The sequence below is a fragment of the Strongylocentrotus purpuratus genome, unplaced genomic scaffold (assembly GCF_000002235.5).
Source record: "Strongylocentrotus purpuratus isolate Spur 01 unplaced genomic scaffold, Spur_5.0 spur5_scaffold_9, whole genome shotgun sequence".
In the NCBI taxonomy this organism is placed as follows: domain Eukaryota; kingdom Metazoa; phylum Echinodermata; class Echinoidea; order Camarodonta; family Strongylocentrotidae; genus Strongylocentrotus; species Strongylocentrotus purpuratus.
In genome coordinates this window covers 1558038-1630126 of record NW_022145615.1, presented here as the reverse complement: position 1 = coordinate 1630126, position 72089 = coordinate 1558038, and the positions used below count along the sequence as shown (strand labels likewise).

The 72089-nt window shown below is 37.0% G+C and overlaps 4 protein-coding genes and 1 long non-coding RNA gene across 6 annotated transcripts in view; 2 read left to right on the top strand and 3 right to left on the bottom strand.

Moving 5' to 3' along the window:
* Positions 1–20385: 20385 nt before the first annotated feature.
* On the bottom strand, positions 20386–21524 carry LOC115920506. The gene is made up of 3 exons (XR_004062386.1): positions 21425–21524; positions 21040–21144; positions 20386–20574 (listed from the first exon to the last, which is right to left on the bottom strand). It is a non-coding gene; the product is annotated as an uncharacterized LOC115920506 (long non-coding RNA).
* Positions 21525–26873: 5349 nt separating this feature from the next.
* On the bottom strand, positions 26874–36874 carry LOC105443736 (myosin-2 heavy chain-like). The gene is made up of 21 exons (XM_030976983.1): positions 36728–36874; positions 36308–36448; positions 35870–35977; positions 35234–35374; positions 34765–34806; positions 34223–34327; positions 33885–33989; positions 33348–33452; positions 32929–33003; positions 32444–32548; positions 31848–31952; positions 31272–31421; positions 30667–30771; positions 30107–30211; positions 29763–29843; positions 29147–29272; positions 28541–28603; positions 28125–28250; positions 27773–27898; positions 27292–27417; positions 26874–27065 (listed from the first exon to the last, which is right to left on the bottom strand). Exons 1-21 carry the CDS (start codon positions 36872–36874, stop codon positions 26874–26876), a joined length of 2379 nt encoding a protein of 792 aa, XP_030832843.1.
* A 3174-nt stretch (positions 36875–40048) lies between these two features.
* On the top strand, positions 40049–46029 carry LOC105436412 (TM2 domain-containing protein 3). Its single transcript, XM_030976799.1, has 6 exons — positions 40049–40189; positions 42811–43025; positions 43444–43710; positions 44344–44503; positions 45166–45241; positions 45710–46029. Exons 1-6 carry the CDS (start codon positions 40126–40128, stop codon positions 45876–45878), a joined length of 951 nt encoding a protein of 316 aa, XP_030832659.1. The 5' UTR covers positions 40049–40125; the 3' UTR covers positions 45879–46029.
* Positions 46030–47974: 1945 nt separating this feature from the next.
* LOC576375 (probable ATP-dependent RNA helicase DDX49) lies at positions 47975–64495 on the bottom strand. 2 transcript variants are annotated; one of them, XM_030976797.1, is made up of 12 exons: positions 64310–64495; positions 56096–56219; positions 55613–55698; positions 55104–55225; positions 54244–54422; positions 53306–53446; positions 52618–52693; positions 51922–52096; positions 51072–51146; positions 49763–49851; positions 49446–49517; positions 47975–48941 (listed from the first exon to the last, which is right to left on the bottom strand). In XM_030976797.1, the coding sequence occupies exons 1-12, from the start codon at positions 64452–64454 to the stop codon at positions 48789–48791; spliced, it is 1437 nt and encodes a 478-aa protein (XP_030832657.1). In that variant the 5' UTR covers positions 64455–64495; the 3' UTR covers positions 47975–48788. The 2 variants fall into 2 exon arrangements, with proteins under 2 accessions (XP_030832657.1, XP_030832658.1); XM_030976798.1 differs by lacking the exon at positions 49763–49851 and having other exon boundaries at positions 48827–48941.
* Positions 64496–69708: 5213 nt separating this feature from the next.
* Positions 69709–72089, top strand: part of LOC584562 (cytochrome b ascorbate-dependent protein 3) — a 5407-nt gene continuing 3026 nt past the window's right edge. The window contains exons 1-2 of the mRNA XM_784421.4: positions 69709–69773; positions 71364–71569. Coding sequence (XP_789514.2) covers positions 71389–71569 — 181 coding nt within the window. The 5' untranslated portion in view covers positions 69709–69773; positions 71364–71388. The remainder of the gene's footprint in view (positions 69774–71363; positions 71570–72089) is intronic.

The window sequence follows — 72089 nt, the reverse complement described above, 5'->3', positions numbered from 1 at the left end:
CTGGAATGGTGATCTTCGAAGTTACTAATACGGGATTAAGAAAGCAATATGCTGATTTTCCCAAAAAACGGTATTCAAGAATCAAGTGTTTTTATCAAAGGTTTTTAAACGCCATGCTGCATCGTTTCAAATACACAGCGCAATGTGATTTCAGAGCGGCTGTGAATAGTCTAAGCGCTGTTTCAGCATGTAAACACCTAACGGAACTCCGGTCGTCTGCCCACGAAGCCGTGTCAAAATGAATAAACGTTGGATAATGTTTCTTTAGTATTGAGAATGAGTTATTCATTGTTCATTGAAGTTACTGCATCTGAACTATTTTCCATAGCTGCCCGTTCATCTGTTGAATGATCATAAATTATCAGTCACGTTGACAAAAATGTGGAATTTATATAAACTCAGTCACACCGCCAAGGCAGCTCTAGACATACCCAAAACCGACAGATTGTTGTCAATCAGTTTGGACAATGCAACCTCTTTTCGGTTTTCATTAGTCGGTCTGGTATCTGCTTCGTAATTTTAACTGATGAGATATTAATAGTGAAAGTTCGAGAGCAAGAAATATAATCCAAGAAAATGCTACAGTTTTAATATATCAAACACAAATTTACGGCACATGATTGTGTTGCATCACTTGCGACAACTTTCCATAATTAATATCGAGTTTTAGGTTGACCTGTCTGTGATAAATATTTACTGTTACGGCTCATTCGCTCATTGGTAAATATTAATGTTTCTCAAATGTAATAATAATAACAGTGGGTTCTTGTATAGCGCTCATGTCTGTCAAACTTGACACTCCTGGCCATAACCGGGGCCATAATTGTGGAGCCACAATTATGGCCCCGCTTCTAGCACGGCTGCCATTATGGCGCTCGAGATTTTTAAGGAATTATTTCCTGCCAGATACCCATTTACCTCACCTGGGTCAAGTGTGGCAAATATAGATTTAAAGTCTTGCCGAAGGATGGTATTGACGCGACAAGGATTAGAACCCCATACTTTGCGGTTAATTGTCCGGACACTAATCCCCTAGTCCGCAACATCTCTACATAATTCAGAGTTCATCCATTCATATTGAGAAATCTATAAAGACTTCCGTAAAAATCGACCTAAGGCATTGCCAATTGCCTAATATAAGTTATTCCATTAGCCGAACATGATTCGGATTGGATGTACAATAGGGCAATGAAATTGCCTTCGACTTGATTTTGTCATTCATTCAGTCTTTGATATCATGTTTGATAAACATTAACGTATTTACAATGAAAATATAATTTTGTCAGAAAATTACGATATTTTTGTCCTATCTGCTTTAATATTTTCTAACTAATACACCAATATGAATAAACTACGGGCATGATAACGTGCTTGCCTAGATGTGCCGGGTCCTCATTGTTTTTCTTGCTGGGGTCGTCGGCATGAATCGGTCATTAGGGACTTTTAGATTCGCACGAAGACAATGGGGATTGCTACGGTCGACGTCCTTTTAATGCACTGTCTTGAATGGACGTCACACGTATCAGTCCACGCAAATCTAAAAGTCCCTATTGCTAGGTCGGACAATCCATGTGGCTTGTCCGGCCTGGCAACGGCTGTTGCTGTAAACTGGTTCATGCGGGTAATACTGCTGGGGAGGCACGGGGCGTGGCACAGGTGAATGCGTTTGCGTGCCTTGGGGCTCTCTGGGAGCAGACGTGCATGTGTTTGAATGCATGTTGGAAACAGGATTGTGTCTGAGCTATGGCCTACATTATTAGTGTGGTACGGTATGTCACTGAGACAGCTCCCGTAGGATTTTTGTGCCAAAGTTGATTTTTGTGCTGTTTTGGCTTCAAAAGGGTCCCACTTGACCAAAAATGATGGGGTCCAAATTTTTAGACCCCTCCTTCATTTCCTGGGGGGTCCTAGACCGGGAGCCAGTGGGTGTCAACCTAGCTGGGCAGGAAACCAATTTTAATATGCACAGATGTAAAGATCGCATAGCTCCACATAACAAATTGACCGTCTGGCATGTTCTCAGTGGTGAGTGTGGCCAGGGGGACGCCTCCACCAAAAAAGTGTCCCTTTTGACGACAAAATAGTATTATGTAAATAATATTTTAAGGAAACCTTGAACCACAATGAGTTAGGTGTCATATAGCATGTAAGTAATGGTGTGTAATGCAAAGTTCTGGAGTCATCAAAATCATCATATATTTGGCAGAGTCTTGGTAAAGTAACAATCACTTACACAGAAAGATGTATATGGGACAACACACATGGTGTCGGGGCTAGTACTACCCTGATTTCCTTATCTTTCTTTGCTCATTACTCAGCCAGTATACATTTTCTTCCAAAATTGTTTGGCACATGACATTTATTTGTAATCTTGAACATTCAGTGTAAGTTTCGTTAGATTCTGTGAGAATTCCTTTTCTTTTTTTACCAGAACTCAAGTTTATCTTTAACTTCTATAGTAGTCTTCATTTTTTATTCAAAATCCATAACTTCAATCAATTTATTTATTTACTCATTTTTCTTAAAATTTGTTTCACTCCTTTATTGTCTGATTTTCGTCATATTAACTTCGGACCTTTCCTTTAATACGAATATAACTGGTATATTGATGCTGTCGACTTTGACACAGTCATATCAGTAGAACAATAAACCATTTCGTTATGGTATCTGGTCACAGCCTTGCCCTTTATGAAAAGTGGGTCACCTCTGAACATTGCACATTACTACAAAGCCAGTGCCAGGTGCGGATGCAGGATCATCAAAAAACTGGGCGTGGAATGTTTAAAAACCAGACCAGACAAAATTAATGATTCAGTGCCGGTAGTTTATTACTTAATGATGGATGCTGCTATTTTTGAATGGTTAAACTGTACTGGAGAGAAAGGGGAGAATATTATCAAAATGAAAATAGTCTAATGACGTTTCTCCTTGCCCCTCGAATACCTTTGTCAAAAAGTCCGTTCAACCCTCCTATTATCACTGAGAGTGCGTGCGTGTGTGTTTGTGTGAGGGGGTGGTTGACAGGAACTTTTTCTTTTAACGGTGCAGCCGAGGAGAGGCACAATGCAATAAAATAGTATTCTTTACTATTTTGAAAGATTAGTTATTGTGCATCCGCCCCCCCCCCATTCGCTATAATGCAACTAGTACTATTTTTATATAAAAATTAAACCGATAGGTTAGTATACATATCCAAGTTATGATTCTCCGCTGACTGGCATTATTATAATGATTTTGAAGTGCGCTTATGGTGGTATTGGACTCTTGTGGGTCAACTCTTTAGCGCACCGATCCCCTTTCGTCATTGCTAAAACTTATGTCGTGTTTATTACGACGCCATGATTTGAGTTTAGTTTCGTTCATCATATTGATTCAGCACTTCAAAGCCATTGGCACGTAACTCTTGTATCATTCCTTTCTTTTCCTCCCTTTTTTCTAGCTCAGTGAAATTGGCCCATCCAAACGATCTTAAGCGGAAAATTAAATTTGTTTCACTCCATTTTTCTGATTGTTGTCATATTAACTGCTTTGGGGGCGGACCTTTCCTTTCAATACGAATATAACTGGTATATTGATGCTGTCGACTTTGACACAGTCATATCAGTAGAACAATAAACCATTTCGTTATGGTATCTGGTCACAGTCCTACCCTTTATGAAAAGTGGGGCATCTCCGAACATTGCACATAACCACAAAGCCATTGCCAGGCTTAGATAATAACAACATCAGGGGCAGATGCAGGTTCATCAATAAACTGGGCGTGGAATGTTTATAAATCAGACCACTTCTCTATACCACTACCACTGTTGATCAAAATGGTTCAGTGCCAGTTGTTTCTTATTTAACGATTGATGCTGCTATTTTGAAATTGAGTAAACTGCACTGGAGAGAAAGGGGGAAATATTATCAAAATGAATATAGTCTAATGACGTTTCTCCTCGCCCCTCGAATACTATTGTCAAAAAGTTCAACCCTCCTAGTATCACTTATCCGAGGGTTTACACTCAGTTCCACAGATCCGAAGGCTCTTAATTGCGATAAATACAGGGTCCTATACAATTTTTGGAAAATGAACATTAGTGAGTATTAACTTTTGAAAAAACATCATGTAAAACGACTCGATCCCGGGTCTCGGGGCATGTTCCCCGCCCGCCCGCCTGCCCCCCCCCCCCCCGAAAAATCTTCATCTGACATATCTTACAAACAAATTTTCCTGGTTCTTGATAAGGGATTCGATCTATTTCATAAAAGAGGTCTTGTATGGATTATTTTCAATGATATATAGTTGTATTTAGGGTAGATCTAGAAAATGAAAATTTTCTGAATAATAAGAGAAAATAAAAATAAAATATTCGTTATTAACAAAAAGGAGCGGTCTTTGATACTATGTACGTCACGAAATAAACTCATTATTTTGTTTCCTCACTCGTGTGGAAAGTTGTTTCTTTTTCCTTTTCTTTCAATGTTAATGGGAGCGGTCTTTGATACTATGTACGTCACGAGATAAACTCATTATTTTGTTTCCTCACTCGTGTGGAAAGTTGTTTCTTTTTCCTTTTCTTTCAATGTTAATGGGAGCGGTCTTTGATACTATGTACGTCACGAAATAAACTCATTATTTTGTTTCCTCACTCGTGTGGAAAGTTGTTTCTTTTGTCCTTTTCTTTCAATGTTAATGGGAGCGGTCTTTGATACTATGTACGTCACGAAATAAACTCATTATTTTGTTTCCTCACTCGTGTGGAAAGTTGTTTCTTTTTCTTTTTCTTTCAATGTTTTGTTCGTGTAATAATCGTAATACAGATGCCTTGACAGATTCGCTCGTAGGAGTGATCATTGTCCATTATACCATGGAGAGGTCGCAAATCAAGCTGTGGGTTAAAATTGTGTGCAGACTAGTATTGTCCTTGGCATGATGATTACGGGACCATACGAGACTACATATTATCATCCTTTCAAAATGCGCATTTTCGGAAATGGGGAAGGGGGTAGACATACAAAACAAACATCAACATATTAAATCTTCTTTTTATTTTAAGATAGCATCATCCATCATTGAGTGAGAAACTAATGATGTTGAACATTGGATCAACAGTGGGGTTCTAGGACAATTACCCCCTGGGCAATCACCCCCCGGAAAATTACCCCCCGGAAAACTACCTCCCAAGGACAATTACCCCCCAGAAAATAACCCGGACAATTACCCCCCGAAAAAATACCCCCCGAGGACAATTACCCCCCGAGGACAACCCGCCGAGGACAATTACCCCTTGAGGACAATAACCCCCGAGAAAAAATTACCCCCCGAGGACAAATACCCCCCGAGGACAATTACCCCCCGAGGACAACTACCCCCCGAGGACAATAACCCCCCGAGGACAATTACCCCCGAGGACAACTACCCCCCGAGGACAACTACCCCCGGGGACAATTACCCCCCGAGGACAACTACCCCCAAGGTCAATTACCCCCGAGAACAACTACCCCCCGTGGACAATCAGGATTCAATAGCAAAGACGATCTGACACATTGAGAGATGGCTACAAGCCTATACGATCCAATGCACAACCCATATTCGTTCAAATACTATAGGGCACATTATCTTCCTCATTACTATCCATTTCCCTTTATAATTGCTGATTTCCATGATTGATGTAAGTTTTAGGTAATTGTCCAGCGCTTCTCAAAATGCATAGAAATGCATTTCTCTGGAGCAGCATTATTTCAACTTGTTGTTAGTCACGGTACAAGTCGGTACCCTCTTAAGAAATTAAAATTTTCTTCCAAAGCCCAAAGTCTTCACAGACTAAACATTTTGTATGACTCTGGCACTCGTCAAGCGCTATGTACACACGTATGGGCACATTTAAGACTAAAAGGGAGAGGACATTATCAAACTGGTAAAAAATTAGTTTGTAATCAACACACCAGAAATGATTGAATTACTGTATGCAGTCACCTTGCCGCCGAATGTACATGAATAAAAAGTGATATATTCGGTCATGACCTTGAAACACGAATATGAGGATATTTGGGCCTCTCATTGCCCTTATCTATCTTTTTTTTAATGTAATGAGTGTGGTAACAATGTAATCTCGAAATAAAATATATAAAATAGACTCGGGCCCCTTGCTGTCCAAATAATGTCAGCGAGCGAGAAAGAAATACACTTTATTATCTTTAAAACTTTATTTTCTCATGCAATTACATACTCTCATTGTTTCTGATATTTGTTTCTCACAAAATCGACGTTTTCCTAATGTGACTAACATTCTCTTGCGGCTCCCGGAGTGAAAAACGCTGCGCTGGAGTTACAAAATCAACTGAGATGAATTACCAGAGAGCGAATGTTTATTTTCTTTTCACATGGCACCGTACATATAACTTGAAGGCAATTTCTATTTCAAAATAATTTACCGTACAAGAAAACATATTATACTTGGATCATGGATAAGGGCCATACATACGTACAAAGAAAAATACACGATCAGCTGATTATTAAATTTACAGAGGACGCATAAATGACATCTTACATCCTAATTTAATTAGTGTTGGTGAGAGAGGCTGTAACGCGTACTCATCTGCGCGCAATGTATTCTTAAATAGCTAAGAAATGGTATTTTTGTTTTTTACTCGGTGGCAAAACTACGGGGTAATCGGGCAACCTCCACCCCCCCCCCCCCCATATCGAATTGAATAATTTGAAAAGACTGAAATGAACTTCATAAATAACTCAGAAAATGAAAGTTAATAAGATTTTCTGTAAATAGCAATTTGGAGATAAGCTCGTGTTATACGTCACAATATCACAAATTCATCGGGAGAGATTGTCTTGGGGGGGGGGAGTAGCTGTCCTTGGGGGATAGTTGTCCGCGGGGGGTAGATGTCCTCGGGGTAGGTTTCCACATGGAGGTAATTGTTCTCGGGGGGTAATTTTCCGGAGGGTTATTGTCCTCGGGGGATAATTGTCCTAGGGGGGTAGTGGTCCTCGGGGTAATTAATTTTCCGGGGGTAATTGTCCTGGGGGGGGGGTAATTGTCCTCGGGGGTTAATTCTCCGGGGGGTAATTTTCCGGGGGGTAATTGTCCTCGGGGGTAGTTTTCCAGGGGGTTATTTTCCGAGGGTGACTGACCAGGGGGTAATTGCCCTGATCCGAACAGTGGTTGTTGTATAGAGAAGATGTCTCTTTACTTGAAGAACGTAGGTTAGAAACCAAGTGGATTCATATTATAATGCCTCTTGCTATAAAGTCATATTGATCCTCACAACCGAGTCCCTCTGAGATGACTTAGTGCCGTCTGTCCTCTGGTCACAGCACGTATCCGGGATTTGGGGGGGGTATTATAATTTTATTATTCTTTAATCGTTATTAAAAGATATATCGAGTTGTATTCTATTTGTTTCCTTTACTCCATTTGTGAGGTGGTCTCTCCCATTAATATTATTTCCCTTTTAGTCCAAGCGCTCATACTTAAACAATGGAGTTATTGGTGTCACTGCTTTAGACCAATTCGGTTTCCATAGTTCCTGGAACCACTGTAGTAGTTAGTCCACCATAGCTGGGGAACATCCAAGAGCATCACAAGATAATTTGTAATGATCAGATAGGTATATGGCCGTCCCTGAACTAAAGCGGGAATATTTCAATTACTTCATGGCCCCCAGTTATGGCGCCTGAATGATACTCGCATTCGATCAGTTCCCGAATCGGTTAACACGCCTCAACGAGGGCGTTCAATTTATTGGTATAAAGTATCCGCACTATGTCTATAGAATAGTATTCAAGCAACCAATGGTGGAAAATTATAGTAATGCATTTAGATGTGATGAAAATAAGTTGTTTTATATTGTAACAAGAAACTACTTGTCATTAATAACCCCGTATTCTCCATTCCATTTAGATTTAGAGTCGCCTGAAGAAGTTCAATCTAATGTCAGACGATTATGACGCCGGCATCGGAAAATGCAAATATTTAATAAGATATTAAGATATTTCATAAAGAATCGTAAGTTCTTTGAGTTAGAACCTTTACTACTTTCTGATGGCTGGTTGCGCGTCTGTGTAATCAGCCCGTGACATGGCCAGTGGCGGATCTAGGGGCCCTTGCCTCCTCCCCTGGCCCCCAAAACAGGTAATTTTAACTTTTTTTTTTTAATTTTAAAAAGAAGAAGACGGGCCCCTCCCCCTGGCTCAAGGGGGGGGTCGGATGTTAAGTAAAAAAGAAACAGTGCTTTCTGCACTTCCCTTCCCAACGTTGAGCCAAAAAAATAGTGTTCCTCCCCCCCCCCCCCCCCCCCCCCCTCGATTATACGCCGGCTGGCCGATTCGGCGCTAAATATTTTCTCACGAATTTGGAAGGGAAAAAAAATTAGTGCTCCTTACCGCGGGCAACAAAGGACTAGCTGCACACGCTATCACTGAGTTCTGTATTATAAAAGATTCAGAAATTCGAAGCGTATTCTTAACGTCATCATAACAAACAAACAAAAAACGCCCCTGTTTTCCCGCGTCACGCGAGCCTTTAGTGCAGAAAACTATTGGCTAAGGAAAAATAATCTTTTACTCAATGAAGGGAAAAAGTCTTATGAGCTTGGTGGGACGATACCTTCTATGCTATTTACCGCCTAAAGGATCATCCAGTACAATCAATATCATATACAAATCACTAAAGGATATCCAAAGAAAAATCAAGCGTCAGACGGAAAAATGTAAACAATCCTACAAGGGAAAGATTGAACAGAACTTCCGCGGAAATTATCCCAGGATGGCATGGAAAACAATGCAGGATATTACTGGTTACAATAAAGATAAATCTTAATCTGTGGTAGTTGATCAAGATAGTGAATTTGTTAACGAACTCAACGACTTCTTTTGCCGATTTGATGTAGAAAATTTTTCTATTGAAAACGAAGAAAAATAGACGAAATTCCAGTCAGAATACCTATCCAAATACATGAAACAGTATATCTTTTCAAAATGAACAGATCATTGTTCATTTTTAGCAAAAAAGTGGGAAATTAAATTTCACGTCTCTTAAGTACTATTTTTTTTTTAAAGGTCAGAATGAAATTCGCTGGTAGACTTAGTCTACCCTTTTTCAATTTATCGAAGCTTACGTTTATATAATTTCAGCTGATGTGTTTCTTTCTCTTTTAATTAAAAAAAATCCTTTACTCGGACAGGTTTTCTTTATCTTCACAATTGTAATACATGGAAATGCGACACAATATGGAACGCAATATATCACATTGATATAATATATATATAAATTATAGGCGTGAAGAAAATGGTCTAGGAACGTGGGACGTAGCTGTACTTTACAATATATATGTGCGCGCGCGCGCGTGTGTGTGTGTGTGTGTGTGTGTGTGTATAATTTAAAAGATAGTAATATCTTTGTCAAGTCAGGGAAGATAATATTAGCTTTGTCAAATCAGGTCAGATAAATTTATCTTTGTCAAGTCGGGGTGATTATATTATCTTGTTCAAATCAGGTCAGATAGTTTAGTCAGATAATTTTATCTTTGTCAAGTCGGGGCGATTTTATAATCTGGTTCAAGTCAGGTCAGATAAGATCATCTGAGTCAAGTCCGGGTAGATAACATTATCCGTGTCAAATCAGGTCAGATAATAATATCTTTGTCAAGTCGGGGAGATAATAGTATCCTTGTTAAGTAGATTATTATCTTTGTCAAGTCGAGGCAGAAAATGTCAAGTCAAGGTAGATACATGTAATATCATTTTTGTCAAGTCAAGGCAGTTGATATTGTCAATGTCTAGTCAGATCCCATTGACAAGAAGAAAGAATCTGCTGTTCTTCTCGCAGCTGTTTGTTGATGGGTCCAGCTCGGCGATCCGTCCAGCTGCTCGAGGTCCGACTCTAGATATCTGCCCATGCCGCCGTCATTTTTTTCAAGTTCTGATTCGTTGCGTTTGAAAGAACGAGTTCACAGTCTAGAAACCATGACAAATTTGTCTTTCGAAGAAAATGTAAATCTAACGTACACCTCTATCGGTTATTTTGTGACTGAATAGATATAAATATATGATAACAAACAAGACTAAATTAAAGCACCTACATACTGTCAACAATTAGGCATCTACCGCCATACTGCCATATAGCTTTTTTACTACGTATAGACGCGCGCGGGGACGCACGCTGTACTGTTTGGTCCCTATTGTCCTGCTTGCCAGATTCTATCGTTCAGGTGCGGATTAGGGCTGCTTAACTTAAATCAACCAAGTCTTTGGTCAGCAGTATGGGTGTATATTTAAATTCATGTTGTTCTATCGGCACCATTGGTGTCGATCCCGGGGGATGGGGGGGGGGGATATATCCCCCCAATATTTCAGGTGGGGGGGGGGTGGCCTGTACAATCATCCCCCCAATAATTCACCATCAAAAAAAAAAATGAAGAGAAAAATTAATGATGAGAGCCCGATGAGAGTAGTTAATGGTTATTACTCGCAAGATGACCATCAATATACACATTTTGCTATCTCATTTTCATAATACATACATATATACGAAGTAAATAAGACAACCGTATATGAGACAAGAATAAATTGAATTCTCGCTCATACGGCTTCATCAGGAATTGATGACTTTATTCAATTTGTTCAATCAACAGCATCATAGAAATGCAGTGCGCCAAATGCAAAGACGCAGCGTCAAAAAGCAACGAGCTAAATGTTAAGGCTTAAGCGCGAAGCGCAAAAGAAGCAATCTGCAATGCACATCAGACAATCCTGGACAGTGTAAACATAGATGAACTCTGTGACGATTTCGTGATGAGATCGGAGACAAGGAGAAAGATTTTCGGACATTAGTATGACTTATATAATAGTTCACTGGTTGTTATGTTGTTTCCGTTCACCCTTTTTAAAATTCACGTAATTGTATCTTTATTTTTATTTTTTTCACTCATTTTATTTCCTGATATTTCCTAAAACATTTTTCATTTTTGGAGAAAGATTATTATGTCACAACTTATTTGTGACACAACTTATTTTCAGTGGGGAAACTGAATTCAGACAAGGATTAATATAGAGAACAGTACAACGAATCGTGTTCTTTCTCTAATAATTTAGTGAAAAGGGCAAAGCTGTTAGGGGGCAACTGAATTCAGACGTGGATTAAGAGTAATAATCAAATGAAACGTCAAAGTACACGATACAACGAATCGTCTTCTTTTAATAATAATTTAATGAAACGTGAAAGCTTCCGCGATACGCGCGGAATGGGCGAAAATGAATACAGACAAGGATTAAGAGTAATAATTTATTGAAAAGTTAAAGCTTCCGCGCTTCGCGCGGTAGGGGGAAACTGAATTTCTGAAGGACACGATACAACAAATCGTCTTCTTTCTTTAATAATCTTTAAGAAACGTCAGAGCTTCCGCGCTACGCGCGGAGGAAGGGGAACTTGATTCAAACAAGGATTAAGAGTTGAGAATGGTACATCGAATCGTCTTCTTTCTTTAATAAGCTAATGAAACGTCAGAGCTTCCGCGCTATGCGCGGAGGAAGGGGAACTTGATTCAAACAAGGATTAAGAGTTGAGAATGGTATATCGAATCGTCTTCTTTCTTTAATAAGCTAATGAAACGTCAAAGCTTCCGCGCTTCGCGGGGGGGGAGGAACTCCCCCTCCCTGCACCCAACCCCCTAGGGACCGCGCTTCGCATGCTCACTACCGCCCCCCCCCCCCTAAAATGAAATCCTGGCTACGTGCTTGGGAGGGGTGCAACTTGCCACACGCTTCTACCTCTTGGTTGCTTTGATCCATTGCCGAAAATATTTTGGCACCTATCATCCCCCCCAACCACGGATACAAATCGACACCCTTGATCGGCACGGTATGTGTGTGTTTGAATGGGGGGGGGGGGGTGGGGGTGAACCCGATCGACCAAAATGACAAAGGCTCTTCAGCATATCAGAGGCGATTTGTGATATAGGATTTCCCGGCCATGCAGATTCGCGAGTTTGTCATTCGAACTCATTTACTTTGCATTATTTTGAGTTAGCGCAGATCGGCTTTGCCATGCCAATTATCATTCAATTCTCCCGTTATTTTATTTAATTTAGGATTTCGAAACTGCTCAACTATATAGCATTCAAATTAATCGTCACTTTTCGAGGCGTCGTTTTTATCATTTAAATTTAAACCTGTCATTCGTAATCGAAATATGTTTATTCAATTAAGTTAGGAATGTCAGGGGGGAGAAATTCAACACACGTTTACATGCTCAATTTTTTTTTACTCTAGTCCCTACCCCAGTCACAATATTGTACCCTTTCTCCAAAATGAAATTATGATGAAATTATGATAAATGTATGATGAAACACATAACAAACAACTTCCTTACATAACAATTTACAAACATATTGAGACCATCAAGTCCGTAGATGCAAGTCGTTTTTTCTTTCTTAACAATCAAACTTACATGCTGTTTAGTGTATAAATGCAAGAAAATAAAATATGATGAAATACACATGAACAAATCATGACAGAAAAAGAATGAGCTAGTATAAAAGGTGTATAATAAAGGAGAAATGTAAATTGAACAACAGTTTAAATGCACAAAGTGCTATTTGAATACTACAAATTAATAAGAATGCTAACAGTATACTGCCGCAATCATTGCGGCGGTGTACTTTTAGCATTCTTATGTCAGAAAATCGAATAACCAAATAATGAAAGAAGCACATTGTTCATTAATTTGAATGAAACATACATAGATTCTAACGAAAATTTCATAGATTCTAACGAAAACTCCATAGATTCTAACGAAAACTTCATAGATTTGAAAACGAGTGAAAGAAATATAAACCCGAGTTATATACCTGAAAGCAATAAACCGTCGAATTTGAACGCAAGACAAATTCATGTTAATGACAAATTCGCGAATTTGGCCGGGAAATCCTTCAAAAGATCTTTTCACTTCACCACGCTGTTGGATACAAGTAGAGAGTGAACACAAAAGAAACTTCAATTTTAAAAGAGAAAACATATTAACTTTGTCGATCACAAGTGTGTTATTTTAAAAGGAGAAAACAAAAGTCCATCTGGTCAAGGTGTGTTTGTGTTATAATCTTAGCTTTGTGAAAAACGAAAAATGAAAGAAAGATGGCTTTTAAAGCAATTGTGTCAAGATTAAGACACGGGTGTTATTTCTTTTCTGTGGAACATTATGTTAGTTATGTAAATCCTATACAAAAAGCAATAGCTCTTTTGGAAATCTCGGACAAATTCATAACAGTCTGAAAACTATTCAGTTTATCTTTACTGTTTAACATTATGGGAAAAGGAAGATGATCCATAGGAAAGAAAGAGAACGGAGAGAGAAAAAGATAACGGACACTGTATGAAATTATGATATTGATGCGTTAATTAATTTAAAAGGAGATCAAATGACAGAGAGGGGGAGAAGTCTAGAAGCCTAGTCTGTATGTTTAGACGTTATTTTACATTTTCAGAAAGCCTTTGAAATTCCTGTATCTAGTAAAGATCAAATTTTAGTTGTTATTTTATTTGACAATCATTTCTTTTTTTCCTATCTTTTTTCCCTCCCCCTTTTCTCTTTTTTCCCGACGGCAGCGCAATTTTACCGACAATATCCTGACAGGTGGGGGTATCGCAGAAGTTTGAAATCGGTGAGATTTATATTGTCGGTCGGCCGACAATTTTTTTCCCTACGAACTGTGACTTTTTATCCGCTGTGACGACTTCGAGAGTGACTACAACTACATTTTCTCGAAGTTTCACTTTCCTATAATATCAGCTATAAAGAAATCATGGGGTTTAAAATTTCCGGAGAAACTAAATTCAAACAAGGATTAAGAGCCAAAAACGGTACGACGAATCGTCTTCCTTTTTTCTATATTTTGATGAAACGCCAAAAATTCCGCGCTTTGCGCGGGAGGGGAAAATTCATTTAGACGAGTCAAGAACGGTACAACGAATCGTCTTCTTTTTCTAATAATTTAAGGAAACGTCTGAGCTTCCGAAATTCGCGAGGGAGGGGGAAAAACTGAATTCAGATAAGGATAAAGAGTCGAGAACAGTACAACGAATCGTTTGCTTTCTCTCATAATTTAAAAAAACGCCAGAGCTTCCGCGCTTCGCGCGAGAGAAGGAAACTGAATTCATATAAATAGGGCTTATTAGGAGTCGAAAACGGTGCAACGAATCGTCTGCTCTCTCTAATAATTTAAGGAAACGTCAAAGCTTCCGCGCTTCGCGCGAGAGAAGGAAACTGAATTCATATAAATAGGGCTTAAGAGTCGAAAATGGTGCAACGAATCGTCTTCTTTTCCTAATAATTTAAGAAAACGTCTAAGCTATTCGCGTGGGAAGGGGAAAACTGAATTCAGACAAGGATTAAGAGTCGAAAACGGTACAACGAATCGTCTACTTTCTCTAATAATTTAAGGAAACGTCAAGGCTTCTGCGCTTCGCGCTAAAGGGGGAAACCGAATTCAGACAATAATTAATAAGAGTCGAAAGTGGTACAACGAATCGTCTTCTTTCTCTAATAAGTTAATGAAACGTCAAAACTTCCGCGCTTCGCGCGGGAGGGGGAAACTGAATTCAGACAAAGATTAACAGTCGAGAACGGTACAATTAATCGTCTTCTTTTCCTAATAATTTAAGGAAACGTCGAAGCCTCCGCGACGGTACAATAATTGTTAATCGCCTTCTTTTCCTAATAATTTAAGGAAACGTCAAAGCTTCCGCGCTTCGCGCGAAAGGGGGAAAATGAATTCAGACAAATAGGGCTAATTAAGAGTCGAAAACGGTGCAACGAATCGTCTGCTTTCTCTAATAATTTAAGGAAACGTCAAAGCTTCCGCGCTTCGCGCGAGAGAAGGAAACTGAATTCAGATAAATAGGGCTTAAGAGTCGAAAACGGTGCAACGAATCGTCTTCTTTCTATAATAATTCAATCAAACGTCTAAGCTTTTCGCGCTTCGCGTGGGAAGGGGGAAACTGAATTCAGACAAGGATTAAGAGTCGAAAACGGTACAATTAATCGTCTTCTTTTCCTAAAAATTTAAGGAAACATCAAAGCTTCCGCGCTTCGCGCTAAAGGGGGAAACTGATTTCAGACAATAATTATTAAGAGTAGAAAACGGTACAACGAATCGTCTTCTTTCTCTAATAATTTAATGAAATGTCAAAGCTTCCGCGCTTCGCGCGGTAGGGGGAAACTGAATTCAGACAAGGATTAACAGTCGAGATGGTACAATAAATCGTCTTCTTTTCCTAATAATTTAAGGAAACGTCTAAGCTTCCGTGTTTCGTGCGGGAGGCCTATCACCCACACCCCTCTAATGAGCGCGCTTCAGTGATTCGCTTGCTCACTACCACCCCTCTCTAATAATATCCTAGCTACTATGATGCTGACTAAGCCCGTGACTAAGTTGACGAATAATTCGCATATTTTTGTCGTCGAGGAAAATGACCCTTTCCATAGGAAAAACAATTTAGCCTTCGGCCCCGGGTTTATAGGGTTAAATTTGTAGATATTGGGACATTTACTTTTGTCGGTAATTGGTGGCTAGTTTTGTCGGTAATCGTTGGCCTCTACACCCCCCCCCCCCCAAGTGAAAAAGGTCTAGCGACGCCCCTGACCCCACCCCCCCCCCCCCTTTGGAGACGCCCCTGCATGTATGATCACAATCGCAAAGACTTCCGTGTGTTCCCAAATGGGTTTCATCAGTTATTTTGCTATACAAATAAATGTGATTCAGAGGAAATTCGATTCTCTGCATTTAATCTAGGGTAAAGCAATTGATATGGAACATTAATTTTGTTGTTTTTGTTATACGGACAAGCAGGGCATTTAATTGGCAACATTTTACCAAGCTATTTACCAGAGAAAGAGAGATAGAGGGGGAGAAAAAAATAGAGAGAGAGAGAGGGGGAGGTATTGGGGAGATGGGGGCCCTACTGGCCCTTCACATGGTGGCTTATGTATAATCAGTGGCCCTTTGCGGATCAAGCTGTCGAGGGGGAATGGCACATGGGGGTGGTCTACTCTCTCTCTCTCTCTCTCTCTCTCTCTCTCTCTTTCTCTCTCTCTCTCTACTCTCTCTCTCTCTCTCTCTCTCTCTCTCTTACTCTCTCTCTCTCTCTCTTTCTCTCTCTCTCTCTCTTGTCTGTTTTTCGTACAACTCTCTTCTAATTCTATATTTTACAGCATCGATGAAATACGTGATAAACAAATTACCAAAAAGGAGACTTGATCAAACGATCCTATTAGTTTTTTTAAACATTTTATTTTTATAATTTTTATTTTATTTCACATCAATTCATAATTCATTGTTTTTCTTTTGCACATTGCAAACTTTACTTCTTTCTTTTCAATCTTGTCAGCACTAGCCAACTTTACTTTCTCCATTTCGATTGTGTTCTGAAACAAAATGATGAGGAAATCGAATCGATTTCGTCATGGTTGCCATTTTGTGTTCAAAACCGTCTGTATCACGTGATTCGCCAGCTCCCTTCCCGCTGTACATCCCCAACCCAAGATAACCTGCTTTCATCATCACAAACCAACATAAATCGACACTCCAAAATTTGTTAGTTGTCAAGACAGAGAAGGATTTAAAATTCTCTTCAGTCGGGAAAACTTAAGGAGTGTTTCTGAATGTCAGTAAGGACATGAAAGACAGGTTGCTTGAGCTACGAATGCTCGCAGTACTAAAGGAACTGAACAAATCACTTAATCATTATTGTGATAAGACGCTTTTCAAACTTTTCTCTTAACTTTCCTTGTCCTTAGCATTCATTTTCATTGGCCATTTCTCTGCTCTATACGCTTTCTATGGTCTTTCCAGTATAATACCATATGCCATATATCATAAACAAATCATATAAATATATATACTTAAGACATTCTATTGGGTCATAAAACTGTCGTAACATTTTCAAGTCATTTCTATCTTCAAAGACAGAAATCATGGGGAGCGTAAAAATATATTCAAATATTTACGAATGCATATTATCTAATGCAACAACATTTTCCATCTACTTGTACTTTGCTGGCCATGTACTACAAGTGCCATATTGATGTTCAAATGCCATCTATGTTTAGGGAGACGCCTTCCTAATGGTCTAGCCTTTTCTGTCAATCTTAAAACTGTTGATATTTCGTACTTGGCATAGACCCTGTTCGTGCTCCGAAACGACTGTCGAACTCCATTTGGGTTCTTTGATCGTATACGGAGCCATCTGGTCGTGACCTTCCGATTCCCTTCCCGCAGGTTGATTCCCGATCCCAAGCATACAGATCTCCAGTCTTTCCCACTCAACGGGCGCGCGCATGTTTGCGAATCTCCCGAAACCTTCTAGCTCATCGAGGGTATTGAATTCGATGTGTTAAAGGTTTCGGGTGGTTCGCTGAGGTTGTAATAGCTCTAGGGGAAACACCGAAAACCTGCCAGCTTGAGAGGAGAATATCCGCAGTACTAAAGAAACCGATAAGTCACTTTAATTCATTATAGTGACCAGATGCGCTTTCTTTCCTATTCTCCCTGTATCTGTTCTCACCATAGTCATTCTTGACTATCAGGTTTGAAAATAGTTCGAGCGTAACTGTAGCTCTTCTGTCTATTCTGGTTTGATTGCTCTTATGTAGATATAAAGAGCCTTAGTTTATCCTGATTGGAGTTTTAAATCCATCAGCTATCATCAATATCATCATTCGAACCTTTTCTTTGAGCCTGCCTATGCATCGTATTTTTTTGCCGATTTTCTTTGGTTGAGAATTAAAGGCCCATAATTCATATTTTCTTTCCTTATTTGATTTGAGGCTCCCAGGATGCAGTTACACCGAAAGCTATACTGCTCAAATATCTTTAACTAATATCAAATATCAAATATCATATCATGGCAAGATTATGAGAGAGATTTCCTCTGTGCTTTGGTGATGACCTTCTCAATGTGTTTCCATGAGGGTCGTAGACGAGCTTTAACATGGGTCATCTCATCTGCTAGGTCACGCAGAGGTCGACTCCTTATCACCTTCTCAATCCGAGCCAGGACCTTGCCTAAGGAATATATGTCAGTTTGAATAGTCATGGGTTGTAGATCTAGGATGAACTCTGGTGCCAGATGCGGGAAGAGGGTACCCTTCTTGTACCCTTCTAACTCCTCTTTGGGTAGCTGTTTGTGCCTGAGTGGTATGATCTGAGTAGAGACTTTGCCCATGTCAATGATGAAAGCATGCCATCGTTGATCTTCAAGGTTCCATTGTAAGAGGATGTTGTTAGCTTTCAGGTCGTTATGTAAGAGACCTTCCTCATGCATGGCTTTCAATCCGTGGATGATGTCCATGATGATCACGAACCAGTTTTCTTTGGAGAGAGCTGGAATTTGGAACTTGATAGCCTGACTGAGCGTGTAGATTGTACCGGTGTTCTTATCACCAAGGAACTCGAGGACGAGAGATGGAGCACCTCCGATGTCAACGATGCCGACTGTCTTCGGGAATGAGGGGTGGTCAGCGAAGGCGAGATTGACTAGGGCTTCCATGGTGGTACGAGCGTGATCAGCTTTGATTCGAACCATCCTCTTTTCATCATCTTCATCCCTGACTCCCTCGCTGATGTAAGGCACTTTGACGGCCACAGCCTCACCTTGGTACTGCCTCAAAAATACTTTCCCGAATGAACCCTTTCCGACGAGATCATCATCCGCATCGACGTCGGCTCCGACCAGGAATGAAAGGTCTTCAGACTTGATGACGGGCACCTTCACATCTGTAAGAATCCTATCGATCACAGCTCGGTCTATGTAGTTCATGTTATCATACACCGAGTCCTCTTCATGGAGCATGTCCTTGTGGAAGCTGTACGTGAGTGAATCAATTTACAAAATGTTTACATGTTTCATGATTTATTTGTTTTTAACTTAATTTTTACCGATTGGTGAAATCTCATCCATTATCGACAATAACTTAGACCATGCAGAGGACCTGTGAATATATCCCCCACCCCAAAAAACAAAAACAACATAAACGGGTTTTCAAAGGGGTGCCATATCAGCCGAGGAAATCTTACATTGCCATTTCAATTCTATCTCATCATGATGAGTGTTAATTATTGATTATACTTACACAGATAGTTCGTATCTGAGCTTCTTGATCAAGCTTCCTTGTCTGCAAGTCTTGTATTGAAAATCTTTTATCATCTCCTTCAGTTCACATCTCTCTCGCTCTCTAGGACTGAAAGAAAGAAGACACAACATTTTGAGTAAAGTTTTTTGTTTAGATTACGCTCAATGATTCTTTTATCAATAAGCTTCAAGTTTCCATCAAGGTGTGGAATTGTTTGATAAAGAAGTAGTCAAACATATTTTTTTTTATTACAAATATTTCATTCTTATTCAATTCATAAATGTAATCATATTTAGCTTTCATCTGATAATATATGAATTGCTTTACCTTTTCTCTGCAGCCGAATCTCCGCATTCAAGAAGGGGATCTCCGATACCAGGAATACTGATCTAAGAGAGGAAACAAAATCAGAATACGGAAATTGTATTCGTTTATCTCAAAATGCGGAGATTTACAGTCATTCCTACTCAATATATAAATATGAGTCTTCTATTTTTCATCTAATCAATTAACAATTACATTACATGTACACAAAATAAATTCTATTTTAAACACAAAAGCGAGTGAAACTGTTACCAATGTCGCCAAATTTAATGACAAACTCCAGGAAAATAAATTTAGGATAAATGCGATATACACTACACTAAATCAAATTTAATGGTGTGACGTACCATTTCTTCGAAGGTCTCTTTGGTCTTCTTCAAATTGACAATCTCGAGTTTCATATTTGCATTGAGTTGTTTCATATCTTCGAGAGCCTTGAACAGATCAGTGATGCAGATTGAATCCCCAACCGTTTCTACAACACCATACTGAATGGCGGCAGCAGCCATAGAAGCTTTCATACTCTGCATGGAGAAGAAGGGGAAAAGAAAGAGGAAAATAAACAAGGAATTCTCAACGAAATGCGCGTTTTATATCTAATTAGGTTGGGGATTTTGTCCATTTGAATTCATCATACTTTGTTTTCGTCCCATTATAGTGAACTTTACTGTATCTTTTACTTTAGTTCTGGGTGCAGGTACACAGAAATAAAATATAACCGTTTATAGACCGTCTAGCAGAGCTAAATTGTAAATTGATGCCTTTCGAATAGTACACTGCAAATATTTCTTGGTTTCGAACCCAGACGGTCCTGTTTTCAAGACCTTTGCTCTATCCAGGAAACTTATTCGTTGCTTCTTTTTGTTCTTCTTCCCATTGGCCATTTATTTGTACTTAGCCTTGTCTCTGTTCTAGAGCTTTTGTCCATTTGTTGTGATTTTTTTTTTTTTTTTTTTTTTTTTTTTTTAAAGTGTAAGAATAGAAAATTATAATAGCCATACTGAGATGGGATGTTTCTTACCTGAAGCTCACCCTCTAGTTGCTTCTGTCTATTCTCAGCTAGAAATACTTTCTTCTCCAGTAGATCGAGCATTTCTACCAAAGTGAATGCTCTCCCTTCAAGCTCCTATATAAGAGATAAAGGTTTACATTATGTTCATTTACCATCTCCGCTATTATCATTACTGGTATTTTTCAGTAACTAACCATTAATTTGTTGTCAAAAGTTCATATTCCTGAGGAGAACAAGTATGTCTAGCATATGCGCCTGTACATGTAGATTGGAAAGCAAATGTAGCTTTGAATGTATTAGGAGTTGTATTGGAAATTTCGAAAAATGTCGACTAAATCATTTATTTTTACTAATGTAGCTTTTGGTTATTAAAAGTCTGGTTGAATGGTAAAACATAAGGGCATCGATGTGATTATTTAAATTTGCACGCGGATTCTAAGAGTTTTCCGAGATATCATTTCAATTCCCCCCCCCCAAAAAAAAAGAAGAAGATAAATAAAATAAAATAAAAATAATTATAATGATAATAAATAAATAAATAAATGAAGAAAAAAAAATGTTAATTAATGTTTTACTTACCTCATTGCTTTTCTTCTGGAACTCTATTTGGTGTTTGAGACCTCTGTTATGAACGTTAAGATCTTTGTTATCAGCTTTGTAATCAGCAACCTTATTCTTGGCAAGCTGTAGGGATGGCATAATACAGTAAAGTTTAGATTTATTAGTGACAAATAGAATAATGTGACAATTCAATAATGACTATGTAAGTTATTTAGGACTCATGAGTACTAGAATTTCAATGAAAAGAAAAGAAAAAGAATGCCAAAGCCGGTAGAATTCCAATAATATTTTATTACCTGACACAAAAATTCGAGGCAATATAATGTTTTCTTTCTTCTTTAGAAAGAAAAAAAAACACAATCTATATCTTTATTGACATAAACTGGTACAATAAAGTTTTTACCTTGATTTCATACTCGAGTATCGTATTCTTCTCTTCAATATTCAATCTTAGTTCTTCGGCTTCTTTGAACTTTTCCATGGCTACCTTGTTTTGCTCGGAGAAATCCTGGAATGATGAAAAGAATATTTGTAAAAACACAATCAACGGTATAAAATAATTAATAATTTAATACTTAGGCACTGCCATTCTCTTTTATATCTGTGTTAATTTTTGTATCATTTTCTTTATTTGTTTTGTTGTGTCTATAATGTTGAGATAGTCATGCAATATCATATTCTCACCAGGCGTTCTTTCTCAGCAGTCTCTAACTTTCTCCGAAGTTCTTTCCTGTCTGTCTGTAAGTATGCAATCTTCTGGTCGAGTTTTTCAGTCGCTTTGGGGATAACATCCAGTCTTACATCGGATTCCTAAATAAACATTAACAATTTAAATATGAATTTATTATTTTGTATGTCGTATTGAAGACGATGATGATGATAATAATTCTAATAAAGGTGAAGATTTTATTTATTATGTGAAACAAACTGAAATTTTAACCAATAACATAATGCAATGGCTATAATAACTATGAATTAATTACTTTGTAATCTGCAACTAAATCAAGAAGTAATATAGAGTTACTTGGAATACATTAGGTGTCTTAAATATCCCTTCAGCCCAAGTCGGAAGGTTCACGGAAACCGGATATCTCATCTTAGAGAGCCTTGGAACTTGTGAAACCTTTGCAAATTGCGACTATTAAATCAGACCCCATTGAACCACACATTACTATATATAGCTTTAGATTGTGACATCCTCATTTTATTGTGTTTATAATCATCAACTAGTTTTTTTTTTCTACCTGGCATTCCTTGCGGCTGTCTTCAAGTTGAACGCAAAGTTCTTCCTTTTCCTCGATCAACTTTGAAGCAAGTACATGTCGATTTTCGCCATCTCGACTAACAGACTCGAACTGATCTTTCAGTATCTATCATAACAATTTAAATCAAAATTATTAAGGATTGGTTCAATATATACATGTATCATGAAATGGGTAACTAACTCTTTTTAATAGTGCATGATAGAACGTGTATTTGAAAAAAATAATGTAAACTAATATAATTTATAGTTTGGTACAATAATATATTTAGCATTTTGTTTCAAGTCAAGTCAATTATAGGGTTATTATTCAAAACATACAACAAATTTGATAAAGAAATATTCCAGAAAAAAATGTATTTTCACCAAAAGCATGGTATCGAAATTTATGAGAATCTCCAAATTTCACAAAATTGTCGTTAACAAGATTACTTCTCGAATGAACAGAATGTCAACAAATTCATATATATAAATGAAAACATTTCAATTCTAAGAGGAAGAATGAGCGTGTAAATACCTGATATTGTGTCTGATTGCTTCGAAGTTGTGTCAAAAGATCGGTCCTTTCTTTCTCCCATTTCAAAGTTTCTACTTCAAATTCCGCTTTCTCGCCTTCTGCAGCGGCGACTTTCTGTTCTAAGATCTGTAGAAAATAGGCAAATGTATATATTTAGAGGTTAGAAGAATAAAAGAGATTCATGATATAATTAAGTAACTCGTCACTCGTCTATAGAATGCTTGAAGCTACGACGTGAAGTCATAACAATATAAGCGTAAAGAGAATCATATTTCATTTGATATTGAGGAAAGAGTCATATTATATAAGGATAAATTGTTTATTCTGTTGAAAATGAGCCAATAATTGAAAGACATCGACAAATCTGTAAATTGATGAGACATTTTCTCATTTGTAATTATAATCAGGAGACTGTAATTTTGTCCATTTTTTTTAGAATACATGTCCCTTTTTGAATTGCACTGGAAAATAATCCATTGTAAAGTGTCTTTGAAATGTATTACCTGACATAGCGCCGTATTTTTCTCAAGCTCCTCGAATAGTCCATCCTCTAATTGAGTCTCAACCGATGTAGTTTCCTGGCGGAGTTTCTCATTGCTTTCACTCAGAATTTCAACCTCTTCCTGGAGATGCTGGTCGTGAGAAAATTTCAAATAGATATGAATATGTTAAAAAAAACATGTGATTTTTGTTTAAAGTATGTCTGTAGCAAAAACGAAAACACTTAACCATTAACATAATTAACTTGAAAACTTAATTCGGCAAAGAATTTTGATAGGGAAGAACTAATTCTTACTGCATAGAATTTTAACTATTACAATACAGTGTGTATTACCAAAATATAATATGTTTCAAAATTGCGGCTAAAATTTTTATATTTCAAAACATTAAATGTGTCAGAAAACATGATGTTATAATAACATCTATTCCATGGTTGCTATACTGTACATACCTTGATTAGATTACGCATGGATCCGAGTGAAGTAGAAAGGAGTTTATTTTCCTCCTTCAGTTTGGTAGCAAGTTCTTGTTTCTCGCCTTCGGCTTCTAAAGAATCCAGTTTATCTTCCAAAACCTGTTAGGAAGAGATGAAACTTGTTTCATATACAGTTTTCTTTTCAAATTCAAGAGAAGAGAATTGATGATTTCACAGTGTCTTTTCAAACGGTATATCAGCCAATGCACATAAGTCCTTTTTCAGTACACGGTGTGGTGTATATTTTGTTTAGTTACAATTAATTAAGTAACTACTCTGACACTAATTAGCCAATCAAAAGATCAAGATCAAAGACTGATTAATGTTTGAAAAGTTATTGGTTAGTGGATTCGAGGTAACTGGTACTTGCGATTCAAGTATCAGACTTTGGTGTGTTTTTTGTACAGAGTCCGTGTACGTTTGTAAAGTATGAAAGCAATGAGGATTTTTAACGAGAAATGGAAGAAATAATGTATTACATAATTATCTAAACATGTATGTATAATGAATCATCGTTCGGAGTGAATCTTATATTTCAATGATTATCTTTTATCATGTGAAAATCAGAGCTGTTAAAATCCATCAAATAACTTGACTTACATGCCTCTCTGTGTAAGCCTGCCCTAACTCAGTTGATAGCCTATAATTATCGTCAGCCAAGTTGTCAGCGAGAGATTGAAACTCTAGCTTCTCCTCAAGTAAAATGTCGAATTCTTTATCCAGGTCCTATGAGAGAGAGAGAGAGAGAGAGAGAGAGAGAGAAAGTTAAGTAATTATATCATTGTTCAATAGAATAATGTTATTTCGTTATGAAAGTATTGTGCAACTGTAATATTGAGATATTTTTCAAAGTGATTCTTTATATTTCTAATTTAATCAAAGTTACCTGATATTTCTGATTGGCCTCCTCAAGCTGAGTTGAGAGATCGTCTTGTTTCTCTGCCTGACAATCAGGTTGTCTCTTTTCAGGATCTGTTTTCTTCCTAATAACCTGGATTTTCTCCCCCATTACCTAAATGAATAAATTGAATATTATGTTGTATAATACAATGTACTTCAAAATATCGAGGGGGGGGGGATACATATAAAATATATACAATTTGTATTAAGCCACTGGTATAATGATACCTCTTACATAGAACAATTGTAATAGTCTAGTTTGTACATATGATGTGTTTTTTTATTCTCATTTCCAAACCCGTTTACATTACGTGGTGTTTTATTCCAAGGGTTTGGGTCTGTACTTTATCCTGTGCAACTCAAGCTATACAAGTTATTAATATTGAGTCAATCAATATTTCTATATAATTTTCATTGCTTTAGATAGCATTTGATTATACTTTGTAAACTTATTTTCTTTCCTGTCCTAATCTTTGTGGTGAACTTGTTAATTTTTCAATCTATCTTGTTAAAACAAACTTACTCAGAAGAAAAACCCAAGAAATCTTACCTGACGCTGTTTGGGTGCAGTTCTAAGTTGAAATTTCTGTTCATGTCTCTCCTCTTTAAAACTATCAGAGCGAGGCTTGAATGAATCTCTTTCCTCCTCCAATGGTTCTCTCTCCTCCTCCAGTGGTTTTATCTCGTCATCCCATTCTAGACCGCCCTCTTGGTCCTCAACAGTAAAACTCTCTTCTGGTTCCTAGGAAAATCAATAATAATCTCTGTATAATAAATACACTTCAAGGCAGGATAATTAAGAAAAGTGTAACCAAACTATGGAATCCAGGATTTATGTTTACTTAAGAAAACACTAACTTTGTCCGTTTCCAGTTTCTAGAATGTTCTTGATTTTCCTTCCTGTCCTAACATTTGTGATGAACTTGTTACATTTTCAATCTATCTTGCTACATGTAAAACAAACTCATTCAGAAAACAAACTTATAAGAAATTGTACCTGACGTTGTTTGGGGGTCTTCTTGAGTTGAAATTTCTGTTCATGTCCCTCCTCTTTAAAACTATCAGAGCGAGGCTGGAATGATTCTCTCTCCTCTGGCAGTGGTTCTCTATCTTCTGGCAGTGGTTCCATGTCGTCATCCCATTCAAAATCATTCTCTTGGTCCTCAGCAGTGAAACTCTCTTCTGGTTCCTATGAAAAATGAATAATAATCTCTGGTATAATAAATGCACTACAAGGCAGGATTATTATGAAAGATTGTAACTAAATTATGGATTTTTGATTTATGTTTACTTGAGAAAACACTAACTTTGTCCGTTGTCCGTTTCTAGAATGCCATATTTTCCATTTGTCTAGGTTGTGTTTAATGTAGGTTTAAAAAACAAACATTTTGAATTGTGATTTTGTATTTTGTATACCTGATATTGCAGGCGACGTTTACTGAGCTGAGCTGAAAGTTCGTCTTTCTCTTTCTCCAAGCTGATTGTACGAACTTGCAGTTCTTGTTTCTCCGCATACACAGCCGCGAATCCCTCGTCCAATTCCTATCAAAATGAATTCAATTTGCACAGTAAATCTACATTAAGCAAATATGGAGCTGGAGAAAAAACGAAAGTCATAGAAAAAATTGTAACTGAAGGTATAAGATTGTCTATACATCTATTTTCGATATCATTTTAAGTTTAACTCATCTTAATCTTTCGAAGATATTGTTATTACACAATGGATATAAAATAAACCTATCGAAACATAGAGTATTAGAGTATTTTCAATCATCATTGAGAGTTTATACCTGGTATTGTTTGCGAGTCTCACTAAGCTGAGCCGACAAATCATCTCTCCCCTCTTCCATTCTGTCAGCGCGAGATTGGAAATGTTCTTTCTCTTCATTCACAGCTGTTAATTGATTGTCCAGTTCCTACATCAAATAAGAATAAATACTGGATTGATATTTGTGTCAAAGAAACAGATGGAGATTAGGAGGTGGAGAACCGGCGAACTATACACTTACACTAATTTCATGAATTCATGATATTTTATCATAGGTGAACATTGATTCAAAATCATGTTGCTAAATCCTAACAAATAAGTATACCAATACTGCAAATGAAAGAAGGAACAGAAATATTTAAAAAAAAAAACATACAAATTAACTTACCCTCTTGTCCTTCTGTCATTACTATTATTATTTTCCATTTTTCTAGGTTGTGTTTAATGCAGGCTTTAAAAAAAGCACATTTTGACTTGTGGTTTGTATCTTGTATACCTGATATTGCTGGAGACCTTTACTGTGCTGAGCTGAAAGTTCGTCTTTTTCTTGCTCCAAGCTGATAGTACGAACTTGCAGTTCTTGTTTCTCCGCATACACAGCCGCGAATCCCTCGTCCAATTCCTATCAAAATGAATTCAATTTGCACAGTAAATCTACATTAAACACATAAGGAGCTGGAGAGAAAACGAAAGCCATGGAACTTCTTTATTCAACTGAAGATACAAGATTGTCTAAGCATTTATTTTCAATATCATTTTAGGTTTAACTCTTCTTAATCTTTCGAAGATATGGTGATTACATTAAACAGATATTAATAAACCTAATAATCATCATTGAGTGTTTATACCTGGTATTGTTTGCGAGTCTCACTGAGCTGAGCCGACAAATCATCTCTCCCCTCTTCCATTCTGTCAGCGCGAGATTGAAGATGTTCTTTCTCTTCATTCACAGCTGTTAATTGATTGTCCAGTTCCTACATCAAATAAGAATAAATACTGGATTGATATTTGTGTCAAAGAAACCGATGGAGATTAGGAGGCGGAGAACCGGCGAACTATACACTTAAAATAATTTCATGAATTCATTATATTTTATCATAGGTGAACATTGATTCAAAATCATATTGCTAAATCCTAACATATAAGTATCCCAATAAGTTGCAAATGAAGGAAGGAAGAAACAGAATGATTATTTATTAAACATAAAGATTAACTTACCTTCTTGTCCTTCTGTTATTAGTATTATTATTTTCCATTATTTTAGGTTGTGTTTAATGCAGGCTTTAAATAAAAAGCACATTTTGACTTGTGGTTTTGTATTTTGTATACCTGATATTGCTGGAGACTTTTACTGAGCTGAGCTGAAAGTTCGTCTTTCTCATTCTCCAAGCTGATAGTACGAACTTGCAGTTCTTGTTTCTCCGCATACACAGCCGCGAATCCCTCGTCCAATTCCTATCAAAATGAATTCAATTTGCACAGTAAATCTACATTAAACAGATAAGGAGCTGGAGAGAAAACGAAAACCATGGAATTTCTTTATTCACCTGAAGGCACAAGATAGTCTATACATTTATTTTCAATATCATTTTAGGTTTAACTCATCTTAACCTTTCGAAGATATTGTCATTACATTAAACAGGTATTAAATAAACCAAGTAATCATCATGAGTGTTTATACCTGGTATTGTTTGCGAGTCTTACTAAGCTGAGCCGACAAATCATCTCTCCCCTCTTCCATTCTGTCAGCGCGAGATTGGAAATGTTCTTTCTCTTCATTCACAGCTGTTAATTGATTGTCCAGTTCCTACATCAAATAAGAATAAATACTGGATTGATATTTGTGTGAAAGAAACAGATGGAGATTGACAATCGAAGAACCTGCGAACAATACACTTACAATAATTTCATAAATTCATATAGATGAACATTGTTTCAAAATCATATTGCTAAATCCTAACAAATAAGTATACCAATACTGCAAATGAAAGAAGGAACAGATTTTTTTTTTTTTAAACATAAAATTTAACTTACCTTCTTATCCTTCTGGATGTTTTTAATTTTAGAAGAAAGTTTGTCCTTTTCTTTCTTTCTCACTTCCATCCGACTTTCGAACTCCTTGAGTTGCTGGGTAGCTTTGGAAAACCTTTCCTCCGCCCCCTGTTGATCACAAGAGAAGAAAAAAAGACATCGCGCAATAAACATCATGAAATACTCAATTTCTGATGATAATTTCCGATGGCGTAGCCTGCAAAGGAAGGAGGCGACGTCTGCCCATCCCCCAAAATCAATAACATCTGCAGAGGATAACATACAGGAAGCCCAAGTACATCTCTCTCCTTAGAAGAAACCTACAAGAAATCACCCCGTTTTGCTTATTTCTAGGTATTGACAAGATTCATATTTACCCTTTTCTCTATAAAGCTTTTAGGCTAGGGGAAATGGGTTAGCAGTACATTTTGTTATTGTATTTGATACACAGCTATCTTTATAATTCTCACTTTCATAACAAATGAGGTTATTCTGATGAATCCCATTAATGAGGGTGGTAGTACTTGTTTTAATTCTAATGAACATGATGTTTTTGATGAGTTTAGAATAAATCGGAAGCGAAGTTCAGAATGTAACAATGTTCTCTGTGCTCTCAAAAGAATCCTACAAGTAATCTAATTCTTGACAATATTCTCGTGTTGGCCAAGCTACCTGACAATCTTGTTGACTCTGCTCTAGTTCTGAGGAGATGTCCGCAATTTTGGTTTTCAAGTGAGTGATCTTTCCTCGCATCTTCTCAGCATCTTGAGTCATGGCTTCAATCTTTTCCTCATTGTCCTGTGAAAGATTATAGTTAACATCAGTGTGCTGATTGTCCACTTAAAACCCGCGAGCCCAGAACAACCAAATTGTATAGGGTATAGTAAACAGAATTATATGTAAAATCATATTTGCCCAAACTTGAATGCAAAACGTTGTATTCCTTAATAGTTTTTACTAAATTGAATTCGGGAAAGTGTCATTGTGTCCGGGGGAAATGCACGAACCTTTGAGAAAAGATATACAGACTTTGAATTTTTGTTATGGAAAACGTTAATTAAAGATTTGCGAATGCAGGCTTAATTTTTTTTTTAAGAGTTGCGTTTACATGTATTGTCAGTGGAAAAAGCTCATGATTATATTTCCATTTTATTGTAATTTCATTTATTTTTCTTGTCATTAATTATTGTAAAATCATTTATATCCGACTATTTTTTAAAGAAACGATTGTTTAAAGTTTTAAATTAATAAACAAGCGGTATAAATAATCTCTAAAACTAAAATTTACTTCTTGGACCACGACTACGTTGACCACCTTCTCCTTGCGAGAGGTATGTTGGGTCTTCACGCGGTGTTTCTCCTTTTTTTCCTGAAATAAAATGTTGAAAATATCAATAGTGAAGAGTATACATTCTATCAAACAATCAACCGTAATACATGCATATGTACATTTTATTGACGATTTTAACTTTGAAGGATCATGATGATTCTGTCAGAAATTATGATGATTGAAAACTATTAATGATATTTCGATATCCCAATATAAATTGCTTACGATTTAAAGAAGTATTGAAAATGAGTGAGTGTCTATGGTGGATAATATTCCTTAATATCTCTGTTGTGTCTTTTTACCTTTAGTTTGGACTTTAGATGTTTTAGCTTTGACTTCAGGTGAGAAACCTCATTGGCATGACCGATGTTTTCTGTCAGAAGGATCTCTTTCTCTCGCAGTGCGGACTGTAGCAAAGCAATGGCAACAATGTTGATTAGGATAAGGATTTACATTTTGCTAGTGAAAAGAACTACATGTACCCCCCCCCCCCCCCAAGGCGTGCTAAGCGATAAACCATCTTCTTCTACCTTTAAAAAAACAAAACATATTTCTCCCTTTTTATGTCTTTTTCTCTTTTTTTTTCTTCTATAATTTTGTTCTTCTTCCTTTCTCCTTTTTATTTTTTCTTCATTTATATAAATTTCTTGTTTCTTCTTCTTTATTTTTTCTCGTCTCTTGTTCTTTTCTTCTTTTCTTCTTTTTCTTATGTTCCTCTTGTCATTCTCCGTAATCTTTCAGCTTGTACTTGTCTTTAAAATCAAGCGGATTCTTTCTTAAGCCAAAGATGTTCTAACAAGACTTCAATGAGATAGATTAAATAAAATAAGAAAATGACCACAATGATTGATTTTGTTCCTACCTGCAATCTTTCTGTAGTTCTTCTTAAAAGAAGATCCGAGCACTCATGCTCATCAGAACATCGCTGGATCAGAGTGATGGATTCCTGACGTTCATCTATCAAACCCTGTAACGACAAAGAAAATAACAAAACATATAAAACACTTTTTGCAAGCCAGTAGATAAAGGTGCTGTTGGCAACTGCATATATTATGACAATTCTTTCACCGCAAGGCTAAAGAAAAGATGAAATAAGGTTACATGTTAATGACAGTTTTCGTCTATTTCCGATATGTTTTGGTCAACTTTGCTTTTACTCTAAATGCATACTTACGAGATGACACTTTAAAAAGATATATATATATATATATTTATATATATATATATATATATATATATATAAACTTCGTTGATCTGCATCGTAACACGTTGGAAACATCAAACGTTTAGATTCAAATATTTTTGGCGGTATGTTTTTTTTTCTCCTCTTTTTCTTCTCATTACCCATATATACATGTACATGCCAAAAGAAAATAAGAGATAATTTGTACCTTTTTCTTCTGTACCACATACTCCATGTTGGAATGTATTGATTTAAGTTAATATGGAAACAAAATATGTATCTACCTGATGTAGTATGGCTAGGTTTCCTTTCTCCTTCTTAACCCGAGTTATAGCTACTTTATGCTGTGAGATCAGATCATCTTTCTCCTTCTTAACCCGAGTTATAGCTGCTTCATGCTGTGAGATGAGATCATCTTTCTCTTGGCGCATGCGCTGCAAGAAAACAAATACATCTTAAGGGATAACGCCCTGATTAATCACTCGTTGGTGTAGTAAAAATGGACTTAAACTAACTTTTGATTGACCATTCTACTTTGATAAGCACAAAACTGAAACATAATCATAACACGGAAATTGATATTCCGAAATACTATATTCTTGGAAATTATGATTCTGTTTTCTCAGAAATTTTGAGGGGCATGACTAAATGAACACACAAAGAGGAACAAAGCTGTTTTATGGGAAAATAAAATATAGCTCACGGAAAAGAGCTGCTTATCCCTCAAATTAATGATCATGATGAGAGAAACGATCTTTTACGAAAATGTTGCGATAGTGTACCTTTGGTTGTGCTTATGGTACTCAGGAACATCATATTATATTCCAGCTCTTAATAACCTAAATAAAACTCTATTTTACCTGGAGTTGGGAAGTCAGATCTTTCTTCTCCTGCTCCAAGTCGGAGAATTTCCTTTGCAAGGTCAGAACAAGGCTGTCGCCCTTGCGCTCTGTTCGATCATGCGGCTATATAGATAATAGTTAAAGAATATTATGTTTATCTTACATGATTAAGAATACTCAATGAAGGATGGACTACTTTGAAATCATAAAAACGTTATCATATAAAAATCAAAAATAAATAAATCAGTATATGAAAATATTACCTTTGTGAAGCTATAGCCGCTCTTCCGAGAGAACTCTGCAGTATTGTGATGTGTCTAGAGTTAATTAACAAAAAAAGGCATTCAAGATTTGTATCCATTTCACATATATCGAGATGATATCAATCAAGCCTTTCCCTTCTAAAGCCCCTCCCCCCCCCCCCCCCCCCAACTATTTTTCACACACGATTTCATTTTCAGTTGTAATTGTTTCTATCGACTCCTTTCTCGCTCTATCTATCATTCAACCCCCCCCCCTCTCATTCTCTCTCTTTCAAACAAGTTCCCTTCACAGAGTTTTTTATTTTTTATATATCATCCTGGAACGACTAGATTGGTTGATGTAAATGGTACCTCAAGGTTTGTCTCCAGTTCTTGTTTCTGTGTCTGCAAGGTGGCAATTTCTTTCTCAAGCTCCAAGATCTGGTTGTCTTTCTTGGGCTCGCTGGTTTGTAGATTCTATTAAACAAATGAATAAAATGTCGGTAAATTAAATTTAAGCAATAATACTTCGCGTTGTTTTTTCTTTTGAAATCAATTTTTAATTTGTACTTATTTCTTGAAAAGGGGAAACGTTAATTCAAAAAATATAGTAATACCTTTAATTCTACAATCGCGTCATCCTTCTGAACTTTCATTTCTCCAAGTTCCAGTCTCAGAGACAAAGCTTGAGCGTTTGCCTGAAATTCAGCTGTTCGGAGGCTCTGAAAAGGAATAAAAAGTCATCTTTAGAATTATTGCAGGTAAGGATTTGTGTGTATGAAATGAGATACTGATTCCCAAGATTGACTCAAAAGAAAAAATATATGAAGGTGTTTTATTAATTTGCGTTTGTTTACCTCAATCTTTGAGTCCAGTTCCTTCTTCTGTTGCTCCCAATTGGCATCATCGTCGACCTTAGCATTATCTAAGGCCTGCGGGTTAGAATATAAAGATATGTGCTGTCAATTTTGTCTAAATTGCATGGACGCACATCTCGGCAAGCATGTTTACTGCAAACAAAATAATTACACGCATACTTTGCAAACGGGATTAAATTCAGTTTCAATTGGAATTAATGTTATATTATAACTATTCTGAATAACACGTTATTTTGGTCATCAGTAATGTTCCAATTTCAAAGGAAAAAATTGATCATGGCAGTATTGCCTTGATGACGTATTTTGATTGCTTATAATTTGTTCATGACATAGTTTTCGTACCTTGATCTGTAGGCTAAGGATATGGTTGAGCTAGGTATTTTAATAAGTTTTCATACCTTGATCTGTAGATTGAGAAACTGGTTGAGTTGTTTGGTATCATCCAGCTCTGATTGAAGGTTCAATACAACCTCTCCGGCTTCCTCGTAGCGCTGAAGCAAACCCTGAAGGAAAAAAGTACGATTAAGATAAGTTAATTTAGCATAATTTAATTGATGTAATCATACATAAGTTGGCTTCATTCAATCATCTAGCTTCAATTTCATAAGTCAACACATAGTCTAAATATGTTGGTACTGATTCATTTTGATACGTTTCACGAGAAGTAATTTAAAGTGTTAATAGATGAATTCTTATCCTCTACAGTTTATTTTTTATTAAATGTAGCATCTTTTCTATGTGGATAAAACTACCTCAGTGTATATTTTTATAGGGTTTTCTTCGATTGGTTTTGCATATGGAATGATGTTGTCTAATAGGTCGTTGTTTTCATTGCCCCTATTATGATGATCATCATAATATTCACCCTGTTACCTCCCCTTTTAAGATGCCTCTGCTGTTGATGCTTTCCCCCTTCCCTGATATGATTAACCTACCTCAGTCTGAAGCACCTTCCTGTCATTGCCAATTTGAAGATCACGGATCTTGTGCTCTAGGTCACTGACAAGTTTGGTGTCTGATTTGCGCTCTTCTTGGGTTTGCTATGAAGTAGAAGATATAATCTTATCAATCACGTTAATTTAGAATGAAAGGAAGTAAAGCCACTAAGCACAGAAGGTACTGACACAAATCTGCTAGAATCCTATAAAATGACAACTGCTTTAAATCAAGTATTTCATATTGCTATTTCTGTTTAGTTTGTTGATACCTCCACTATTGTTTGTTTGTTTGTTGATACCTCCTATATCATTTAACTTTAGAAATGATATGCTACCTTCAGGTCAAGGGCCATATAGTTGTTCCTGGTCTTGAGATGGTCCAGTTCGTTCTCGAGTTCGACGATGCGATTGGTCTTCATCCTCTCAAGATCTTGGGCGTTCTATCAAAAGAAAATTAAGTCCTGAAAGTTACTTTCTATAATAATCCATCTTTAAAAGAGATATTGCATGTTTGGCAAATAAAATTACCTCATATGCACGCAAACCTTAAATCACTGCTATTGAAAAGATTTAATGATTTTGTTGTTACATTTTAGTCTACGTCCTTAAGACAAGTATCCCATGAATTTGATAATCTGCTAACAAAAATAAAGATTTTTTACATATATTCCTATTCAACATTTACTTTGGTCAATTTAAAAAAAAAAATTTTTTTTTTAACGTTTGATTACTTTCAATCATATTCCGGCTTGACATTATTCACGAACAACCATGCTAATTTACGATTGTGAATTAGAGTTGAAATAAACTTTAGTGCTGATAAACTGCATGAGTTTTTTAATGTTTATATAAGTCCATTTTAATTATTGTATCTCACCAGGATAGACTCTTCTAAGTCAGCTTTGGAGTCTTTGAAGTCCTAAAATAAATAAATAAAAATGATGCTCAAGATGACTGTTACATTAAATATCATTATGACAATTGATACAAAATATTTAAAAACAAAACAGAAACAACAAAATTAATATTACCAGGGTAAAATTTCTTTGTGGATTAAGGCTTAAAGGTAAAATTGTTCACCTGACTGAATTTTATTGTTTTTTTCTTCAGAATTCCATTTGGTATTAACAGAATAGGACTTTCTTTTTGCTTCATTTTAATATTTGATCTTTTTTTCTTTCTTTTTTCAAACATCTATCAGCATTTTAGCACTTGGTTTTCTTTCATATTATCTAATTTCCCGAAATCAACTACAGTAGGGCTTAAAAGCATAAAAGGTGATGGACATCAATAGCACACATCTAAATCTCAGACAAATAAATTTCTGTTCTAATCATGAATTTTACCTGGATGGTGTTGTTGAGCTTTGAGATGACGTGGCGCTGTCGGCTCCATGTGGAGCTGAAATAGTTAGCTAGGCCAGCAGGAGCATGGTGACCGGATACTCCAGCGATCTCTTTGCAGGTCTTCAAGAGTGCCTCATTACCCTATATTCAAAGATGGAAAAAGATTAAAGCAACTTTGAAATTTAATGAAAGTTTGGTGGAAATGAGAACTTCAAAGATATCTGTTATTTGCAAATAATTTGTGCATATTCTTATTAGAATAGAAGACACATGACTTACCTACATGTATAGGCCTATGCTATTTTTTTAAACCTACTAAAATAGCATCTAATTTTATTTTTTTTTAACGAATGAAGATATTGTGAATCGCATCCCAAGCCTACCAGAGAATTCAGCTTGGAAACATCAATCGGTTTTACCTTCTACAGCGATTATAGAATGCTTTTTGTGAATAAGTTAGCATCTACCTGAGATTTTGATTTAATTTAGGCATTTTTAATATGGACATTGCTTCAAAACAAGAAACTGGATATGGGAATAATATTCAATTTATTAAGTCTCAATTTAGGCCAACCTGATTGATGACTACACAAAGGATAAATTAAAGACCATATTGTAATTCTAACTCCAATTTACCTTGATGGTTTTCTCAAGGTAAGCGGTATGCTCTTTTGAGGATCTAATGTACTTCTTGAAGGCTCGTGCAGTCCTGACAGAATTGACCTCGGAACCAAGGTTGAGCTCCTCTTGTACGTCAAACAAGAGAACATCATGGTCCTTAAAGAGAGAGATAGATTTGAAATGATGTAGAGAGAAAAGAAACAAATAAGAGTGCAAGGAGTGAGACGCAAATTAAGAGGGAAATGAACCCGAGGGTGATACGAGCTTTCACATAATCTGCACCTTATCCAAAAGATGGGTGAAAAGAAAAATCATCACCTAATATTCATCCATGATTTTGTTAAACGTGCGGTGAAAGTTATGAAATGTAATTTTTTCACTGTATTTATTACAGAGGATATAATTGTTGACTTCTGATTTCAACCTTTCATATCTCAAGCTAATTGTAGTTACCTTAAGTTGCTCTGCCATTCTCTTGATCTTGTTGTCTGTAGAGGACATCTTTAGTCTCAGTTTACAGACCATGTCTGCCGGGGTGGTGGTAGGCGCAAGATCAAAAGATTCTTGAAGGAATGTCAGCAGTAGTGTCACGTGCTGCCAGAGGAATGTAAGATAACATATTTGTTTAGTTTCTATCACGTATCTGATTTCGGATTACACAAATAGATGACATGATAGCCCTTATATAGTCATTCATTTTTAATGAGTTCGTTTTTTCTGTGTTTTGTTATTTATTTAAGGCCCTGTATACATCGTCATCCCCGTCCCCCTCTCTCTATCTCAGTATCTATCTGTCTATCTATTTTCTCTCAACCTGTATCTTTTTACATGTAATTTGCATCATAGTTCTTCTATATGGTTTCTTTTTCTTACTTCGCCACGGATTTTCTGTGATTTAAATGAATCCGCAGGTCGTGCACTCAGCTGTCCCTTCGTGTGGGGCAAGATGGTATCGCCCATCTTCCTCAGTCTACTTGGTAGAAGAGGAAGGTTTTTCTTCTGCTTCACTGTGACACTCATTCTGAAACGAACAAAAGTAGCAGAAGTAGTAGTAGTACTAGTAGCACCAGCAGCAGCAGCACACCGGGATACTATATTACTAACTTATATATTAATATTATTACCACCACCAACAATGCCGTCATCATCATTATTATTATCATCATCATCATCGTTGAAAACATAATTTTCGTCATCATCATCCTCTTCATAATGATCACCACCACCATCATCCTCATCATCATCACCATGGCATCACCATCATCATCATCATCATCATCATCATCTCCATCGAACAGTGTTTTATATGTATATATTATACTCCAAAACAAGAAAGCTCAATTTCACACTTATCACTCGTCGCCGTTTTCACGAACCGGCACAAGCCACCGAAATCCCTTCAAAATGTAGTTTTTATTTTTTTTGCATTTTTAGCATAAGTTATCAACAATCTTTCATTTCACCAAATTTCAGCATCCAAAACGCTTTAGTTTTTGAGATATCCATGGTTACACAAATGACAAAAACGACACACGAGCCAAAAAGCACGATTCATATTTTCACGAACCGGCACGCGCCGTTATAAGTCAATGGGCTGTGCCGGTTCGTGAAAATATCTTTGCGCTTACAAGACCTAGACGACGCGACACAGGCGGTTGTGCCGGTTCGTGAAAATAAAATACGCGCTAAGACAGCGCGAGCGCTTTTGTTTTGCGCGTAAAGTTACATAGGAAAAACGACACAGTGGCTTGTGCCGGTTCGTGAAAATATTTTTGCTCCGTAAACAGCAAAATAATATTTTCACGAACCGGCACGAGAGTCCAAAGCTTCGTAATATTAATAGTAATTGTCATTATGCTTAACAAATGGAATGTATAGAAAATACAGAATATTTTCCTTTCATTGATATGTATTTTGTGATATAAAATTTGACATAAGGCATGTTTCTGGCGAATTCAAAACGGGCTAAACGTAAAACGCGTTTTTCTCAGAATGTACTTATTTCGTTGCGCGTTGGGCTGTGCCGGTTCGTGAAAACACTGTAGAACAAAAAGTCGCATCAATATTTAAAGAAAAATAAAACATCTATTTCAAAGTTTGCTATGCAAAGTACGCATTAACGAAAATGGACAATTCGCGGCACTTAGGGCCTTTATATTTTCACTTGAAAAGCATAGAAAATTAAACAAAAAATGTCATATTACCTGCAATGTCACGAAGTTTGCTTTTCCGTTCAATGATTTCCAAGAATTAACGTTTTAAACGTTAATATCACTCGAAGTTTCGATAAGGCAATAACTAAACGTGTTCGCTAGTATGCTGCATTAATCATTGTGAAGATTGGTTGCTAAGACAGATTCGTAACACGGGTAGAATTTCGGTTTGATCGTGACGTAACAAAAACTTTGGACCAATGAAAGCGCGTATACACACATGCGCATGCGTGTTACGAGACTCACTTTCGACTGGATCATGACGTAACAATAAACGTCTGTCCAATGAGAGCGCGTATACACTCGTGCGCATGCGTAGCGTAGGAAGCAACTTTTGGCTTGTTCGTGACGTAACAATAAACTTCTGCCCAATCATTAGAGCAGGGGTGTATATACGTAACCACGTTGTCCACACGTCACAATAGGGACTTTTAGATACGTCTGACGTCCATTCAAGGCAGTGCATTAAAAGGACGTCGGTCGTAGCAATCCACGTTGTCGTTGTGCAAATCTAAAAGTCCCTAATGATGTGCGCTCAACGATCCCATCTCTTTCGTCTCCCCTCCTCCCCCTTGCCTTGATCTCCTTTATGAAATATTATGGTTTTAATTATGGTAAATATGACTGTATACAGAAGATCTTATTTTATTGGTAGAGATCATTTTGTATATATATATATATATATATATATATATATATATATATATTCATTCACTTCATCCCCTTAAAATGGTTGATAATGCATACTCCAACAATGCAGGGTCGGTGATGTAAGAGATCGAGAGACGGGGCGCTTCTCACATCAATTGATCAGATGTCGTCCCTCCCCCCCCCCCCAAAAAAAAAAGAAGATAGTAATGATAACGTTAAATAGTAATATTGATAATAATAAAATAAAAGTAATACAAATTATATGTTGTCAATATGATGATTTAGAGCTACCTATATCCATTGAAAAGAAAGGGGAAACTTATTATGATGAAAAGTGCTGTAAATGCAAAGTACTAAATTACAAAGTGCCATTTTGGGGGCTACACGAACTAACAAGTTGATAGGTTTAATATCCCCAGGATAACAATAGAAAGCAAAACGCAAAATTATTCCTATTCGGGAGCGGGGCGGGGCGTGGCTTAATCGGCGAGGCGAGATGATCCTTCATAGAAGTTTGGTTGCTAATCTTCATTGAATGCCCCCCCCCCCCCCCCGCCCGCTCTCCGATCAGGACATTCAATCGTCGCTTCAGTCTTTTTAAAATTATTATATCAGAAATATAATAGTAGAGAATATAACATGTAAATGAAGTGGGTTGAAATCGCAGATTGTGATTTTAAAATATTCACTTAATTCACTTGCGGCAATGTATGACGATGCACCTATTGCTATCGTTTCGAAATTTTCAGAACACCATACATGTATAAATAGATTATAGCAGTTTTGGTTTGGTTAGAGATAAGAAGAAATTCCAAATGAAAGGACTGCCATCATACTGACGTGCGAAATAACACAAGCACACACTACGTAAGGGCAATGTGTAATTTGTGTTATACATTCGTACTTATTGGTAATCCATCTATTAAGTGTGTTCTCTCATCACTAGTAAGTTATATGTAATCTATTCTGAAAAGGACAAAGCGAATAAAGTTATTGCCAAAACTTGGAGAAACTTTATTTTATTAGTAAAGAGTAGCGATTCCTATACGATCAATGTGCAACACAAATGAAGAGAAGCATGATTTTTTATGTTCGGTTGAGGGGGTTAAATTCAGATAGATTTCCACACACAGTCATGTATTACCAAAGAACATTAGGAGCATTGTGCAGTTAACACACTCACTGTCACGGTTAAGGTACCTTATAGGTTTACCATGATTAACTGCATTTTGATTATTTCACCTATTCAGAAATTCACAAATTTTCGAGCATTTTATTTTCGCGTAGACTAGTCAATAATTTTCTTTTTTTATTTGTCCGTTGATCTCATTCTTCTTACTACTACTAGTCTACTACTAGTTGTGATCGCTGAATTCCGCCGAATTCAGCAGCGAAAATAGCACGGAAATGGATTGTAAAAGCCTTTGCATCGTGATCTTAATCATTTTACCATTTTGTATACACTGCCAGGGTAATCATGTTACTTTTCTATTTTGAGAGAGAGTTTAAGATCTAAATATCTGCTACTTTGTAATATGAAATAGAGATGGAAATATACTTCGGTCCCAGATATAGCTTTTCATGTAGTACATATTATTTTTTGTATTTGAAGTAGTTAGCGAGCTGTGAGTGAGGAGACCCTATCCAATCTCTATTAACATATATTTTTACATGTCTACTTAGCTTCTACACGTATACAACAAAGATCAACTCTAGTAAAAATGAAAGTGAGGATGGATATCCGATATAGGTCTAGAAGTCTAGAGCGATCGAAACTTGTTGATGTGAATGCACAGAATGACAAAACGAACAAATTTAAAATGAAATTTCAAGGAAAGTTGACTAGACTAGATGATGATAAAACGATATTTGTAAAAGTGCATGTATGGCTCACATGAATATTGTTATTATTTTGACCCCAAAGTGCAAGTTGCCATTATTTATAGTATTTTATTTTAATTATCTAGTTGTCATGCAAAGAGTTTAAACTTTGATTAAAAATGTATAAGGGTCATGAATCTGATATTGGACAGAGGAAATATGAAATTCCACTTAGTTGCAGGTATCAAATTCAAATAGATGTAATATTTGTAGACTATATGCAAATTAGGCCTGAGTCATGTCGGGATTTTCATAAACCGGGTCCCGACGGCCTTGTACCGATCGGGACCCGGTGTCCCGAAATCAGCTCGCAGGATTTGCCACTTGCCTCTATAAAAAGCGCATATCATCAGTATGTCCCTTAAAAGTGACCTTTTTTATCAATTAAATAAATCAACACATGCATACCTCGGCTCAGATCGGTATATTCTTCCATTTGACATTATTTTCATCCATGATTGGCGATGTTTAGTGCCATTTTCGTGCCTCTAAAAGTAAAAAAACTGGGGCAGAAATAGAAAGACAACATTCGAGCCGCCATTTTGATTCATGCAGGTTGAATAAATCTGGTCAAAAAATATGAAAGTTAGAATAATAAAACGGCTTTCTAAAAATTTCTTCTGTACAATATACCGATCATATAATATTTTAAAGACAAAATAAATATTTATCTCTTATTTTAAACATCGCATGCTTTTTTTTGAAAGCTGAAAATTACTTGGTAATCAAGAGTTTCGATACGGATAGCGGTTGCAAGGCAAGTTCAGACTAGTATCGGGAAAATGCGCAGTGCTCCTCGTAATTAGCTGTAATGCGTGCCAGAACGAACCCAAACAAAGACGTGACCGTAACGAGAAAAAAATCATTAAAAACTACGAGAGCACAATTGGAAAGACAACTACTGCTCAAAATTACCATAATCAGATAGATAACTTGGACAATGAATTCAATAATCGCCCAAGAAATGCCACAGAAATTGTGATAATCGAGGGGTAACTGGGTACATTTTTATCGCAAGGGGCCTGCTGCAAATACTCGAATCCTTTGTTATACTGCTTTTTACCGTAGAGGGCGTTATTTGCCTCGTATAGCCTCGTGTTCAATTTAAACATGTGTAATTCGGATATTGCAGCAGGCCCTTCCGATAATGATTGTACCTATAGTAACTCCTTAAATATCACTATTTATGTGGCTTTCCTTGGACAACTATTGTTTTTTTCCTCCAAGTTATGTATCTGATTACGATAATTTTGAGTAGTTTTCTTTCCAATTGTGCTCTCGTAGTTTTTAATGATTTTTTTCTCGTTACGATCACGTCTTTGTTTGGGTTCGTTCTGGCACGCATTACAGCTAACGAGGAACACTGCGCATTTTTCCGAGACTAGTCTGAACTTGCCTTGCAACAGCTATCCGTATCGAAACTTCTTGTGATTACCAAGTAATTTTCAGCTTTTAAAAGAAGCATGCGGTGTTCAAAATCAAAGAAAAAATATCTATTTTGTCTTTTAAAAATTATTCGATCGGTATGTTGTAAAGAAGTACTTTTTAGAAAGCCGTTTTATTATTCAAACATTAATGTTTCTTTCAACCTGATTTATTAATCCTGCCGAGAGACCCGGCCAGTACAGTAGCTAGCTAGCTAGCAGCTGGCAACAACAACCCCATGGGGCGAACTGCCTTGCAACCCATATATTTATATCAGCAGTTCGGATTGATTCAGGATGAGCTAGAATATGATTGGTAACAATTAAATACTTAAGTTTTAAGGTGGATTGATTTTAGTGGTGTGCAAAACTGCAATTTCTTACATATTTCATTATTTTTTTTCGGAGCGTCGGTTCTCAAAAAACGAAACCGGGACCCGACGGCAACGGTCGGGTCCCGGTGTGATCGACCGTACCGACTCAAGCCTAATGCAAATTCTATTTTGTTATAGGTGCTAAAACATGTACATGTACTAGATGTACTTCATTTTATCATCATCATCATCATCATCATCATCATCATCATCATCATTATCATTATCATTATCATCATCATCATCATCATCCTCATCATATTTTGCAGCAGCAGCAGCATTATTTATACACCTTTTAACCCTTTTGATGCTGTTCTCTCATTCAATGTGGGGACCACGAAGTTCCTTCCTATAGGCAATGGATTAAACTTCCTTTTATTTATATTTGTCTTATATTTCATTTTATCTCGAAGATGGAACAAGTCTGGGAACAGGTGGTCAGGATCCTGCAACACCAGCGCAAACCATGGCAGCAGTAGTGCAGGAAAATGTCACAAAGACTACCACCACACCTAAACCTGACACTAATCGTACATCAAGCCCAGCCACTCAGGCACCAGGATCAGCTAATGCATCTACATCAACTTCAGGACCCACAAAAAATGAAACTTCACCAGTCACAACATTGGTATGAAGTTTATGGCTTTGAAAATGAGATCTATACAAACTTAGAACATTAACTAGTGAACATTTCCTGGTTTGTCTAAGAATTGAAACAAACACGCTTGATCTTTTAGTCAGGATTGGGAGAGCTGGTAAATTGAATTGATATTCATGCCAAGAATTTGCCTTTAAGCACTAAATTACTGTTTCATAACATTGAACTCATTTACCTTCTATTCATTACATTTCCAATGTTTCAAACAGGTAAACTCTAAAGGAAACTCAAAATATCTATTAGACACAAAAAGATCTATTTTTGTCCAATTTGTGTCTGCCTCATTACTGAAACTATCAAACAACCTTCCATCTTCTCTTATTTTCATTTCCGATAAAAAAAAAAATTTGATGGTATGCATTTAATAAGAATTGCATATCCTCCGCAGGCCAATGGGGAGCCTGATGAGGAGCTCCCTACAGAAGATACAGTAACCGATGATCCCACAGCTACGGTCGGTCTTGATGATGATTCAATCACCACTACTGCACAACCAACCAAGCCCTCAGTACCAGCATACTATGAGCTCTGTCCTTCTGGTTTACCTTGTGAGATGCTAGGAGCACAGTGCCTCAACTGCAGTATGGATACCTCTTGTGTGTACGGGAGGGAGTATAACACAACATGTTACCCTAACCAAGGACTAGACTGTGTGGTAAGCTTTCTTATTGATCTGTAAAACACCTGCCCTCTCTATGTATTCAATGTATTCAATGTTGAATGATTTAATGATATAGGTGTTCTTCAATTTGAATTGTTTCTAACATATGCCATAATATGTAAGTCTTCCTTATGATTCATTGGACTTGTATTTCTTGATGAACAAAATCTTGTAAAAATGGATTGTATAATTTGTTGTATTGTCATTGTTTTATTAGAGTATGAGTATAAGAATATGAAAATTTAACATTGCATACATTTGCATTCCCATGCTATATTTGTACATCTGTTCCTTGTTGATCTCTCTCTCCCCCCCCCCCCCCCCTCTCTCTCTCTCAATCTCTCCCACTTTCTCTCCCTCTCTTTCTCTCCCTATCTACCCCCTCTCTCTTTCTCTCTCTGTATGTCTCTCTGTCTCTCACTGTCATAAATATTCATATTCTTACAGCTCAGTAACTCACTGTTTAGTTTTGAATGCTCTATCATGTCCTTGCGTGTATGGAATCTTTTAAACATGAATTATCTTCATTTAAAATAACATACAATATATCTAGAAGTTTTATGAATATCTTATTCAAATATAACTTAGTTATTATGAACTCTTCATTGATTTTTCTTCCCCCTACAGGGTTCTTTACCTGTGGAAAGGTCATACCAGTGTAGATACTGCTATCAGACTGAGACCTGGCAGCAGTCGTGTACACCTGCCAATAATTGTCATGTTTATGCTTGCCCGAAGCAATACATTAAAGTCAACTGTACAGTGGATGAGGATGTATTCTGTTTGGGTAAGTTCTGGAACCCGTTTCACACAGCCTTTTTTCAATGAAAAATTGCAAACATCAGTGACAAATCTGCTGATAACTAAGATAACCAATCGGAAGCGAGGAATTCAGTAGCTTATAACAAAAACTGTCATTTGTCACTGATGACAAGTTCTGTGAAACGCCCCCCTGATTGCATTGCTCCCTGCATTTGCCAATTGGAAATAGAAATCATCAATAGTTTTGTACAGTTATCAAAGTGAAATTTACAAGCATAAAATTTGACCCAAACAATTTATTTCATGACAGAATTTAAGAACATCATATCTTTCAAGGGAATAAAGTCCATTAACATGAAGGTACCTTTCTCTGTCTTCAAAGGTCTAGTACATTCAACACAAAGATTTTGGGGCCGTCCACACTATTTTCTCTCCAAAACTTTCAAAAGATTAATGCTCTGTTTGTACAATTGACGTGCACCCATAATGGTTTTAAATGCAATTATCTACTTGACTCTGTCTTCTCTTCATAATTAAAGATCTATGTGGGCAACCTGACATGTTCTTCAACATTATGCTTGCTATAAAGTTGTTCTTTGTCAATAATTGTTAGATGGGGTGCTTGTGATATGTATTCTTCTCAACACAATCGTGTATTTGACTCTATTTGTATTCCATTCTTTTCAGGTTCCAGAAATTTTCATCGAAGAAAACCCTGCAACTGGACTTCTGGATCAAAGTGGTCTACAGCTCTCATATTAAGGTAACATAACTTCCCCTATCTTATTAAATAAAGTGCCACAATTAACATCTTAATTATTCCAGATATACGATTCATTCTGCTGCAAACCTATATAAGGGTAGCAGAAATTACATCTATTTTGTTCTTGTGGATGAATTAAGGCTGACTATGAAGAGATTCGAAAGAGAAGCAAATTGACTAGAGATGAATTTTATAGAATGTTTGGAGACTGATTATTTAATTTATTAGTATCATTTACAAATAGGCCCTGTGTGAAAGATTTGTGTCACCTTATATGCTATCTAAAAAAATGAAAAATTGCTTTGTACGACCATTGAATAGAAGTATCTTTCCGGTATCACAATATAGTGTGTATAATAATCAGTCATTTTATCATCTCTTATTTGATTAATCAATTATATGTACAACTGGCTAAAAATAAAGTTTTGTACGACCCTTTTATTGATTTGAGTATATTCTATTCTACAGTATCACACTTGGAGGCTTCGGAGCAGACAGGTTTTACCTGGGCTACTGGCAGTCAGGTCTGGGTAAGCTATTCAGCTTTGGAGGGGCTGGGGTCTGGACACTGATCGATGTCTTACTCATTGCAGTTGGCTACATCACACCCTCTGATGGATCTCACTACATCTATTGACCAATCAAATTGACTGTTATGAAATACAACTGGGCTACTGGCAATCGGGTCTGGGTAAGCTATTCAGCTTTGGTGGGGCAGGGGTCTGGACGCTGATCGATGTCTTACTCATCGCGGTTGGCTACATCACACCTTCGGATGGATCTCACTACATCTATTGACCAGTCAAATTGACCGTTATGAAATACACTTGAAAATCAACATCTCACCAATATTTACAATATTTAAATTTGTTAAAGACAGGTGCCTCTTTCAGATATTCACATTTCTTAAAATTTATAAATTATCATGGATACAAATAAATGTATTACTAAGCTACATCTTTATTGATAATTTTCAAGTAAAAAAAGATGTATTTCCCAAATTGCCTTGTGCTTATCCATGTTTTATGCGTATGCACCATGGTGCATTGCACTGCTAAATTCTACTGATGTCTAGATAAAGAAAAACAGGGAAAACTATTCGCCAGATTATGACGAAAATCGGCTAGCTAATCCCCCCAGTTTAATTAAAGAATTCCCCCCACCAGATGGGATTTTTGTCTACATGCAGTGCTCATTGCTCCTTTGAGTCTGAATGTTTTAATTCAGTTAGTCAAGTGGAATTTGCTTCATTATTTGTGAGATGGTTTAATGTCTCTTGGTAGTCTTGAATTGTGTGAATCAGAGGTTTGGAGGCTTTAAGTGCAATTATGGAATACTGTACATAGAAGAAGAGATGTATTCTAGTAGACGTACTATGTACAATCTTAAACAGTCGAGAAGCAGTTAGATCATCTTTGATATTAATAATGTAGAGCATTTAACTACTGTTTCAATGAATTAGAGATACCGGTACAGTTGAAAAAGATATAACAGTACATGTTTATGTAATTCATCAAGATTTTAGTTGTAATAGTTGTTCATTGTGAAGAAGAAAACAAAATCATTGGAGTTTTAGTGCTTGTTTCAAAGTGTGAATTTTTGGATTGTAGAAAAGAATTAATTTAAATATCAACTCTTTTCACTGTCAAGGAAGGAACTTTGTAGAAATGTATGTAAAAGCAGGAATAATGCTATGCTGGTTAATAGCTTGATACAGGTATCATATTCTTTATATTTCCCATGCTTTTCATCTAGTATTGAAATCTTTGAAATCTTTGTAAGTTTTTTTTAAAATAAATGTAATCATAGTAGTGAACTGTATTAAGAAAGACAATTTGTTGTTTATATCAGTACTTATGCATGATTTTGCTTCACATTTTTGTTTGTAAAATGAAGCACTTTCTTTTCATTACTGTTATGTATTTTATCATTAGTTGATTCATTAATCAACTACTGAAGAGGTCATAAAGGTTTTTATGTCATAAAATCGTCTGAACACAAATTATAAAATAAACTTAATTTTTGAGAACTTGTTCAAGAACGCCAACTTTTCTGAAGAATCACACACATGTATTTGTATGACATTTTTTATGTAGAAAGAGGAAGAAAGATAATCATGTTGATGTGGCCCTTTCACTGCATAGCTCATAGATCCACCACATTTGATGGCTGTGTGATTATATAGATTTTAATGATCTAAAGGAATTTATAGTATGTTTTAGTACTGTTGTATAAATGTTCAACAGGCCAAACAGATAATGTTTTTCACTTCATTAGCATGCTGTTTGCTGCATAAGGATGGTGTATCATCTTGTTACATAGCTTCATGAAATCTTCTGTAGTGGCACAGAATATTGCAGCTTTATGGCAAGGGAACGCATCTGACCGATTGTCACTTGTCATTTCCCCCAAGTAAGATTTTTTGTATCAGAGCAGGCATATACTACAATCTGCCTTACAGTTTTCAGCACTTGCTTGTGGTTGCCCACAAGATCCATCAAGGTGCTGAAAGATAATTTTGCTAGATGTGGTCCTTTACAAATAAACTACGGTTTTATGTGCCACTGCATTTTGCTCCAATGTTTGGTACCATGATACTATAAATATCTGATTATGAAGTGCATATTTCTTGTATCACTGTATGTAACATATGTTCATGTGTAATGTATATTTTTACAAAAGCATGGTTATCTATGAAGTACATTACAACAATAAATAATCAAAAGAAACATGTGAATTTGAGTGACTTTTTATATTCCAATAATGTACATGTACATATATTATACAAGAAGTTACAAATTACAGAGAAAGTGTGAAATGTGTGCATTTGACAATTGGCATACATGTTTTATTCTTTGAATGTAATGAAACATTCATACATTTACCCTGCTCAGTAAAATCTCCACTTCTTTCCTCACTAATCATCTTGAGCTGAAATTTATGCAAGGGAGGATCTACTTGAATGACATTTGTACCAGGAAGATTTACTTGTTTATTTCAACCTGTCAAAACATAATTCTGCATATAAGGTGAATATTTCAATTCATAGTGCACTGCCTGGACTGTATCTGTGTCGCACGCCCTAGCAGCTGAGAAAATGGCACATCCTCAACACTAATAACAATAATAATCTGGATTTATAAAGCGCTTAATATGAAATATGGGCTCTAAGTGCTTTACAGATATTATTACATGCTAAAATGAAGACGGTCCTTTAATTTGGGGGGGATTGCATGATTTAGTGGAGACATTGTGTGGGATGTGTGTAAGGGAGGAGGACAAAGAGGATTGAAGAATCTGAACTATGCAATTCATAGACATGATCTCCGACACACATATGCAGCTTCCGGACTCGTATTTTCTGCAAAACTCTGTCCCCATCAAGTTCATGAACAAATATGCCTGCAGCATCATTTCAATCTACAACAATCAGGGGATTTCAATCAGTCAGCCGCTTCATGCACTCGGGTACATGAAAGATATCCCATACTCCTATTAAAAATGTCCTCTAGAGTTCAAAGTTCAGCAGAACACAATTCACTGAGTACTATCTTGACCTCTTTCCTTTTGATTGTTTTCCTTTTGATTTATGTTTCCCGTGGGATTCACTTGATGATTGGTTTGATTCTTGCTGATGACTCTTCTTCTTCTTTTGACTTGGTCCGGCTCTCTTTATTTCCTCATCTGCTTCATCAGGATCCTGAAGAAATGATATCAAAATGATAGCAAATATGATAATAATTACATCTTTAAAAAAAAAAAAGTTTTGCATTGTAAACACTCCAGCACAAAATATGTAGAGTGCACAATGAAGTAACATACTATCCTATAGTATGTCGGTATATAATCAGACTACAGTTTGAATATATTGTAATTCATTGCATTGAAACAAAAATTAGTTTTTCATAATGTACATAAACTCTGGTGTTCACCTTAATTTTACAGACCATGTCTAAGTATTGAGAAAGTGTTTTTCTTTTTTATGAGGCATTTACATACGCACCAAACTTTTTTGACATTTCAGTGACTTGCTTAAGTTATTTTTACTAGGAAAGTTATAAATTTCAATGCTCTTTTTTCATGGAAATTGCACAAATGGCTCCATATATATGCAAGCATGGACTTAAATATTAAATAAAGTATTCCTCAATCAACTAGCAAATTGAGAACCTTGTAAAAGAAATATTTAGCAAAATGTGTTTACCTTTCCTTCCAGAATGAGTTGTTTTCTCTTGTGGATGGCTCTCCTCTCTCCAAAGTCCAACTCTTCCAGTTTCTATGGGAAAGAAAGAGACAGCAAATATCAAGTTAGATCATGTTGATTTTATTTGCATGTAAAGTTCACCTTTGGCCAGTATCACATAAAGGTAGACATTTTTTTAAACTTCAATTCAAATTCCTCTCTATATCCTACGAATTCTCTTTCAAATAACAATTACTTTTTATATCCATCATTTAACAACCATAACAACAACAACATAAGGCGGGACAAAACATTCTCGGATAAAACAGTTTAAGTACCATTTCAGCTTTACTCTTTGCAAGTGCAACTTCATTGAGGATGGGAAGAACATTCTTTTCTGGGACTTTGTACTCTGTCATCTTGGTATCTGCAATGAGCGGAGAAAAAATGATTCATAATGGTTATATGTAACTCAGGGTAATATAAACTGTTTTCATGTAATTATCTCAGAGGAAGCAACCAACATAAATATATCCAGAGCTCACAAACAGGCAGTGTACAAAATGATATCCTTATTTGGCCAATTATATATATATATGTATACAGTCAAACCTGTATATAGCGACCGCCCAAGGAAAACACAAAAAAGGTAGTCTTTGAAGACCCCCCCCCCCCCCCCCCCCCCCCCAACGAAACGAAAGGTCGATCTGGCAAATTTTCGGGACTCCCCCCCCCCTCCGCTTATTCAACGGCTGGCAGAGTCATTGCAAAAAAATTCGGCCCGATTTAAAAATGTTTAAACCCCCCCTTGAAAAAATCCTGCGTACACTACTGTGTGACTGTATATAATAAAGTCAAATAAATCCACATGAGAGAAAAATGAATGGCATCAGACATACAGCTTAACAGACTTAAAGGAAACCAAAACCTTCATACTAAGTTACTTTTATTGTAAAGTTTAAGATATTTGACAAATATCAGTGAAAATTTGAACAAAATCGGGCAAGGAATAAGGAAGTAAGAGCTTTTTTAAATTACTAGTCACTAGAGGGCAGTATTCAATTTGATGACATCATCTCTGAACAACTCTCCATGCCTTTTGTACATAAAATTTCACAATTTTTTTGTTTTCTTCATATTTATTTGTGTTCTTGATCCGACTTCATAACATGTGAAGTAGAATATCATTTTGCATTCTATATCTTGCTTTCAGGGGAGTACATTATCTCAATCACAAGAAAGAAGGAAAAACATGAAATTTGATGTACAAAAGGCATGGAGAGTTGTTTACAGATGATGTCATCAAATTGAATACCGCCCTCTAGTGACTAGTAACTTAAAAAAGCTCTTACTTCCTTAATCCTTGCCCGATTTTGTTCAAATTTTCACTGATATTTTTCAAACATCTTAAACTTTACAATAAAAGTAACTTAGTATGAAGGTTTTGGTTTCCTTTAACAGCTCAGTAAACTGGCATGTGCCTAAAACTGGTATTGAATCAATTCATCACATGAAGAATTGCCTTCTAACAATACAATGATAGAATACAGAACAAGATTCAAGTAATCGCTACCCCACCTTCTGTTAATGATTCTGTACTAGTTGATTAACATACATATAGGCAATGCTATATTCAGTAGTACTTACTGATTGTCTTTTCAATGGCTTGAACCAGCTTGACATCAAATTGTGTTACCATGGTGATGGACATACCTCCACGACCTGTGACATAAGAGAAAGAAACAACTACAGGTTGACACATTCAAGGAATCGCTTAATGGGCCATTTTCATAATATTTTCAAATTAACATTACAAATGCATACATCTTAATTATTTCATTCATCTGCTAAAAATATTTGTATTTCATAGTCTGAATGTAAATTGTATACATTATGAGTTGTAAGGTAGGGCAAACCATGTTTGTCCAACCAACCAGCAACTCATGTATGCCATTTGCATTGTGAATACTGAGATACAACAATATTTTACAGGATAATGTATTTGTTTGCTGATAAGTGAATGTTTTAAATTTAAATAATTTTCCTTTTTAATGAAATATTCTCATGATCTTCACTTTCTTAGTAGAGAAGTCGGCCATGATCGTGACATTTCGAAGTTTTATTTATTCCATATTTTACATAGAAAAACAGTTTATATATTTTGTTTTGTTTATACAGGCGTATATAATTATAAGAGTAGATTTCACACAAGAATTTTTTTTTTTTTTAAATTAAAGATTTCAAATCAAATATAATGTACAGAAAATAAAGTCTAAAGATCTTGCACACCTGCTTGCTAGATGAATAGCTTTAACAGGTCAACTAATGGTTTATTTTATACCCTAGAAAACATTTTATCTTTAAAAACAAATCATTGACTTGAAATCCCTTCTTCTAAAACTATGTAAACATAGTTTCTTTTGTTGCTCCATTGGGAATGTGGAATCTATTTTGTGTTTTTAATCCTTACACAACCACTGTTTATTACTGCACTAACCTGCCCTAGCAGTCCTTCCCACTCTGTGGATGTAATCTTTAGGAGACGTAGGTACATTATGATTGATGATCATCTGAACCATGGGTATGTCCAGCCCTCTACTGGCAAGGTCTGTCGCTACGAGTATCCTCACATGATTGGATTTGAACATGGCTAACGATGCTATTCTTGTTTTCTGTTAGAAAGGGGGGAAAGAAAATTGATAAAAAAAGTTACATTTCATTAAAAGCAAATGAAAAAAAAAACTTGAAGTGGAACATTTATTGCTATGACTAACAGCCTATTGCTATGGTCACGAAAGTTCTTATGAACGATTAGTTCGTATGAATCTCTGTTTTTCCATAGTCGATCATTCGTACGGCGTTTGTAAGGGCATTTGTGACCGAGGCTTATCCAACAAATGTTAAATAATCACAAACACTTCATAGAATGACATCATTTGTATGCATACACCGATACATTCCTGTGCACTAGATATTGTCTGCATAAGAGTCATAAGTTTAAGGCTCAATATACAGTGATATTAGTTGAAGCCTTCTGGTTCTCTGCAGATAAATCATGTTCAATTTAAATGTGTATACAAAGCCAAACATGCATTTTGCTCATACTCCAACCAAGCTATCTGGGGCTACTGTAGTACTCCAGAGGTTTATACCTCTTTATAATTCAAATGAAGAAACACATTTCATTTCTTACCTGCTTCACAAGTGAGTGTAGAGTAGCACACTGCATACCAAGATTTCTCAGCATTATTGATAATACATGACAATATCTGTAAAATAAAAGAAACCATAAAAACTCTCTTCAAAATGTGTGCATTAACGGAAATATACATACTCCGGGTAGAAGCAAGTGAAATTTAATATTCCAATAAAATCTTCTGCTCAGTCATAAGTTGTCACAATTTGTCATATTTTTTTCAAAATTGTCAAATATCCACCTTAACTTAAATCTACATTAATTCCTTCTATAAGTGAACTTTTGCTCTATTCATATCCTAATTTGATTCTTTTTTCCTTTTTTCAAAACTTGTCATCATATCAGAAACAATATTGATATGGATATTTGAGCAAAATTCTTATAGTTACATAAGAAAGATTTATACATGGAATAAAAGCACAACAACGTTTGCTTATGTTAGTGACAATTTTATATTCATTTAACTTTCTTTTTAAATAAGATTAAAGCCAAATTAGGCTGGAGCTTAGCATTTAATGAGTTAAGTATCCATTCCTCACTATTTCTACCAGGGGGCGTTTCACAAAACAGTTTTTGTTATAAGCTATCGAAATCCTTGCTTCTGATTGGTCATAAGCAGATTTGTCACTGATTTTTGTAATTTGTCATTGAAAAAAGGCTTTGTGAAACAGGCCCCAGAACTTACTTGCATGTACTTGTGAAGATGATAAGAGAATGATCCCTGTTTTTCTCTGTGAACTCTGAGATGATGTACATGAGATAAGCATCTTTGACCTGAGCGGGCATCAACACATAGCGCTGGTCAAGCTGCTCCACTGTGGCTACTCTGAGGACGGAAGGCGATCAAAGTATTACAATTAGTAATATAGATATTAGATATACAGTCAAACCTGCTTTAGTGACCACCTGTCACAAAGACCACCTGTCTACAAAGGCCACATTTGTTGTTTTCCTAGAAAATGGCTTCTCATTGAATCATGTACTAAAGGAACCTGTCTACAAAGGCCACTCTTTGTGTTTCCCTTGGATGGTCGCTATAGACAGGTTTGACTGTATATCATTCATCCATGACAATTCAGAAGTGATATGGGGAATGTGATGACGTATATTAGACCTGAGCGGGCATCAAAACATAGTGCTGGTCTAGCTATTTCACTGTGGCTACTCTGAGGACATTAAAAAAAAAAAAAATTCTAACTAGATTATTGATATGATTACTAATTTTCATTATTCATGAATGAATGTTCTGAAATGATTTTTGAGAGGCATGTTAAGTGGTGGATGATATCTAATCATCTTACTAGATCAAAACATCTGTAAAGGTTATTAGTAGACCAAGAGCTTTTGGTAGTCATCTTATTTGAGCTAATTTAACAAAGACTTAATAGATCACTTAATATGTCATCAACAAAAGTATAGTTTGTCAGCCTCCCAATGACAACGGGGTTTGGTTCCCAGAGCCCCCTCACAGAATATGAGTCATAAGAGCTTAAGGGTCAATATTTGAAATACATCTATCTCTGCAGAATTTAATTGCTTCAAAAATTGAATAGGGCGTTTCATATTCTAATCCAGCCTAAACACACACGATTATGGCTGTTCATGAGCAGAAAGTGTTCTTACGGTGCTTTGGAATGCCAGGAGAAGGGTTTATCCATGGACATCTTCTGTAGTTCTTTCATGGTGTCTGTGATGGTAGCACTGAAAAGCAAAGTCTGTCTCTTAGCTGGCAAGAAGTCAAAGATGACCTCCAAGTCTGGTCCAAAGTTTCCCTCTAATAAACGATCTGCTTCATCTAACACCTGCAAAACAAGAAAAGAAAGAATTGTTAAAGGCAGTCTGCACCAGTTTGGCCATGGGATTAGTCATCCCTGCAAGGTCACTGACAGGTGGTTATCTCATCAAATCAGCTCTCAATTAACATAAGAAAAAGGGGATCAACAGGCACCGATTAGGCATTGTTTGCTATATAGAGGGCGCAAATAGCTGTAGTAGTTAATAGAGTTTAACCTAACTACCGGTACAATGACCAACTAAAGAAAACAAACAAATGTAGCCACTGTAAACAGGTTGCCAAATGAAAAGTGGCCACTAAAGGCAGGTAGCCTTTCTAGAAGCCTTTCTAGAAGCCTTTCTAGACAAGTCTTAACTACAGATGTGTAGCCTTTATAGAGAGGTACCATCTCAAACAGTTTAGACTGTACAAGGCTTTGCATCATACATTTTAAATTGGCACCATATAAAACTAATGTTCTACAAGTATTTCAAACATTTAATACACAAGTACTTCAAACAACTGGTCGACCTTTTTCTAAAATTTTACAGATGTGCAAATTAATTAAAGTGCAAGTAATTCTTGTGGCTACTGGAATGGTTAAAGTAGATAAAATAAATGGGACTGATGTGTGACAATATTCTAACTTTTGAATTGGCAATTTAGAAAATGGTGACAACAAACAATGATTCAGTATCAATCAACTCACCAGAAACTTGATAGCGTGAAGGTCAAAGGTTGAAGTGCTCTTGATGTGGTCAGCTAGACGGCCTGGGGTTGCTATGACAATATGAGGTTTCTTAGACAGTTCCCGCCCTTGCTCAACCATATCTGGACAGATAAATACAGAAATAAAGTAAAAACTAACAAACCTCTGCAAGATAAGCCAATTAAAACAATTGAAAAACTTTACAATTCTGAATGGTGGTAATAAAATTACACAATTTTATTACCATCATATTTATTTAAAAAAAGGTTTGATGACTTCTTTATAATGGACCCCTACATGTTTCAATGCAAAAGAGGTCATTTGCATGAAAATTGGTGCTAATTTAATGGAAATTTAACCAGAACTTATATTTCTCATTCAAGTACTGTGCATTAATACCTCTAAATCTACTGAAATTAATCAGATTTCTCACATTCCTTTTTTAATTGAACATAAAAACCTCTATACCAGGTTTAACTTAGTAAAAGTCAAATTATTTTTAGACCTACCTATTCCTCCGATAACGACTGTAACTCTCAATCCAATCGGCTTTCCTAGGACTCTGAACTGCTCTGCAATCTGAATTCCTAGTTCTCTGCAATAAAGGGGGTTAGAAACAAACGTTTTCATGGTCTTGTAACTCAACACTTGCATGAGTGATTAAAATTATGGCTGCAAAAAAAAATGACACTAAATTTTGTCTTTATACCATACAAAATAGTGAGAGGAGTAATGAGGGAAATAAAAAGCGTGAAGTGGTTCACACAATTCCATGAATAGGTAATGTCAAAAACTTTTAACTTCTAAGATCAGATAAATATCATAAATGTATGGTTTCCCCGACAAAGATTGCAAGGGTTTAATGTATCTTTAATCTACATGTAAGTAAATTAAATACTTTTGTGCAAGATTTTATGTACATTTAATAAAGATGGATATGAACTGTTTTTATAGTTTCAAGACATTATTTCTATAGATACTCTTTATCTCACCTTGTAGGAGTGACAACAAGACCAAAAACTCCATAGGGATCTTCACTGAGTTTCTGAAGAATGGGTAAAGCAAAGGCAGCTGTCTTACCACTCCCTGTCTTAGCACAGCCAATGCAGTCACTACCTGATGGGGAAAGAAGAAAGAGAATCATGATATTAATCAGAATAAAAAATTCAATTATTCAAGGTATTTGCTGATTTAATCAAATAATTTTATCACATATTTGGGAAGGTTCAGTTATTGTCCTGTTTTCATTTTGGGTTATATTGTGGAATTTGGATTCAACAAGAGAAACAAATTGTGCATATGCTGATAAAAAGGCACTTTATTACCTATCTGCAATGTAATTCCTTGGTGTCTTCACATCAAAGTTGATAATCAAATTGTATTGTTTAAACAAAAATTGAATTAAACTATTAAAACAGGTTGAATCAAATTGACAGAATAAGAACAAAAACTGAAAAAGGCTCTGACACAACTTAATCATAATATACAGACCCCTTCCATCGTTTTCTCTCTCATGAATAAGGAAAATATATGCTTAATGTTGGTGTGTGTGTGTACTTGGGTTTTAACAGACGTGTATCAATCAGATATGATTATTTCGTCCGGGGACTGACTTTTAACGTCACCATCCAAAATACGTGACTCAGTTTCGAACCTGCGTCCTCGGCTGAATCAGTTTGTAACTTCCAGGATTGTTAGCTGGATTACAGGCGCACGCCACAACGCCTAGTTGGATAGTTTCTTCGCTCTATAAGTATAAATGTATTATTATTATTAAAATGAAAATGGTGTGCATTGTTCCTGCACTCTGCAGATAAAAAAATATTCATCATAGTCTACACTTGTAGACCATGTCCAACAATTTTTCAATTTACACTTTTATTTATTTTATTCTGTTTTACAATATTAATGTGAAGGCTAAAGTGAATAAAGATCAAGTATTCCAATGTGAAGTACCAGACCATGATCTTTTAATTTATGATCTCACGTTAGCCAGAAAATGGGTAAGTTATTAGATCTAGAGGTCTAGGTCCTAGATCTAAAATATTTTTGTGAAAAGTGTTTTCATGGTTGTAGAGTAAAACCGTCAAACTTTGGACGTTGCCAAACTTCGGACAAAAATAACTTCAACGGCTAGAACGCAAAATATGAGCCTAGCTCAGGTGGGTAACTTGCATGCATTTGATACTACTACTAACCTGTATCGTTAGTACAGAAAGTTTGGGCAGGTTGCTGTCTGCAAAACTCCCAACAAACATCAAATTCAGAGACAGATTTCTGGTTACCTAGATTTTTACAGTCCATTAAGGTGTAGAGCCTCCAATATATCGATTACAAACTAATCTTTGGCATGTTTCAGGTGGTTTCTGCCAAAAATATGGGAGCTTATGAGATACTTTTTCACTCTATGGCGGAATTTTTTTAATGGCGGCCGTTACCATGGGGCTAGGGGTATAGACTCCCCTACACGAAGCAAATATATCGTTTATCCATGTACAATGAGTTTACGAGCACCCATTGGGTGATCAATCTAGCAAAAAAAATCCCAAGTAACGCCCCCGGGCGCTGATCCAATCAGAAAATTGATGCGTAAATCAGCTTGACCTTAGTTTGACTTGGGCGGCTACTTTGCTCTTCCGTTCGGGCGTCCGATCGACTCCTCGGTTTTCCGAACGATTCCTCGGTTAGGTTTTTCGGGTCTCGGATAATACCGGCAAGTTTAATGACCGTGGGAAAGCGAGCCAAGTTATGCGCATTGCGGCATGATTTGAGTTCATGGAAAGTTCAACTGCGCGTGCCTCGCCAGCTCAAGGAATGCAGTCTAGTCATTGGTGTTATAATTAGCATTGGCGAAATGAAAATCATAATCTAATGGAGGAGATTAATTATGTGCAATATTAATTGTCATGATGATTGGCACAGCAGGTTCTTCCATTCATTCATATTTTGATGTTGCATGTACTTTTATCCTTCCTCTCACTCTCTCATCCCTTTTCTCTATCTGAACTTGCTACTTTCAAATTTTCCTTTTCTTCTTCAGTTCTGGTCTTTCCTCTCTATTTCTATTTCACTCCCACCCCCTGTCTCTCTGTCTGTATCTCTCTCTCTCTCTCTCTCTCTCTCTTTGTTCTCTCTGCCTCTTCCTCTTTCTCCCTTCGTCTCTCCTTCATCCCCTCTGTTTCTCTCTCACACTTTCTGTCCCTCCCTCCTCCTCTCCACCTCTTTTCTCTTATGATGATGTTTTACAGTACAACATTCTATAATTATATGTTATTTTTATCATATTTTGTGGGTTGCACAGGAGCAGGGTCCACGTCCCGCAACCTGGGTGTCATGATTTCTTGAAGCCATGATAGCTGATGCTCCTACATGTATGTAAATACATACATGTATTAATACATTTAAATATCAATTTACCAATTAAAATGGAAAACAAGTTCATAAACATTAGACACGATTGTCGTAATGAGCTGTGCTGCTCATAATTAGGAAATGTATTAGTTGTACAAAGCAAAAGAGATGACTCAATGAGTGCGGACAGGCGCGGATCCAGGGCGAACGGACTTTGCCGCCCCCCCCCCTCCCGCAAAAAGAGAGAGAGAGAGAGAGAAAGAAGGGAAAGAGGAGAGAAAGGGAAAGAAAGAAGAGGAAGAAGAAAAGAAAAAGGGGAAAGGAGATCGGGCGGCAAAAGGGCCTTGCCTCCCAGCTGTTACCTCCCCCTCCCCCCCCCCCCCCCCCCCATCACAAAATAAGAGAGAAGGAAGGAAAGGGAAAGGAAAAAGAGGAGGGAAAGGAAAAAGAGGAGATAAAGGGAAAGAAAAAAAGAGAAAGAAGATAGTTAAGGTGTAGATTGGGGGGGGGCACTGTCGCACTGATGGGGGGGGGGGTTGGGCTTGGGGAAGGGGGTGACAGATGCCCCCAAAATATAATTCAAACGTGGTTTATTTCTAATTCGATACCGGTGATTTACAAATATTACTAAAATGACATGATTTTCCTAGATTTTTTTATGAGTGTTGGGAAATGGCAAATTCCTAAATAAGGAAAAAAGAATAGTGACCTGCCTTTGTCACAAAATAATGAGGAGTCAAAATGTGCTCATCTGACCGTAATTAAAAGCCTATATTCCCTGAGCTTCTGTGTGCTCCTCCCCTTGACCCCCGCCGGGGCTTTGACCCTAGACCCCACGCTAATTTACGTTACGTTGATCGTTTCTTCTACCCCCCCCCCCCTCAAAAAAACAAAAACAAAAAAAACACCAACAACAACATCAACAATAACACGTTTTTGCTCATTTCGCCACTGCTGGGTCACCATTACGTACCAATATTTGGCTTGCATAATTTCAAATCCCCCCCCCCCCCTAAGAAATTCTGGATCCGCGCCTGAGTGTGGAGGTATATGTATGTATTGATTGATTGAGTTTTATTCGACAAGCTTCGAACATACAACATTATACAATAATAACAAATCAACAAGTCAGCTTGAACAGGATAACCCACGAGAGCTTATTTCCAGTGGGGTCCCTTACAGACATATATAAAATTAATAAGTAAAAATAGTCATATTTACAGACAGATAAGAAAAATAAAAGAATTACCTTTTAAAGATAATAATAATAACATTAAACTGATGATAGAAATGATAATAAGTACAAGAAGAAAAGGAAGAAGGAGAAGAAGAAAAAGAGGAGGAGGAAGAAGAAGAAAATAATGATGAATTAGTAGAATTTCTATAACGTACGAAAACATAAATATATACAAAATGAAAAAGTATGAACCGGCAGAAGAATACAAATTTCAATCACATGTCATTCACTTCTCCGACTGTCAAGTATTAGGTTTTCCTTTAATTTCCTCTTAAAATGAGCATAGTTTTTTTTTTGAGCTTTGAAAATTGACATCCAACACAAGGCCCCCCCCCCCCCGCTCTCTCTCTTTCTCTCTCCTTCTCTCTTTCTCTCTAATTATTTATCTCAATGTCATACCCCCTTTCCATCACATCTCACTCTGATCTAATATGAAATTGGACTGAACAGGAAAAGAATGACCGCATCAAAGATGTATGCACTTACATAAGTTATACATTTAATGATACCCTCCGACATCTCTGAATAACATATTTGAATACATAGAGTAGAATAGAATAGAAATGGTTCTTATTAGAAAGATCATCGCAGCCAATGGCTGAATTGCGATCCATTTCACAAACATACAATTGCAATTTAAATTGAAATAACACAAAATATGACATAAATCAAAAATCAAACATAGACCCCCGATAGGCATTTAAAAAGTCATTGATCAAATTCAAATTTTTGTTAAATAAAAGACAGAGAAAGAGAGAGGTGTAGAGGAGGGAGAGTTGGAGTGATGATAAAGAGAGAGAAAGAGAGGAAGAGAGGAAGAGAGAAAAAGAGAGAGAGAGAGAAGGGGGGACGAAAGAGTGAGACGGAAAGAGAGAGAGAGATATATATATACATTTATGAATATAATAAGCGATGACTGAAAGCATAACATTGATACTAATATGATACTACACATACAAAAAAGAAATATTAAAAAAATAATTACCAAAAAAAAAAGCTGCCCCCAACCCCACTAATTTTTTTTTACCCCCCCCCCCCCCAAAAAAAAAAAAAAAATGCAACATTGTTACTGAAAATAATTTGGGAAACTCAATTATATAATACTGTCAAACGATCAAAATCCTCTCAAGATTTAACCATTTTTATCAAATTTGTCAGTTTTGTTAGCAAGTATACTAACCTGCCTCTCATTTATGAAACTATTACTGATATGTTATTTTATTGTCATATTTTCAACTTTCCATTTCGGACTTGTATTTGCATTTAATTATTTGACAGAGTGCTTTAATTATTTGACAGAGTGCTTTAATTATTTGACAGAGTGCTTTAATTATTTGACAAAGTGCTTATTATTTGACAAAGAAATTAATGTAGGAATGGAGACCACCAAATCTCGGTTGAGCACCCTTCGGAGCTTAGTTAGTTCCTGGTGTGTTTTTACAAAACGCCGAAATCATATTGCCGTTTCCCCCAGGCCAGGCAATTTCCCCCAGGCCAGGCAGTTTCCCCCAAGCCAGGCCGCGCAAACGCGTACAGTGTAACCATGGAAATACTACGAACGCTGACCACAACCAGTTCAAAGTACAACATATACGCAGTCACAATCAGACGTAAACACGGCGAACGATTTCATACGACACTCAGCTGTATGGTTCGGAATTATTACCGAACAAAGGAAGCAAACTTCGGCTCTGACGCCCTAGCTGTCAATCATACAAAAATGGATACCAAAAACACTGAAATTTCAGGCTTTAAACAGGTGACGCACTTTACACATAGGTGACGCACACATGGCGTTCCATACACATGCAAACGAAACGTGAACGGACATTTCAGGAAAAGAATCAAGTTTGTACCTTAAATATGACTTTTTTGATAATTTTTCTTAGTTAAGTAAGACTTATACTTAAGTGAAATACTTAAGTGAAATACTTAAGTGAAAAAATCATTAAAAATAGAGGGTTTGACTGAAATATCACAATTTTGGTATTGAAAAAAACGGAAAATAGTATGCTCTCTCGTCGCACTCAAATTTGTAACGTTAAGCGAATGGCGGGTCTTTTACATCCAATCAGAAGGAACAAGAACGTTGATTCGTGGGCGGGGCGCGGGCGGGTAATTCAAATGAGGCGGAGACCGATTAAACGTAACTGCGCAAGCGCTAAATGTAAGGAATATTGCTTCGTGCCCTACTACCGGAAGATGGCGCTCTTCCAAGCTTCGGACAGGCAACATTGAGTGTCATTTAGACTACAAAAAAAATAGTGCTTTCGTAAGATTTTAGCACCAAAACATGTGAGTGTTGTGAAAAACACCTTTCTTATAGTTCTACGTAACTTAAAACTACCCAAAACGAGAAAATAATACTTTTTTCATGAAATCAACGCAGTCAAACTTACCCCAGTCTTACGATTTTTGATCTGGTTTCCAAACATCCGATGAATGCGTATGTGGCGCACACGCTATACGTGCACTGTACGTGCGCTATGCGCTATACGTGGGCTGTGCGTGCGCTACACATGAAAGTCTGAAGCTTGGCAAGTGCTTCCGAAGCTTGGAATGAAAAAAGGTTCGGCGGGTAAGTAAATAATTCTAGATTTTCATTTCCTTTACTAATTTTCTTTTACATGACATATATAGACAGTATTTGCACAATAATAGTATATTTGGTCTTTCAATAATTAAAAAAGAATTTAATGTTTTCCCCCGTTTTGTCTTATTCTTAAGTTAGGGAGGCCAATGCCCAAATCTAACTTTTTAATTACTAATTTGTTTATACTAAAACTAAGATTAAAAGAAAGCATTTACTTTCACTAAGAAAATCCACCCATCTGCCGACTCCAGAAGTTCCATCAAATAGGAGATATCCAGCTAGTTCCTATGAGGTTCCTTCTACGCCTTTCCGTACGTAAGAGCCTTGAAACAATTATATTTCATGTCGCAAAGTTACGTTCATAATTAGACAGGCCCGAGGGGCAAAGTTCATGATGAAGTTTAAAACTTCGCGCGAAAGTGCAATCACTCAACAGCGGCTAGCCTTGAATCGGTCGCACACGTACACACCTTCTTCTTCTTAGTTGATCCCACCACCGACACAGGCAAGCCCCGATGCAGGCTGAAGTCCAGCCATCAATGTGCGAACGATTACATCTTCTACTACTACGAGCCGAAGACGATGGTTCAAAAATGAAGAATAGAAATATATATAATTCATTGATATTTACCTTAGATGTGCATTCCAATGATTTGATTTCCTCATGAGTATTCCTTATTATCAACGATCGAGAAGTTACGAGGTCCAATTAACATCCATCTTGCAGCGAACACAATCATAGCGCACATCCATGCATGCAACGTACGTGTACTAATATTTCTCTCACTCTCTCTCTCTCTCTCTCTCCCTTTCGCTATACGTAACATACACACTCACTAACCATGTATCATACAACACACACCTTCAAATCATGGCTTTCATTTCAATTCTCAATTGGAGTATAGACTGCTCACGTAGACTTTTTTTTTTACTGAAATATCTTTTTTAACACTTCTCATACATTACTGCACGACACTCGTATCTAGTGCTGTGAGAATAACGTACTAGGGTCTATAAATAAGACTACGCTTTGCGCACGATCTGACCGGAGCTCAGATTATGTCGCAATACCCTTTATTTTTGGCGCGAACAATGACGTCACTGTTCACTGTTTTCCTTCTCATTTTGAGATGGATGTAGCTATAGGGCTCAAACCAATGCACGATTGACAGAAACATCGTACTCTATCTACTTTCGAATGTTCAGTTTGTAAAAATCTGTATTTAAAAAGATATAATCTTTTTTCTTTATATTTTCTAGTTGTTAGAAGTGGCAATTGTGAACATCTGAAATGTTGATCTCTATCAAAAGTTCTTTACTCAAAACGGATCCCATATTTTTAGGGTCTACCTTCTGCCAATGAGAAGGTTTTTAGTGAGCAAACCTCTACGCCCTCTAGGATTTTCTTAGTCGGTGGTGCGAGTGCGTCAAGGTCGTCTGCAACCACAATTATTGGATTAAAAAACGTCAAAATCTGCAAGATTGTCAACAAATGGTGAAAGACTGTTACAGATCCGTGATTATAGGTATGTTGTGAAATGTATAATTGTATTTTCTTTTCTTATTTTCTTCAATTTTTATTTTTACATCATTTTTTTCCCTTCGCTAATTTTTTGAAGTGGGCGACGAGCGCACAAATCGTAAGTGTAGAAGCCTTACGCCCGGGCATTGGCCTCCCTACTTAAGTGTCCGAAGTTTGGCGGTCTTACTCTAGTCTCTAGTCTAAATCAATTATTTTGTATAATGCATGGCTAACTATCACATTTGGAGGTTGAGAAATCTAACCGTTATTGCTCCCCCCCCCCAACCCCGCCCTCAGACTCCTTCATTAATTAAAAACCTCTAGAAGTTATGGAACAGCTGCAGCCCAGTTCTTAATTTAGGCTTAACGGAGCTTCACCGCCGCGGACGGAGGCCGGGGGCGTGTGGCGAAGCTCCGCTGGTGTTGATCCGACTCTGACTTTGACTAGGCCTAGGATGTAGCGACGGAATACTCGCCGACTCTATTTCACATGACATACATACCCTTCAAAATTGGTGGAATACAGTTGTGTTGAATGGGCGTTGGTTGTTTGATTCCAACTGCTTCACACTGTCTGACAAGCCAATCATGAAGTCCAAGGCCCGAAAAGGACAACCTCTTCCCTTTTTCTACTTCAAAATCTGCCATTCTCGGTTTTGTTTCACGTGCATGCACCTACCAGCTGTAAATTAATTGCGCAAATTGTATGGTGTTGTTGAGAAGACAAATCATGACTACGGGGAAAAACCACAGAACTGAAAAATATTTTCAGTTAGGATGTAAGCAAACTTGCAAATGGGGCCCCGTATCGGGACCGCCTTCAAGAAAGCTTGCAATGTCTGGAAAGTTATGAATTTATACAAATTTGAATAAACTTCCTTCTCCCCATCTTTAAACGAAAAATGTATACGGTGGTCTGGCTGCAGGCGCATACGCAGCTCAGGGGGGGGGTGGAATTTTGTACGTGTGTATTTTTAGTAATAATTATTTAAAAATACAAAAATACAAAAATACAATTATACCAACGGCTGACCTAAAAAAGGCGCCCCCCCCCAACGAATAAAATTTTCAAATTTTCAAATTTCGAGACCCCCCCCCCCCCCCCCCCCCCCCAAATAAGTGTCCTCTTATGAATTTATGAGCCATAATGCATGGCCTTCCAAAGGATTTTTTTATATTGGGGACCGGGGTAAAATGCAATAAATTATTGAAAATTTATCGCATTTTCTGTGTTTTTTTTAATTTATGGAAACTGCCCCCTACCCTGGCCTAGCCCCCGCTGCGAACAGTTATGGTTCAGTGACAAAGCAATGGCCTCGTAACTGTGAGGACCCAGGATAAAAACCGTGTCGATGTGCTATATTAGTGCCCTTTTGTGGGGGCATTAATCCTCATTACTGTCATTTATGACTTAAGGGCGTAGGTCTCCTAGTTGATCAGCATAGTAGCATACACATGCTTTAGCAGTCACGCAAAACACACATTGTCCAATTATTATTCAATAAAATCTGAGAATGTATACTATTATCTAGATTTATTATTTTTAAATTATTTTTAAAATAATTCCATAAATTGGGGTAAAACAAAAATATTCCAACTTTATGAGCGACAGTGTAGTATCTTTAAAGTGCTACTGGGCAAGGGCGCCAATCCGCGCTTGAGCATGGGAGGGACACAATAATTTATTTGTTGTTGTTGCCCAATTTGTGAGGAAATATTTAGCGGCGAATCAGCCAGCCAGTGCAATCAAAAGCGCGGGGGAGAGCACACTTTTCTTTTTGTTTGGCGAATTCGTGAGGAAATATTTGGCGGCGAATCAGTCAGCCAGTAAAAAAGCGGGTGGGAGGGGGGGGGGGGGGGGGGGGGGGGGGGGGGGGGGGGGGGGGCACTGATTTTTTTTCTTTTTTGGCCAATTCGTGTGACAATATTTAGCGGCGAATAAGCAACCCGGCGAATAAGCGGGGGGGGGGGAGGGGTAATGAGCACTTTTTTTTAAACGTGAATTTAACTGTCATCTCCTTGGCAATGTACAAAATCACTCTTCTTTTCTGACAAAACATCAAAACATGGGGGACATTTGATATGATGCCCACTGGAAATAAGCTCTCGAGCTTTCGTGGGTTATCCTGTTCAAGCTGACTTATTTTTGATCTGTTATTATTGTATATTGTTGTATGTTGGAAGCTGGTCGAATAAAAATCAAAAAATCAATCAATCAATCAATCCCCCCCCCCCTAAATCACGGAGGGATCGACGTGCCCCCCCCCCCCCCATAGCTGCCCCCGCCCCCGGGATAGACGTCCTTGCTTTTGGGGTTGTTACCTTCCCCAACTCGGTGCTTTTAATTTAATTAGCATTTATATATTGTTCAATCTTTGTTTGTCTCTTTATATTCTTTATTTCCAAAACCAAGGATGCCGTCTATTTGCATGGTCGGACGGTTTTTAAAGGTATTACAAAGTTTTGGTATGGGGTCATGAATTTGGTTCAAATGAATATATTGGAAGCATATGCGATCCTACAATACTCAGTGATCATTGTCGCGGTTTAAATCGAGTCTAAAGGGATAAAATTGTAAATAATAAACTCTTTATGTTGTATAGCTCAATCTCAAGGTCAAGATATTAATTTAGCAATAAAACAATGTTTCTTGACTAAAATCAACCGATTGGCTATTCCCGTTTGGAAAGTATACATCATAATTACATACTCTGAGATTTTCATGGTCGCAGCTACTATTGTATGGCCGTAGGCAATATTTGAAGAATATCAAAATTTACCGGGAGCACCGGTAAATTTTAATATTCAATGTTTCTCGAAAGCAAAAGTGTTTTGGCGGCTAATTTTTTTAGTGCTTATAGGACATCCACAGGGGCATCCAAATATATCAAAATTGTAAAGAATCACTATCCAGCCAATTTTCGAAATTTCCTAAAACTTTGTATTACCTTTAAAATCAGTACAAAATTAGGCATAGCTCCCTGTCTAGTAATATAGGGCCTATGCTACCAAACATTTTAATAGTTCATTCTATTAGCGAGTGTTATGCCTGGAAACTATCAATATACATGTAGTGATATGAAATCGAATTTACTATTTTAGTCCTTTATATTCTGATTCTCACTCGAGATGGCTCGACCATTGCTTTATGCTATTTAAACTGACAAATTCATAATTTACTTTCTACAAAGTTTTGGTATGAGGTCATGAATTTAGTTAATGAACATATTGGAAGCATATGCGATTTTACAATATTCAATGATCGTTGTCGCGGTTGAAATCGAGTCTAAAGTGATGAAATTGTAAATAATAAACACTTTATGTTGTATAGCACATGAGAGCACAAACATATACTTACAATACAATACGGAAAGATATATAAAACAAAGTAAGATATAATAATACATTACATAAATCAGGAGCGTCAAGAGGGTCAAATCCTGACTGACATGAGCGCTATACAAGAACCCATTATATACATTTTTATATTTCTAAAACACAATAAACATGAGCAAAAGACTAAGTATAAGTCTTAAATATCACATGGTTTGGTTTGTCTACCTCTTCGAGTAACTACACTTTTATTAACAAAAATAGGACTATTATGTCTTTCAGCTTTGGGATCAAACGAAAAGCATTGTATAATTACTATTATGAATCTTACGAGTTTTCTTAATTGTTTAACACTAGATCTATTTGACCATGTAAAATGTACTAGAGTAACTCACAACAAACTGTCGATCTAAATATTAACTGCCTTTCTTTCTTAATGAAAAAAGATAGACTAAAATATAATGAAATTCATCTCCAAAAATCTTTAAATCACAACAAGGACATTCAATTTGACTTTCTTCGGGATTACTTTCAAACCTTCCATTATTAATTATTGGTAAGCGGTGTGACCTAATCGGAATCGACACAAAGTGATTGCACCTCTTCTATTCAACTTTACCAAATACTTATCAAATTTAATCTTTATCAATAAGCTCTATATACCCTGTCCCAAGGCGCGCCGGAAGCAGTTTGGGATTGGGGGGGGGGACAAACATTCCAGGGGGCTCACCTTCCAGGGGCAGTGACGTAATGAGCAAAAACGTTTGGAAGGGGGGAGGCAGAAGAAAAATCTGCATCACCACCACTTTTACATGTTACATGCAGGCCTCGCGGAACGTTTTTCAAAGTGGAGTATTAACGATCAGGTAAAGCGTAAATTGGCTTGGTGTCCAGGGCCTGAGCCTCGGCAGGGGTCAAGTGCCTGAGCCCCCGGAAGCTCAGGGGTTTTAGGCATTAAATTACGGTTATATGAGCATCCAGAGGCCCTCTTTAAGGCCATTGATGTGATCCAGGGGGCAAAGCCCACGGAAGCTCGGGGGTTTTAGGTATTTAATTACGGTCATATGAGCATCCAGGGCCACCTTAGGGCCCTTGGTGGGGTTAGCTCAGGGGTTTCGGATACATAATTATGGTTAGATGAGCATCCAGGGGCCCTCTTTAAGGCCATTGATGTGGTCCAGGGGGCAAAGCCCCCAGAAGCTCATGCAGAGGTTTAAATATTTAACTACGGTCAGATGAGCATCCAGGGGCCGCATTAGGGCCCTTGGTGGGGTCGAGGGGGCAGAGCCCCCGAAAGCTCAGGGGTTTCGGTTACTTAAATACGGTTATAGATGAGCATCCAGGGGCCCTCTTTAAGGCCATTGATGTGGTCCAGGGGGCAAAGCCCCCGGAAGCTCAGAGGTTTAAATATGTAACTACGGTCAGATGAGCATCCAGGGGCCGTCTCAGGGCCCTTGGTGGGGTCCAGGGCGCAGAGCCCCCGGAAGCTCGGGGGTTTTAGGCATTTAATTACGGTCAGATAAGCATATTTTGATACTTTTGTGACATTGGCAGGTCAATTATTTTTTCTCTCTCTTTTCATTTCTTTTTCTCTGTAACATACTTTTTCAAAAAGTGAGGGGGGCTCAGACCATGACATGTCCAAGGCTTCTAAATAAGCATATTTTTCGCCCGACTCTAAAATTGGGAAATTCTAATTTTCCAACAAACGCATAAAAAGGTATGACTTAACAAAATTGAGAACAAATACTGGAAAATCATGACATTTCAGCAACATTTGTAAATCACTGGTATCGAATAAGAAATAACCCCCCCCCCCCCCCATCAGTACGCCACTGTTCAGGGGCTCATGTCTTCTCACCCCTATAATAAAAAATAGACACGCTTTCCCATTCTCTCACAATATGCCCACGATATGCGCGTATCGCCATTATAAAAACTCCATTGATAAATATAGGTGGTATGCGCAATGTTTAGGAAATTTTATTCCTGTATTTCCTTTTCTTTGAATGGAATTTTATATGTGATTTAATTCAAGTCTTTATTATTGTTATGTTCTTTTGGGTTAAAAATACAACCATCTTTACTCCTTTACTGCTTTTTTTTTTTGGAGGGGGGGGGGGCGTTTTTTTTGTTTTTGTTTGGGGGGCAAAAATGCGTTTTGCCCCCCTCCTTTTTTTGTTTGGGGGGCAACTGCCCCCCCCCCCCCTGCCACCCCACTTTCGGCGCCTATGTCCCTGTATAATCGCTTATACTTCTACTTCTATGTACTCATCAACGCCTGTTCAGCATCTAGATGAGGGTAAAGCATAGAGTTGTTGTTATATACAGCTCTATTGCAGTATAAACCCTTGATTGTAAAATAAACCTTGACTTCGGCTGTTTTCTCCCAAGTTATGATTTTATGGATCATGGATAAATTTTGGATGACACCAAAAACATCGACAACAGGTAACACAGTTAGATCTGGTACCGACCTTGTATGAGTCTGATACCGAGTAACACTATCCATGTACTTAATTTGATTTTGGACGAAATGTAATCTCCGAAGAAGCTGAAGCTAGCCGCTAAAAAGAAGAAGAATTATTGCACAATAACTGATCCTGTCAGTCCGATTGATTCTGAGTAATTTTGGTGAGTGTGCTTTAATATTTTTAACGCATTTTACTCCGTTTTTAGATATTCTAATTGGTTTCCTGGTTTCATGAATGATTTAAATATATTCTAGATCAGACTTAGGTATTTGAAATGTCAGATATTTAGTGTACGTAGGCCTACGGCTTGTTAATGAATATTATTTCATTTTGTGAATATTTGATTTTTGTGTCGAGTGACGTGAGCATGGTGAGTGACGCGATTTGTTGTTTGTCTACGACTGTCGATGTGAGTGTACGTATCCGGACATCTACCCCCTGGACAGCCACCCCCTGGACAACCACCCCCTGGACAACCACCCCCTGGACAACCATCCCCAGATAACCACCCTCTAGGACAGCAACGACCCCTAGGGCCAGGGGGGGGGGGGGGGACGAATGCGAGGGAAAATCGGCATTCCTTTCGTATCACCAGGGCAGTGGCGTATAAACATTTTGGGGGGTGCTGAAAAAAAAATCTGCATCAACACCAGTCTTACGTGTGTCATGCAGGCCCCGCGGAACGTTTTTCAAATTTGGGAGGGGGCGGGGGGGCTAAAGTATTTAAGATTACAGCATAGCATAGGTACAGCATAGCGTAAATTTCTGTGGGGTCTGGGGCAAAGCCCCGGTGGGGGTCAAAGGCGGAGCCCCTGGAAGCTCGGGGTTTTTTTTAGCATTTAATTACGGTCGGATGAGCATATTTTGACACCTTATTTGTGAAACTGGCCGGTCATGGTGTGGGATCCAGGGGGCTGAGCCCCATGAAGCTCAGGGCTTTCGGCATTAAATTACGGTCAGATGAGCATCCAGGGGCTGCCTTAGGGCCCCTGGTGGGGTCCAGGGGGCAGAGCCTTCGCAAGCTCAGGGGTTTCAGGTCTTTAATTAAGGTCAGATGAGCATATTTTGATACCTCATTTTGTGACACTGGCAGGTAACTATTCTTTCTTTCTTTTTAATATTTCTCTTTAACATCCTTTTTCCAAAAAAAAGTGGGGAGACAAGAGCTCAAGCCCCCTGAGCCCCGCCGTTCTGCGTGCCCCTCACAGTGACATGTAGGCTTCTACATAAGCATACTGTTTTGCCTAACTGAAAATTATGGAATTTTTCATTGTCCAAAAAACACAAAAAAAGAGTATAATTTACAAAAAAGTGAGGAAAAATCATTGAAAATCGTGTCATTTCAGCAACATTTATAAATTACTATTGTCGGTTTGGTGTTCATCTCATAGATGTGACTGGAATATTGAGGCTATTTACACAACAGCCTAGCCATTTCAGTAAAATATTCTATGTGCGTGACTGGTGATCAAGTTTAGCACTGCACTGGTTACAATTCACACCGCAAATGCCATAGACATATATATATATATATATATATATATATATATATACCATATTCAGACTAATTAATTTATCAATTATTATTGATCAAGCGATCGTTCACTACACGCTACTGCTGTGATCAAGAGTTCAGTGCAGACTGTGCAGTGCATAATGCTAATGTTTTAAACATAAGATTGTAGGCAAAGCAGACTGAATTAAAATTGTCTTCAATCTTCTTTCAATTCCTCTCTGTCTATTTCCTTAGAAATCAGAAGTCTTCTTGCGGCAAGATGTCGAAGCTCTTTGTTCCTCTGGTGCTCCTGGCCGAGGCTCTTGGCCTAGCGTCCTGTATCCTGATTGGACTGTGGATGGGGAAATATCTTGGTGGGTTTGCTTGGGATGGATCTAGCCAAGAGTTCAATCTTCATCCGGTGCTAATGGTAACATCTATGGTCTTCCTCTATGGAAATGGTAGGTATTCAGGGGCCAGTTTCTCGAAACCGTCATAAGTCTAAGTTTGCGGACATCCCATAGAAACGTGTGTTAATTCTATAATGCACGTTTCAATGGAATGGCTAAGAAATAAGACTTACATGTACAATGGTTTCCACTTTTGAAAAATGGACCCCAGTTGTGTAATCTCATTGTCAAAGTCAGATAAAATTTTGATCTTGTTTTGCTGATTTTTTTAAAATTTAAAATAAGAAAAATGTTTAGTTGTTTTTTGTTTTTTGATAGATTAGTTAACCATATTATCATCTGAGCTGCAGGGAACCAATTTGATTGGTCTATTTGGGACTCTCCTGACTGGGAATGCTTGTGTGACTAGCTGTTAACAATTATCTGTTGATACCTGGAGTAGATATTGTTCACACTTGCATATAATCTATTAGTATAGGCAAATCTTAAATCTCAATTAGAATGTTTTTACAGACTTCAATTTATGCAAATATTTTTTAGTTTGGCTGTACTCTCTCATTAAAACGATCTG

Bases quoted from the DNA above. Each gene is read 5' to 3' on its own strand.
- LOC576375 (XM_030976797.1), bottom strand. From the start codon at position 64,454: ATGGCAGATTTTGAAGTAGAAAAAGGGAAGAGGTTGTCCTTTTCGGGC. The intron at 54,423-55,103 runs GTGAGTTGATTG...CTTGTTTTGCAG, and splicing joins TTCACGCTATCAAGTTTCTG to GTGTTAGATGAAGCAGATCG. The intron at 51,147-51,921 runs GTTAGTGCAGTA...CTTATGTCACAG, and splicing joins GGGAAGGACTGCTAGGGCAG to GTCGTGGAGGTATGTCCATC.
- LOC105436412 (XM_030976799.1), top strand. From the start codon at position 40,126: ATGGATTGTAAAAGCCTTTGCATCGTGATCTTAATCATTTTACCATTT. The intron at 40,190-42,810 runs GTAATCATGTTA...TTTATCTCGAAG, and splicing joins ATTTTGTATACACTGCCAGG to ATGGAACAAGTCTGGGAACA. The intron at 43,026-43,443 runs GTATGAAGTTTA...TATCCTCCGCAG, and splicing joins CTTCACCAGTCACAACATTG to GCCAATGGGGAGCCTGATGA.
- LOC105443736 (XM_030976983.1), bottom strand. From the start codon at position 36,874: ATGAGTGTCACAGTGAAGCAGAAGAAAAACCTTCCTCTTCTACCAAGT. The intron at 33,453-33,884 runs GTAGGTTAATCA...TTTTTCCTTCAG, and splicing joins GGAAGGTGCTTCAGACTGAG to GGTTTGCTTCAGCGCTACGA. The intron at 28,251-28,540 runs GTGAGAAAGAAA...TATTTGATGTAG, and splicing joins AGTTCGAAAGTCGGATGGAA to GAACTGGACAATCAATTAAC.